Consider the following 72,089-nt stretch of genomic DNA (forward strand, 5'->3'; position numbering starts at 1 on the left):
GAGGGAGGGAGGGGGGAAGAAAGGAAGGAGGAAGGGAGGAGGAAAGGAAAAGAAAGAAAGAAAAAGGAAAAAGAGAAAGAGAGAAAGAAATAACACTGACTTTTATGTAGCTGGTGTGTCAGTATGCAAGTTCTTTAAATGTGAATATTTTTCATACTCTAACTCATTAAAGGCTTAACAGTTTTTAAAGGTAAGTGCTACTCTTATTCCCATTTTACAGATGAAGATCTAAGTGGCAAAATGATTCTCACTTGTTCTAGATGCCATAGCTAATAAAGTGCAGAGTTGCAGTGATTTAGAACTAAGCAGTTTGACTTCAAATAACAAAAACAATGATAATAATAATAGTACTATATCATATTTATTATAGTTATACTATAAGTATATATTATATAATTTTTGCTATTAATTATAACATATTAATAAGTAATACTATTATTATTATTTTTGAGACAGAGTTTGCTCTTGTCGCCCAAGCTGGAGTGCAGTGGTGCAATCTCAGCTCACTGGAACCTCTGCCTCCCAGGTTCAAGCCATTCTCCTGCCTCAGCCTCTGGAGTAGCTGGGATTACAGGCAGGCACCACCACACCTGGCTAATTTTCTGTATTTTTAGTAGAGATGGGATTTCACCATGTTAGCCAGACTGGTCATAAATTCCTGACCTCAGTGATGTGCCTGCCTCGGCCTCCCTAAGTGCTGGGATTATAGGCGTGAGCCATCACATCCAGCTGATATTATTAACATTATTATTGACCCTACATGTACCCAGCACTGTGCTAAGTACCTTATACTCCTTATCATGTTTAATTTTAAAAACTGTTGTTACCTTACTACAGATGATGACATTGAGGCTTAGAGAGATTAAGTAATTTCTCCACAATGACATAAGAGGTGAAGTAGCCAAGAATGAAAACTCCTTATTTTGAACAAGAAAAATGATATTTTGCCAGGATAATCTCTCAAGTGAGAATAGTATGCAAGTATTCTTCAGAGTATTATCGGGCAGACTTACAGAAGTTTCCCAGAAAACTCTTAAAGGCCTTCTAATTTGCTAATAAGGGGAACAAGACATTTTTCTTGTTATTTTTTTCTAAAGAGAATAATAATTTCAAAACACAATAAGCACAAATTTAGTTTCTTTCATGGGCTTTCCTTTTCATTTCATATATGAGAGTTCAGAGGCAACATGAAACCTGATGATGCATTTTCTTAAGAAGAAAGAAACTAATTGTTCTCATTTTTAATATGGCCACCATATGTTTATTTTTAATGATAATATTTCTAAGTCTGATAGAAAAATCCCAATGTTTTAAACCTCTTTATTATAAAATGTAGATAAAGGAAAATTGGTTCATGTCTTTCATTTATCATATTTCCATATATTTTCCTCATTTGAATCTTGGTGTCTTTTCATTTCCCAAAAGTGTTACAGACTGTTCTGAATTTTGTGGTAAAGAAATAAAAACTATTTTTGGTCAGGGAACTGAATTGCTTGGTGTCTTTGAGGCAAAGTCTCAGAATATATACCATTGATTCTTCGGAATTGTTGTTGTTTTTGGCTAAAAAACAGTCTTACTCCAAAAACAACCCCCTACTGTTATGAAGATTTTAAGGCTTCACCCAGCCAAATTTTTCTCTTTCCTCTGTCAAATCTGGATTGCATTAGGCCTGGTGATCCAAAATAAGAATATAAATATATGCACACAGAAAAATGCACGTTATCGTTTTATGTTCTATTCTAGCTCATTTATAACGTATTAACAGATGAATTGCACAAATGCACATTAATGAGCAGTTGCAGTCTCGTTCATTATGGAAGTCATTACGAAAAGTAAACAACATTTATTGAGATATTTTTAGGTGTTATGCACTATGAAGAATGCCTTCAGTCTACCACCTTACTCTCATTATTCAAAAATGTATTATGCAAAGATTGTTATCTCATATCACAAGTCGGAGAAAGGCGGGCAAGGTAAAGAAACAGGCCAGAGTTTACATGTCTAGTAAGTGGCAGTAGCAATGGTTAGAAATGAAGTCAGATTCCAAAGTCTGAGCCAACAGAATTGATGAATAAAGTTTCTGATGTTTACAACCAACTTAGTTTTCTATAAGTATTCTAGAGATAATATCAACAATTTTTTTCTTAGTACTGTCTAGTCTACCCACCAGTCTTCCACAGATTGACTATTTTGCTAATTCAATAAGATTTTTTAAAATTAGCGTTTGAGACATAAAATAAATTAGATGTAAAAAGTAAATCTTTATCGCACGCTGCAATAGGTAGACTCCAAATATTTTTCAAAATAAATGCACCTGTTTGTAATATCTATTAGATTATGACCAGATTTCCAACACTCTGACAAAATCAATAACTGATAAATATTTATTAAAAACTTTACATATAAGTTTTACTATTACCAATTTTACTATAATGCCTATTAAAAAATCCATCAAGCAGAATGTTAGAAAATGTTCGAGGGCTGCTAAAGGCTCGTGTTTATGCAAATACTTTCTCAAATTTCCAAAACAAAAAAAAAGTATGTATTTTAAAAACTAAACTAGGGAAACAAGGAATGAGCTCCTCAAATGTCTGGGAAAGGAATGCTAACAGAATAATATTTTAGGACTCAAAAATAAGGGTAGTATCACAGGAACTGAAAATACTTTTATTAAAAATAAACTATGCCAGCTGATCCTCATTTTCATCTTAATCACTTTAATATATAATTTAATCAACAGTTCTCCCTTTCTCATCTCTTCTGTTTCTCTCTTTAAGTTTCAGTCTCACTTTGTCTTCATCCATCATATAGGAAATTTCCTCAAGCTGCCTTTGGAAACAGAAAGAATAACGTAAGTTGGATTACAATACTAAGGAAGAATGTTATGAATGCAGTTGATTTTGAGACCTACGCCTATCTCAGAAAAGGGCATATGGGCCCTCAGTGGTCTGCAGTGGGCTTCATTGTGCAATATTTTCATCAATGCCTTGTATGAAGACAAATTTGTTCTTTCTATAAATCTGGGAAAGGTAGTTCATATTTTGGAATATCCAAAATGATCTCAACAGATTGGACTCCTAAATTAGAAAATAGAAAAGAAAATTTAACAAAGATAAATGACAATAAAATTGTACCATATTAAAAATATCAATAATAAAAGTTGGTTGGCTGGAGGACATGCAGATTGAGGGAACATGTAGAATCTCTATACTCTGCAATAAGATGAAACTGAGGATCAGCTGGCATAGTTTATTTTTAATAAAAGTATTTCCAATTCCTGTGATACCACCTTTATTTCTGAGTCCTAAAATATTATTCAGTTAGCATTTTTTCCCAGACATTTGTGGAACTCATTCCTTGTTTTCCTGGTTTAGTTTTTAAAATATAAATTTTTTTTATTTTGAAAATTTGAGAAAATATTTGCATAAATGCCAGCCTTTAGCAACCCTCGAACATTTTATAACATTCTGCTTGATGGATTTTAATAGGCATTATAGTAAAATTGGTAATAGTAAAACTTATATGTAAAGTTTTTAATAAATATTTATCTGTTATTGATTTTGTCAGGGTATTGGAAATCTGGTCATAATCTAATAGATATTACAAACAGTTGCATTTATTTTGAAAAATATTTGGAAAGTCTACCTATTGCAACGTGCAATAAAGATTTACTTTTTACATCTAATTTATTTTGTGTCTCAAACACTAATTTTAAAAAATCTTATTGAATTAGCAAAATAGTCAATTTGTGGAAGACTGATGGGTAGACTAGACAGTTCTAAGAAAAAAACTTTCACATTTGGAATCATGTATTTACATTGCATAATGCACATAAAGAAAGATATTAACAAATAAAATTTGTTTAGGCACTTGGGTATTTACTTAATAGATATCAACAGGCCTCTTTTTCATATATAATGCTAGGCACTGGGATTAGTGATGAAAAAATATATAGATATACATTCAATGCTTTTATGAATCATCATGTCTAGTATGTGGGGACACTAGGCAATTAATATATAAAGAATACAGTGGATACATATATATGCAACATTTTTGGCATGCATTTTGCCATGTTTTAAAAAAGATGACTAAAAATAATCACAAAATTTGAGGATATATATTAGAAAATATGGTTATAAGCTATACAGCATACAATAAATTTTCTTTTTGAGATTCTGTGTATGTAGTGGGACATACTAAAGAAAAACATTTTCCAGAGCCTCTGAGAGATACTTAACAGATACTTAGTTGCCATGGGTAGAGAAAATGAGGGATGGTTTCTAATGAGATCCCCAAAGTTGCTACTGATTGAGACATGGGCACCATTTCTCACATGGGCAACTATACAACATGGGCAGAGTGAATAAAACAAGAATTTGTTTTCCCAAGGAACAGAAGCAAGTTTAAAGAGTGATCACAAAGAATCATGTCTCAGAATTTGACATGTTAGACCTAGAAATGAAAGATGATGAGCTATCAGATACAATTTCAGATACAGAAAATGGCATATTTGAAAGCACTAAGTAGGGAAAAAGGGCAAAATTGAGTTAAAACCAATGTACATTCTTTCTTTTTATCCGAACATTTCTTAACATGTTTTATAAACAACTATTGCAGGTGGAAAATTACCTCGTAATTCCAGAAAGTTGCATGTTTACTGAATTGCTTAAAAGAAAGTCAAACTGTGATTAGTCACAGCCTAGATGTCATGTGACTTGAAGGTGGAAATTCCAGACCATTCTTTCAAACTTAGGCAGAACAAGATCAGCACATTTTCTTTCAACTTGATAATGTCTTGTCTGTAAAGCTCTAGTTTCCCTCTCTCTCTCCCTCTCTCTCTCTCTCTCTCTCTCTCTCTCTCTCTCTCTCTCTCTCTCTCTCTCTCTATCTTTCTTAACAATTTATCTCTCAAAGACCCAGAACAATTGACCCACAATTGACCCACAGAATTCCTTACCATCTGGATCTTGTTGATTTATATTGTGCTGTGTTCCAACATGTTCTTCTGAACTCTGTATTTAGTGTAAATGGGCTGGTAGAGTCTTGATCGGACTCCAGTTCTATCTGATAAATTTTTAAACAGCTTTGTTCTTTTAACACAGTAAGTTTTCTCTTTTGTGTTGTTAGCAGCCATTGATATGGAATGTCTAGATTTAAATTTTATAATTTGGTTTTTATTTTAAACAGATAATTTTATAATTTTACACACTATTTGGTTACTCAGTTTTGTTGATCATACAGAAAACAAAGATAAATGCTTGACTTCTATTACATATCCAGTTTGGAAGATAATAAGTTGGTTCCTCATCATCTTTCAAAATCATCAATTAGTTTTTTTAATGATATTGTAAACTCATAAGTTTAAATATATTTGATGAGTTTCAATCCACTGACATTGTTATCCTTATTGGATCTCAATATTTCCTATTTGTTGTCAATGGTGAGATCTTTATGTTTGCCTCAGTTTATTAATATGACACTAGTAGTCTTTCACTTGAGGTGTATAAAGATGTTCCATTTTTAGTGTGCATATTTTCTTCAGACTTGAAATCAGTAATATGTTCTGCAAAAGTGTCAAAATTACTAATAATAGATAATATTTTAGAACCAAAATCTGGGAGGTAGAGATACTCACTGATATTGAGTTATTTAATGTTTATAGATAGATGATATACACTGAGTTCATATATAATTTCCAATTTAAATTCTGAAATATGGTGTTTTTAACCATATTTTAATTTATTCTCTATTACATTTTTATCTCTGTGATTCCAGACTGAGAATCCAGGTCCTAAAGAGTATAAAGAATAAAAAAAATACTCATTTGAGATTACTGAAAACAAATATATTTTACACATGGTATTTCCAGTCTCCCTTTTTGAGTTTGTCTGTATCCATATTGTCAGATCACATGGTGATTACATAATTTAATATCTTCCTTTAATCCTCAATGTCAATTCTATAAAAACTTATATATTTAGTTATCTTTACTAGTCTTAATGTACATTACACGTCTTTCTAGTCATTTTGGTTGTCTGATATCTCACTAGTAGATTTCAGAATAATCTAGGCTTTCCTCGGATTATTGCATGCTGACCACAGTTTATTTATGTTCTTCTTTCAGCTTTTCTAAATATAAACTCTTTGGTTCACGTTCTTTTTCCTTTTCCTAAACAATTTACTCCATTATCTTCTGGGATAAAATGTTGCTGTCAAGATATCAGATAAAAGTCTCTCTCTATATATATTGTATGCTATTTTTGGCTCATTGTTCAAATGATTGATTTTTCTTTAACATAACTTCACTAGAATATGTTTTGGTGTTCATTGTCCTGAGTTGATACATAATGCATGTTTTTGATATGTATTCTCTCTCTCTTCCTCTCTTTCTCTGTCTTCCCTTTTAAGAAAGTTTTCTTTATTGTAGTATTTAGTATTTATTCTGTTCTCTTGCTTTGTTTTTATTCTTCAGGGACTTCTATTGTTTGTAAGTTGGATCTTCTTTACCTATTTTTAATATTCTTTCTCTCTTGAATCCTTTTATGTCTTTTTAAATTTTGTTATAAAGTTTTATGCTTTTCAGCTTTTATTTTTTTTGAATCACTATTTCTTGTTTGTTAGTTCTTAATTTTATTCTTGGTACGTGTTTAATTCTGAAAATGTTTTATTTTAATTCTTTTCTATTTTCAAGTGTTTTATTAGTTTTCAAAAATTATGATATATATTGTTTTGTTCTGTTGTAATTTTCTAATGTCTTCTAGCTTGCTTTGATACTGTGTATTAAAGTCCGATTTTGTGATTGTCTATGTAGTGTGCTTTCATGATTTCAAGAGATGTTATTTTGTTCTTTACTCTTTTAACATTTTGTAATAACATTGCATGAGATTTTGACTTCATAAACTTTTGTTACTTATTTTTATAAAAATTTAGCTTTTTAACTTACAGAAGAAGTTATATTTTTCTAAAGTTATATATATATATATATATATATATATATATTTTTTTTTTTTTTTTTTTTTTTTTTTTTTTTGAGATGGAGTTTCGCCCTTGTTACCCAGGCTGGAGTTCAATGGCGTGATCTCGGCTCACCGCAACTTCCGCCTCCTGAGTTCAGGCAATTCTCCTGCCTCAGCCTCCTGAGTAGCTGGGATTACAGGCAAGTGCCACCATGCCCAGCTATTATTTTGTATTTTTAGTAGAGACGGGGTTTCACCATGTTGACCAAGATGGTCTCGATCTTTTGACCTCGTGATCCACCCGCCTCGGCCACCCAAAGTGCTGGGATTACAGGCTTGAGCCACCACGCCCGGCCAAGTTATATATTTCTAATATTTTTTTTTCCTTTTTTTTTTTTTTTTGGCCTGGTGTAATCCAAAATATAATGTCTTGATTTACTGAGATTCCCCGGCTTTGTTTTCCACTATCACTTATATTTTAATCATATCTATTTTTCACCTCTCTTTATTTTATCTTTCTCAATTTTTCTTCCACTTACAGCAGCATTTTCCAGTGTTAGGAACTGTATTAAAAAAGCTCCCCAGCTAGTTCATTTCTAGAATTCATAGGGGACAGACAACTTCAGCCCCTAAAATCCCTGACAACAACTCCTTGTGTGAACTAAGACCTCCTAAAATTCAGCTGTTGTCAAGTACCCTCCCGTGGTTTCCAGTGATTACGTAAGTTTTGTGACTGTTGGTCTTTTTGTTGTTGTTCGTTTTGGTTTTGGTTTTGCACCTGCTTACTGCAAGGTTTTGTTTTGTTGTCATTTTTTTAACAAACATTTCCAAAGATTTCTGGTTGTTCTATCTAGTTTATCCCCTTTGTTTTATGTGGAGAATTTGGAAAGTCTAAATTCTATTCTACACCCACTTCTGCCTTAATTCCAGAGCTCACCAGAACTTGTTTTAATTATTTAGATTGTCAACTTTGGCCCTAAGATATAAAAATTATTTGCTATCTTTGACATCTTTATTAATTGTCAGGGACCAATACTGGGCCTTCTGTTTAGAACAATTGTTATATTGTGGAGCAACAGATATCCTTTCTTTCTGTGTCAAACAAGATGATTGTGTACTATTACTCACCAAACAATGACTTTGAAGTTTGCCAAATGGCGAGTCCTGAATCTCTGTCATCTTCCAATTCCAATTTAGAAAAATTCTATTAGTTACTATCATACTCTCAAATCCTAACTAAAGATCTTACTGTAGGTTACCAATTTCTACTATATAATAAGAAATAAATTGCATAATAAGCCAATTATCAGATTTAGATGGATATTTGTTATCTGAAAACATGCATGTCCAAAGGTCTCCAAATCTACAGTCATGCACAGATATTCTTTGGCCTACAGCAATACATGATTTTATGTTGCTGTTAGTTATGGTGCTGTGCAAGAAGATTATGGGATTTGGGGCCACATGTAGAGTGATATGGATATCAAATGAGTTCTTTTTGGTTAGCAGGATAGGCCTTTGAAGGAACTGAAATAGCCAGTGACCAGAAAATATCCTGGCCCCCAGTCAACAGGACAAGTTTCTTCTACACGTAAGTTTAGAGTTTAATAAGACATCACAGTGAGGACTACAATAGGTCATACTTTCTATATTAGAAATCCTCTGCTTACCAATAAACCCTCCCAGCTCTAAGTTGTAAGGGAAGGAGTTGCAATTCAAATGCCCACAGAAGCAAAATACACAGGGAACATGAATAAATCAAGTGAGCAAGGACAAGAACATTTTCTATTTTCAGCCCACACTTTGCATATTAAAGGCAAAAAAACTTATAGGTATGTCCTTCTATATACCAGTATGCCCTCTCACATTTTTTAAATAACAAAGTCCCCTCTATCATTTACTTAGCTTTTTGTCATAGAGACATAGTTAAAGTTAGTCTTTACTCCTAACTCTATCATGCAGGAAACAGCACGAGTATGACAGCAGCAACAACAACAAATGCCACTTGACACTTGGCCTAATTATGTCATAAATGAGAGAGAGATTTATGTATATTTTAAAAATGGAAAGTGCAGGTTCATCCAAAGGGAGTACGTCTACTCAGCTCCAGCTGATTTTCGTCAAACATTAATATAAGCCCTATAATGCTAGATCTTCCACTTTTTAAAAAGAAGCAGGAAATCCAGATTATTGTGTGAAATGTTTCAGGATTTAAATGTTGACAACGAGTTCAATTAATTTTTAAACATTGTGTAGGCAAATATTGTATGGGCCAAACAAAACACATCTGCAGGCAATGAAATACAGCACAATACTTCTGCTTAGGAAGCCCGAACAATTTTTTTCTTCTATATTTTCATTCTTTGGTTTTAAGAACTAGCTGAAGAAGTACCTTTTTTAAAATGCAACCTTTCTTGAATTCCCTCCATATGGTATGTGTTTTATTCCTTTGTGTTCCAACTATGCCCTGTACAGACCTCTCTCAAAGGATATGTATAATTCCAGCATGTATCTGTTTGCCTGTCAATTTCCCATATTAAATTGTGAATTCCTCCAGATAAAGAAATTGTAGTGGGTGGATTGGTGGCCCACAAAAGTATACCATGCCCTACACCCTATGTCCTCTGAATGTGACTTTCTTTGGAAAAGGGGTAATAGCAGATGTAATTAAGGTAGGAATATCAAAATAACATCATCCTGGATTATCTGATTAGGCCCTACATTCCATGATACACATCCTTATAACAGACAAAGGCAAAAGGCACAGACAGAGAATAAGGGCATGTGAAGACAGAGACAGAGATTTGAGCGATACAGCCAAGGGCCAAGGAATTCTGGGACCCACTTTCAGAAGCTCAAAGAGTCAAGGAGGGATCTTTTCCCCATGGCCTTCAGAGTGGCCATGGTACTACTGATACCTTGATCTATATTTCTGTCCTGAAGAACTGTGATAGAATAAATTTATGTCAAATTAAGCCACTACATTTATGGTGATTTGTTATAGCAGTCCTAGGAACTAAGCAAAGTGAGATTATGCTTATATAACTTTTTACCCCAAATACCTAGTATAAAGTCAGAATGTGGAAGACTTTAAATGTAGGAGACAGGCATAAATTAGATGATAATACTTGGTAATCGAAAGTATAAATTCTCACTTTTTGTGAATTTATGAATTTCCTTGCACACTTCATGCATTATAAGAATTATATTATTCCATGCCTCATAAATAAGGCTCTTCAATGGACTTATTAAGGCTCAGTAATCAAATCAGTAGCAGTTTATTAGTGGTAAGAATCTTTATGTCCTGTTTCTCTCAGCAGAAGTATATGAAGTATGCATCATTACAGATAAGCAAAGAGAAAGAAACAATTACTTTCTCCATATCAGACGTGCTGTGCTACACTCAGATGCATCTCTTTCCTAAGGAAAGTGATTCATTGCCACTAAAGGCAGTGTAGTTTAGAAAGAGTGGGCTCTTAACAGAAATACTTGGATTTGAACCATAATGCTACTTGTTCCTAGCTGTTAGACATTGGGTAAGTTACTTAACCTCTTTAAGGATGTGATGGTAAGATTAGGCAATAAACACTGTATGTGTTGCAATAACGAGATAAGTTAAAGTTCTTACTGAGTGTACAGACTTAGAAGGAGCCAAAAGGTGCTACCTGCCTTCTATAGATTTCTAGTATGCTCTAGTCTCTTGCTTGAGGAATTAAATGTCTCTTGCTTGGGAAAATGGATACCCTTAGCATACTGGTTTGAATTTAAAAGTATTAAGTTGGATATCCTATTATTAAAATAGAATCCAGATTTCTCTTTTATAATTCCTAAAAAGCTGTTCAGGGTGGGGCTCAGTACCACCAGGATCATTAAAACCTGGAATTGTTATTTACTTTACTAAAAAAGGGGAAAACTCAATTTCTGCCTTGGGTTTACATTAAATATCCTCTTCTTGTTGATTGTTAGTTGATGATAATAATCAGTATTATAATCCATAACAAGCTGAACACAAAGATAAAATCATGTACCCACAACCAGAATCACTTCAATGCCAAGGATTTGGGTGAGAAAGGTATTCTTCTGCCAATTGTGTTTAGCTTATCAATCCGGTTTTCTCAGTTGGCAACACACATTCAGCCCATGCTAGAGTTGTTGGTACTTATGTCAACCAGCCTGTAAATCTTCCTGAAAAGAGAAATATACTCTCCATAAGACCTTTTTTGAGGGACAATGCCTTTTACTTCATTCCCTGTGAACCAGCCCAAAGATTTAAGCAAGGAACAAGCAGCTTAACCTAAGAAAGCATCTTTGGGCTTATCAGTATCCAAACATATACATATAGTAAATGAGGTTATGTAAATATTTCTCATAAATTGGTGGCTCTCAGTTGGGTATGATTTAAAACCCCAGATGACATTTTGCAATGCTTGAAAACATCTTGGTTGTCACAACTGGGAAAGCAAGGATACTTCTAGCATCTGGTGGGTAGAGGCCAGGGATGTTGATAAACATCCTACAATGCAGAGGACAAACCCCAGAACAATGAATTATATTGCCCAAAATGTATATAGTGTCATGGTTGAGAAACCATAGAATAGGTAAACATGAAAGAAATGTCTATTGAGAAAAACTCATTTAAATTGGGGGCTTTCATACTCTCCAAAGCAATTCATAGATTCAGTGATATTCCTATCAAACTACTAATGATATTCTTCACAGAACTAGAAAAAATCTATTTCAAAATTCATATGGAACCACAAAAGAGTCTAAATAGTCAAGGCAATTCCAAGCAAAAAGAAGAAAGCTGGAGACATCAGATTACCAAACTTCAAACTATAATACAGGGCTATAGTAATCAAAACAGCATGGTACTGATACAAAAACAGATATATAGCCTAGTGGAACAGAATGGAACCCAAGAAATAAGGCCACATACCTACACCGATTAATATTTTACAAAGCTGACAAAAGCAAGCAGTGGGAGAAGGACACCATAGTTGATAAATGATGCTGGGATAAGCAATATCCAGAAAATTCAAACTGGAACTTTTCCTTACACCACATAAAAAAGTGAACTCGACACGGGTTAAAGACTTAAATGTAAAACCCAAACTGTAAAAGCCCTGGAAGACAACCTAAAAAATAGCATTCTGGACATTGGCAAGGGTAAAGATGTCATGAAGAAGAGGCCATAAGCAATTGCAACAAAAGCAAAAATTGACAAATGTGATCTAATTAAAGAGCTTCTGCACAGCAAAAGAAACTCTAAGCAGAGTAAACAGATAACCTACAGAATGGGAGAAAATTTTGCAAATTATGTATCTGATGAAGGTCTAATATACAATATCTATAAGGAAGTTAAATGCATTTACATGAAAACAACCCCACAAAAATGTGGACAGAGGATATAAACAGACATTTTTCAAAGGAAGACATACATGTGGCCAAAAAGCATATTAAAAAAAGTTCACTGACTGGGCATGGTGGCTCATAACTATAATCTCAGCAATTGGGAGGCCAAGGTGGGCAGATCATCTGAGATCGGGAGTTTGAGACCAGCCTGACAAATATCATGAAACCCTTCCTCTACCAAAAACACAAAATTTAGCTGGGTATGATGGCATGTACCTGTAATCTCAGCCAATTGGGAGGCTGAGACAGGAGAATCACTTGAACCTGGGAAGCGGAGGTGGCAGTGAGCCAAGATCACACCATTGCACTGCAGCCTGGGCAACAACAGTGAAACTCCATCTCAAAAAAAGAAAAGTCAAAAGCTCACCATCATTGATCATTAGAGAAATGAAAATCAAAACCACAATTAGATATCATCTAACACCCATCAGAATGTTTATTATTAAAATACAAAAAAATAGTAGATGCTGGCAAGGTTGCAGAGAAAAAGGAATATGTATACACTATTGGTAGGAGTGTAAATTAGTTTAATAATTGTGAAAAGCAGTGTGGGTGGTTTCTAAAAGAGCTAAAAGCAGAACTACCATTGAGCTCAGCAAACCAATCCCATTGCTATAAAGATACTACCTGAGACCAGGTAATTTGTTAAAAAAAAAAAAAAGGTGTAATTGACTCACAGTTCTGCATGGCTGGGGAAGCCTCACAAAACTTACAATCATGGTGGAAGTTAAAGGGGAAAAGAAGCACCTCTTACATGTGGCAGACAAGAGCAAGAGAGAGCAAGGAGGTTTAAAAGCATCAGATTTTATGAGAACTCCCTCACTACTGCAGCATGGGGAAAATCACCCCTATGAGCCAATCACCTCCTACCAGGCCACTCCCTTGAGGCATGGGGATTACAATTTGATATGAGACTTGGGTGGGGAGACAAAGCCAAACCATATCACTGGATATACCCAAAGGAATATAAATCAACCTGTCATAAAGATAACATGTACATGTATGTTCATTGCAGCACTATTCACAATTGCCAAGATATGTTATCAATTTAAATGCTCATCAATGGGTTCCTAAATAAAGAACATGTGGTATATACACATGGAATATATGTAGCCATAAAAAAAACAAGATCATGTCCTTTTCAGGAACATAGATGAAGCTAGAGGCCACTACCCTGCACAAACTAATGAAGGAACAGAAACCAAATATCATCTTCTCACATACAAATGGGAGGTAAATGATGAAAACACATGGACGTACAGAGGGGAATGACAGACACTGGAGCCTACTGGAAGGTGAGGGGTAGGAGGAGGTAGGAGAGGATCAGGAACAATAACTGATGTGTACTAGACTTAATACCTAGGTGATGAAATAATCTGTACAGCAAACCCCCCATGACACTAGTTTACCTATATAACCAGCCTGCACATGTACTCTGAACTTAAAGTTAAAAAAGTAGATCAGTAAATAAATTTGGCACTGCAGTAGTTGTTATGGGGCATACTCATAAGCTAAAGGGAAACTTTAGAGTAAAAGAGAAAAGTTTTCTGAAGACAAGTAAAGTATACATACAAAATATGTATAATGATGTGGAATGATCAATGGAAGATTGGTTTTAAATTCCAAATCTGATGCTCCTATGCAAAATGTTTCCAGCACCTGAATGATGACACTGTGAGGTAATGTAGATTTTGATGGCTAGATTATTTCACAATAGACATATGCTTCAAAACATTATGTTATATGTGGTAAATACATGAGATTTTATTTGTCAATTTTAAAATACAATTTAAAACAAAGCAAAACAAAGGCAAATCTAACATTTTAGATTCTCAGACACCTTCTTGTGTTTTTGTTTCCAGATTTGTTCTACCTATCTTATGTGCTAGGTAAATAATGTAAACTGCTATTTAAACAATAATGTGCATATATTTTTAAGGCCATGGTACAATTGACATATGTTTTCCTATTGTTATTTTGACCATAAATTGTCAACTTGATCTCAAGAAATATCAAATTCATCACTATAAAGTCGGTTGGTCCCCAACCATAAGCTTGCATTCACCTTTTCTGACCCACTCACAGGACTCACAGGGCAGTGAGATATGTCATTTCCTAATAAGACACCCAATACCAAAATAAGACCACTGCAATTGAATGTTTATTTTCAAATACAGGGTCTATATGCATCCACATGATTGTAAGTTTTCACAATACTGTTACAGTCAGTAAAAGGGATTTTCCTCTGAGGTTGCTTTTTGGTATCTGACTCATGACTTAAATTCCAAATATACGTGTGTGTGTGTGTGTGTGTGTGTGTGTGTATGTATGTATGTATTTATGTATGCATTGTTACCCTGTGTGTATCTCAGTGTCTTGTGGAGGCAGAGGAGTGGGTTATCTGTCAGATCCAAGAAACTTTCCTCCTGAACTGTCAGCTAGAATGAAAAAAAAAACCTGGATTTATCATAAATATATTTAAATGCCTCCATGATTCTTTCCTGCCACTGGTGGGATACAGACCATTTATTAGCAAAAGAAATTCGCAATCCAAAATGTATTTCATTAAAAAAATAGACATATTATTTATATGTGGTCTACTAAAAATATAAAGTATTTATACTGAATGGACATATCTGAATTATTCTTGAAACCCTAAACTTAAACATCTGTCTCTAAATAAAATATGAAAATTATTTTTCACTTGGGAGTATTTGGGATCTAGATAGTGCTTGATATGCAAATTTTAAATGATGGTCTTATAATTGTTTTATAGAGCTTTGTAAAAGTTTCTGTGCTTATCTTAAATGTTTAAAAACTGTATTTTAGAGTATAACAAGTTCTTATTTGTATTCATATAAAATGGAACCACATAAATATTTGTCTTACTTAGCATAACATCTTAAGGCACATCTATTTTGTGGCATGCATTGGTATTCCCTTCCTTCATTCATCAGTCAATGGGCATTTGGATTGTTTCTCTCTTTGGCTATTATGAATAATGCTTCTATGAACGTCAGTTTACAAATATTTGAGTCCCTGCTTTCAACTCACTGGAGTTTATACCCTGAAGGGGAAATGCTAGATTGCATGACAGTCTTATGTTTCAAGTTTTTGAGAAAATATTATTATGTATAAATATATATAATATATACACATAATATTTGTACACATTTGTGGGGTACAAGTGACAATTCATGACATGCATAGTTTGTGCAATGATGAAGTCAGAGTATTTGAGGTGTCCTTGAGTATTTATCACTTCTATGTGTTGGAATAATTTCAAGTCCTCTCTCCTAGCTATTTTGCAATATACAATACACTGTTGTAAGCTATAGTGACCTTACTCTACTATCAAACACTATTCCTTCTGTCTAACAGTATGTTTGTAACCATTAACCAACATCTCTTTATCTACCCCCAACCACACACCCTTCCCAGTGTCTGGTATCTATCCTTCTACTCTCTACCTCCATGAGTTCAACTTCTTAGCTCCCACATATAAGTGTGAGCAGATAATATTTGCCATTCTGTGCCTGGCTTACTTCACTTAACACAATGACCACCAGTTCTATTAATTTTGCTGCAAATACATGATTTTATTATTCACTAAGGCAACATATTATTTCATTGGTCATATATATTGAACATTTTCTTTATCCATTCACCTGGCAATGAAAATTAGATTGCTTTCCTATCTTTGCAATTGTGAATAAAGCTGTAATAAATATAAAACTGCAGGTATGCCTTTGATATACTATTTATTTCCTTTGGATGAATACCCATGTATTAGTCTGTTATTATGCTGCTGATAAAGATATACCCAAGACTGGAAATAAAAAGAGTTTTAATCAATAATAGTTCCACATGTCTGGGGAGGGCTCACAATAATGGCAGAAGGCAAAGAAGAGCAAGTCACATCTTACATGGATGGCAGCAAGCAAAGAGAGCTTATGCAGGGAAATCCCTATTTTTTAAAACCATCAAAAATCTCATAAGACTTATTCACCACTATAAGAACAGTGTAGTAAAGACTCAGCCTTATCATTCAATGATCTCCCACTGGTCCCTGTCACAACATTTGGGAATTATGGGAGTTACAAGATGAAATTTGGGTGGGGACACAGAGCCAAATCATATCAACCCAGTAGCGGGATTGCTGGGTCACATGGTAGTTCTGCTTCAGTTTTTTAGAGATATCTTCATACCGTTTTCCATAGTGGCTTACCTAATTTACATTCCCACCCTCAAGAATTCCTTTTTTGCACATCCTCCCCAGCATTTTTGTCTTTTTAATAATAGCCATTATAGGCAGTCGGCGAACTGTCGGGATGGGAGGAGCCTTAAGCCGGAGCTGCACGCAGCTGCCCACGTGGCAAAGCTGAAGGCAAGCCAAACCGAGTGCACTGAGTGGCAGCGGCGACCCAGGCAGCACCCGCAGCCCGGGCGGCCCGAAAAGCCTCAGAAACTGCCTCAGCGACTCCGGCTGCTCTGCGGACTGCGAGCTGTGGCGGTAGAGCCCGCTGCAGCAGTCGCAGTCTCTGTGGAGCGGGCGGAAGCCTTTTTCTCTCCTTTCGTTTACCTCTTCATTCTACTCACAGAGGCTTCGATCAGTGGGATTGGAGCCCGCGTTGAATCCGCAAACGGTGAGTCAGTGCTGCATTTCCAGACTGATCTTTGTTGCCCAAAGAACGGGGAAACTCCGAAGTATAAAAAGACACGGGACTCCAGGTAGTAGATCTGCCTGGCGAAGCCGGCAGCCGGGGCGGCGGCGGCCGACCCTACCCAGCAATCCCCACAGGGCGCGCTTGTCCAGGCGCCTTGTTGAACCGGCAACCTGAGACTTGAGAGGGCTGGACTTGAGACTGAATGAGACTTGCACAGTAGCCCAGCCCAGGAAATTGCAGGGACAGATCGTTTGGGATACCCAGTGGGACGAACAAAACCGCGATTTCAAACTATCCCAAGCAGACTGCCCGAGACGCTCTGTGGGGGAGGGGCGTCCACCACTACCGAGGCAACGCGCCCCAACTGAGATACACGCCCACTGCTGACGCAGCCAGCCATTGCCGAGGCAACCCGTCCCTACTGAGATACACGCCCACTGCTGACGCAGCCTGCTGTTGCTGAGGCAACACGCTACAACGAAGAGACTCCGCCGCAGGGCGTGGCGGAGACCACAGCAGAGCCTGCAGGAACAGGGTGAATCACACAACAGCAGGGCGGAGCCTGGCAACCACACAGTGGCTAGTCTGCCTTCTAGCTGGGCAGGACACCTCATCGAACATACAAAAATAAAGCCCAAACCCCTCAACACAGAGCATTTGAGAAAAAAAAAAAGAGTTTTTTAATGAGCTCTGTTGCAGCAGAATCAAACATAGCAGCCTAACAGCCCTGAAGGAACAACAGAGCACACAGCTCAGCAATTAAACCCCTATAAAGTACAAACTGTCTCCTCAAGCGGCTCCCTGACCCCTCTATATCCAAAAGACTAATAATAGGCAGGCATCATCCTGGGACAAAGATAGCAGAAAAAGAAACTGGTGGCATCCCTCGCGGTGCCACAGCTGCTAGAGGTGCACCCCAGACAAGCAAGGTCTGGAGCGGACCTCAGCAGTCGTACAGCGAAGGGGCTAGACTGGTAGAAGGAAAACCAAGCAACAGAAATACTTCTTCATCAACATTCTGGGTGTCCACTCAGAGACCCAATCGAAAAATCAGCAACTACGCAGACGACCAGCGGACAAATCCACAAAGATGGGAAGAAACCAGCGAAAAAAGGAGGAAAACACCCGAAACCAGAACACCTCGCCTCCTAGAAAGGACCAAAACTCCTCACCAGCAAGGGAACAAAGCTGGACGGAGAATGACTGTGACGAAATGACGGAATTAGACTTCAGAAGATGGATAATGAGAAACTTTTGTGAGCTAAAAGATCATGTATTAAATCAATGCAAAGAAACTAAGAACCTTGAAAAAAGATTTGAAAAAAGATTCGAGGAAATGATAACAAGAATGGATAACTTAGAGAGGAATATGAATGAATTAAAGGAGCTGAAAAACACAATACGAGAACTTCGCGAAGCAAACACAAGTTTCAATAGCCGAATTGACCAAGCAGAAGAAAGAATATCTGAAGTCGAAGACCAACTCAATGAAATAAAACGAGAAACCAAGATCAGAGAAAAAAGCGCAAAAAGGAATGAACAAAGTCTCCAAGAAATGTGGGACTATGTGAAAAGACCTAACCTACGTTTGATAGGTGTACCAGAAGGGGACAAAGAGAATGAATCCAAGCTGGAAAATACTCTTCAGGACATCATCCAGGAAAATTTCCCCCACCTAGCAAGACAGGCCAACACTCAACTGCAGGAAATACAGAGAACACCACAAAGATATTCCGCAAGAAGAGCAACCCCAAGGCACCTAATCGTCAGATTCAACAGGGTTGAAATAAAGGAGAGAATACTAAGGGCAGCCAGAGAGAAAGGTTGGGTCACCCACAAAGGGAAGCCCATCAGACTCACAGCAGATCTCTCGGCAGAAACACTACAAGCCAGAAGAGAGTGGGGGCCAATATTCAACATTCTTAAAGAAAAGAACTTTCAACCCAGAATTTCATATCCAGCCAAACTGAGCTTCAGAAGTGAAGGAAAAATAAAATCCTTTGCGAACAAGCAAGTACTCAGAGATTTTATCACCACCAGGCCTGCTTTACAAGAGCTCCTAAAAGAGGCACTACACATAGAAAGGATCAACCAGTACCAGCCATTCCAAAATCACACTGAATGCTAAACAGCTTCAACATAATGAAGAATCTACAACAACTAACAGGCAAAACAGCCACTTAGCATCAAAATGGCAGTATCAAATTCACACATAACAATATTAACCCTAAATGTAAATGGACTAAATACACCAATCAAAAGACACAGACTGGCAAATTGGATAAAAATCCAAAACCCATCAGTGTGCTGTATCCAGGAAACCCATCTCACATGCAAGGATACACAAAGGCTCAAAATAAAGGGATGGAGGAAGATTTACCAAGCTAATGGAAAGCAAAAAAAAGCAGGAGTTGCAATTCTCATCTCTGATAAAATAGACTTTAAAGCAACAAAGATCAAAAGAGACAAAGAAGGCCATTACATAATGGTAAAAGGATCAATACAACAAAAAGAGCTAACGATCCTAAACATATATGGACCCAATGCAGGAGCACCCAAATACATAAGGCAAGTTCTTAATGCCTTACAAAAGGACTTAGACTCCCACACAATAATAGTGGGAGACTTTAACACTCCACTGTCAATACTAGACAGATCAACCAGACAGAAAATCAACAAGGATATCCAGGGCTTGAACTCAGACCTGGAGCAAGCAAACCTGATAGACATTTACAGAACTCTCCACCCCAAATCCACAGAATACACATTCTTCTCAGCACCACATCACACCTACTCTAAAATTGACCACATAATTGGAAGTAAAGCACTGCTCAACAAATGCAAAACAACTGAAATCATAACAAACAGCCTCTCAGACCATAGTGCAATCAAGTTAGAACTCAGAATTCAGAAACCAACCCAGAACCGCACAGCTTCATGGAAACTGAACAACTGGCTCTTGAATGTTGACTGGGTAAACAACCAAATGAAGGCAGAAATAAAGAAGTTCTTCGAAACCAATGAGAATGAAGACACAACGTGCCAGAACCTCTGGGACACATTTAAAGCAGTCTCTAGAGGAAAGTATATAGCAATAAGTGCCCATATGAGGAGAATGGAGAGATCCAAAATTTACACCCTATCGTCAAAATTGAAAGAGCTAGAGGAGCAAGATCAAAAAAACTCAAAACCCAGCAGAAGACAAGAAATAACTAAGATCAGAGCTGAGCTGAAGGAGATTGAGACACGAAAAACCCTTCAAAAAATCAATAAATCCAAGAGCTGGTTTTTTGAAAAGATCAACAAAATAGACAGACCACTAGCCAGATTGATTAAAAAGAAAAGAGAGAACAACCAAATAGATGCAATAAAAAATGAGAAAGGGGAAATCACCACAGATTCCACAGAAATTCAAACCATCATCAGAGAATATTACAAACAACTCTATGCGCATAAACTAGTAAACCTGGAAGAAATGGATAAATTCCTGGACTCCTGTGTCCTCCCAAGCCTAAACCAGGAGGAAGCTGAAACTATGAATAGACCAATAACAAGGTCAGAAGTTGAGGCAGCAATTAACAGCCTACCACACAAAAAAAGCCCAGGTCCAGACGGGTTCACAGCCGAATTCTACCAGACACACAAGGAGAAGCTGGTACCATTCCTTCTAAAACTATTTCAAACAATCCAAAAAGAGGGAATCCTTCCCAAATCATTTTATGAGACCAACATCATCCTGATACCAAAACCCGGCAGAGACCCAACGAGAAAAGAAAACTTCAGGCCAATATCCATGATGAACATAGATGCAAAAATCTTCAATAAAATATTGGCGAGCTGATTGCAACAGCAAATCAAAAAACTTATTCATCATGATCAAGTAGGATTCATCCCAGGGATGCAAGGCTGGTTCAACATACGCAAGTCTATCAACGTAATTCACCACATAAACAGAACCAAAAACAAAAACCACATGATTATCTCAATCGACGCAGAGAAGGCATTTGACAAAATTCAACAGCCCTTTATGCTAAAAACCCTCAATAAACTCGGTATCGATGGAACGTATCTCAAAGTAATAAAAGCTATTTATGAAAAACCAACAGCCAATATCATACTGAATGGGCAAAAACTGGAAGCATTCCCTTTAAAATCTGGCACTAGACAAGGATGCCCTCTCTCACCACTCCTATTCCATATAGTACTGGAAGTTCTAGCCAGAGCAATCAGGCAAGAAAAAGAAATAAAGGGTATTCAAATAGGAAAGGTGGAAGCCAAATTGTCTCTATTTGCAGACGACATGATAGTATACCTAGAAGACCCCATTGCCTCAGCCCAAAAACTCCTGAAACTGATAAGCAACTTCAGCAAAGTCTCAGGATATAAAATCAATGTGCAAAAATCACAAGCATTCGTCTACACCAACAGCAGACTTAAAGAAAGCCAAATCAAGAGTGAACTGCCATTCGCAATTGCTACAAAAAGAATAAAAAACCTTGGAATACAACTCACAAGGAACGTAAGAGACCTCTACAAGGAGAACTACAAACCACTGCTCAACGAAATCAGAGAGGACACAAACAGATGGAGAAACATTCCATGTTCATGGTTAGGAAAAATTAATATCGTGAAAATGGCTATACTGCCAAAAGTAATTTACAGAATCAATGCTATCCCCAGCAAGCTACCACTGACTTTCTTCACAGAACTGGAAAAAACCACCATAAACTTCATATGGAACCAAAAGAGAGCCCGCATAGCCAAGTCAATTCTAAGCAAAAAGAACACAGCGGGGGGCATCACACTACCGGATTTCAAACTATACTACAAGGCTACAGTAATCAAAACAGCATGGTACTGGTACCAAAACAGAGATATAGACCAATGGAACAAAACAGAGGCACTGGAGGCAACACAACATACATACAACTATACAATCTTTGATAAACCCGACAAAAACAAGCAATGGGAAAAGGATTCCATGTTTAACAAATGGTGTTGGGAAAACTGGCTAGCCATGTGCAGAAAGCAGAAACTGGACCCCTTCCTGACACCTTATACTAAAATTAACTCCAGATGGATTAAAGACTTAAACATAAGACCTGGCACCATAAAAACCCTGGAAGGAAATCTAGGCAAAACTATCCAGGACATAGGAGTAGGCAAGGACTTTATGAACAAAACACCAAAAGCATTGGCAACAAAAGCCAAAATAGACAAATGGGACCTAATCAAACTCCACAGCTTCTGCATGGCAAAAGAAACAGTCACTAGAGTGGATCGGCAACCAACAGATTGGGAAAAAATTTTCGCAGTCTACCCATCTGACAAAGGGCTGATATCCAGAATTTACAAAGAACTCAAACAGATTTACAGGAAAAAAACAAACAAGCCCATTCAAAAGTGGGCAAAGGATATGAACAGACATTTTACGAAAGAAGACATATATGAGGCCAACAATCATATGAAAAAATGCTCATCATCACTGGTCATCAGAGAGATGCAAATCAAAACCACATTGAGATACCATCTCACGCCAGTTAGAATGGCGATCATTAAAATATCTGGAGACAACAGATGCTGGAGAGGATGTGGAGAAAAAGGAACACTTCTACACTGTTGGTGGGAGTGTAAATTAGTTCAACCATTGTGGAAAACAGTGTGGCGATTCCTCAAGGCCTTAGAAATAGTAATGCCATTTGACCCAGCAATCCCATTACTGGGTATATATCCAAAAGACTATAAATCGTTCTACTATAAGGACACATGTACACGAATGTTCATTGCAGCACTGTTTACAATAGCAAAGACCTGGAATCAACCCAAATGCCCATTGATAATAGATTGGATTGGAAAAATGTGGCATATATACACCATGGAATATTATGCAGCAATCAGAAATGATGAGTTCGTGTCGTTTGTAGGGACATGGATGAATCTGGAGAACATCATCCTCAGCAAACTGACACAAGAACAGAAAATGAAACACCGCATATTCTCACTCATAGGTGGGTGATGAAAAATGAGAACACATGGACACAGAAAGGGGAGTAATAAACACTGGGGTCTATTGGGGGGAAAAGGGGAGGGCCAGTGGAAGGGGGAGGTGGTGAGGGATAGTCTGGGGAGAAATGCCAAATGTGGGTGAATGGGAGAAGAAAAGCAAAGCACACTGCCATGTGTGTACCTACGCAACTGTCTTGCATGCTCTGCTCATGTACCCCAAAACCTAAAATCCAATAAAAAATTAAAATAATAATAATAATAATAATAATAGCCATTATAACTGCATAGGATGATGTCTCTTTGTGGTTTTGATTTGCATTTATATGATGATTTGTGACATTGACCCTTTTTTCATCTATCTCTTGGTCATTTGTTTGAGTTATATTTAATTGTTTATGTATTTGTTTTTAATTTTCAAAAAGTACATGTACAGGTTTGTTACACAGACAGACTGTGTAGTAGTGGGACTTGGGCGTCTACTGTTCCCATCAACTGAATAGTGAATGTTATACCCAATAGGTAATTTTTCAATTCTCACCTCCTCCCACTTTTCAGGTTTACAGTCCCCCATGTCTAATATGCCCTCCATATATCCATATGTGCATGATTGTTGATTATTTTAAGTTTTGCTTCTGATTCTCTCACTTAGGATAATGGCCTTCAGCTCCATACTGCAAAGACATGATTTTATTCTTCATAATCATTGTGTAGTATTCTGTACATATACCACATTTTCTTTATCCAGTTGCAGTCATCCATTGATGGACAATTAGGTTGATTCTATGATTTTGTTACTGTAAATAGTGCTGCAATAAACACACAAGTCCAGGTGTATTTTTGATGTAATAATTTGTTTTCCTTTCTATAGATATCCTATAGTGGGGTTGCTGCATATAATGGTATTTCTGTTTTCAGTTATTTGAAATATCTCCATATTGTTCTCCATACAGGTTATACTAATATACATCCCCACCAACAGTATGTAAGTGTTCCCTTTTTCTTTGTCCTTGTCCACATTATTTTTTCATTTTTTTATAACACCCATTCTGACTGGGTGAGATGCTAACTTATAGTAGTTTTAATGAGCATTTCTCTGATGTTGGGCATTGAATAATATGTTTATTGGCTGCTGATATGCCTGTTTTGAAAAAAATGTTCACATCACTTGTCCATTTTTTAATGAGACTATTTGATATATATACACATTTTTAGTAGTTTGAGTTCCTTTTAGGTTCTAGATATTAGCCCTTTGTTGAATGCTAGTTTGCAAATATTTTTTCTATTCCATAAGTTATCTGTTTACTATGTTGATTATTATTATTGCTGTGAAGTTTTTCAGTTTGATTGAATTTCTGTGTCTATTTTTGTGTACATCGCAATTGCTTTTGAGATCTTAGTCATAGATTCTTTGCCTAAGTCCCTGTCCTGAGTTTTTCCAAGGTTATTTTCTATAATTTTTATAGTGCTAAGTCTTAGATTTAAGTCTTTAATCCATCTTGAATCAATTTTTTGTAACTGGTGAGAGCTAAGGGTTTAGTTTCATTATTTTGAATACAGCTAGCCAATTTTCCCAGCACTATTCATTGAATAGGAGGATATTCTTTCCCTATGGTATATTTTGTCAACTTTGTTGAAGATCAGATGCTTGTAGGGAAATAACTTATTTTTTGGTTGCTGGCAATGACAGCAGCAGGCCAGTTGGGTGGCCAGGTTTTTGGGATCCTGGTCATCAGGTATGCCATGGGTGATAGTGGTAGTGTGGCTGGACAAACCTCTGGCTTCCAAGTTGTCCATCCTGATATTGGCAGTGACTGTGATTGGCTGGGCAGGCCAGTTCCAGGTCCACAGGTAGCCGGTAGCAGCAGGTTTGGTGGGCCCAAACTCGGGCACCTGGGAGGAATTCTCAGGTTTCAATTATCATCGACTGGGCTAGGCAATCCTCTGGCCCCTAGAAGGAGTGCTTGGGCACTTGGGGGTTGGAGCCAGACCAGTCAGATCTCTTCTCAGGATGCCTGGTGATGTGTGCAGGTGCTGCATGAGGTAGGTGTGAGTGGGAGGTGATACTCGACCTATGCTGTAATGCTCAGGTTGTGTTGGCAGTGGCTGCACTGCACCCCTGCTATAAGTCAGAGGGGTTGCTTTCAGTGGCAACAATTGTATGCAGATGACTGGAAGCACATACTTCTCTTGCATTTACTCCCTGCCAATGGCAGCCCACAGCAGCTGCTGATGTGGGCAGGAGAGTTTGCCCTAGAAGCGTGTAAATATGCACTAAGGTGTCACTGCAAGGCATAGTAGGATCTTTGTCAATGGCTTATGCTTCGTCCCTGACAACAGCAACTGTGGAAGTACAGAAGCTATTGGCCCCCAGGTAGGATGGGAGTTGGTGGAGGCTGGGATCTCAAAATGACATCATGCTGTAGCTGCTTAGAGCATGGGTGGGAGATGTGTGGGACCCTGGAAGGTCTTCCTCTCTGTAGCAATGTCTTCCCACAGTCTCCAGGCAGCTCCCTATGTCAGTTTTGGGATCCACATGAGTTTAAAGACTTTCCCATGGCTGCAGACTTTCAGAAGTCTGCAGTGGGAATGTAGACTGCTGAGGGTTATTTGCTTATGCTTTCACTGCATTTGGGAGACTGCCGAGGCTCTGAACTGATCATGGTCAAGTAGGCTAGTTCATTTCCCTCTCCTTTCTTGCTTTAGGTGTTTCCTCTCACTTCTCTGGTGAATTCCAATGTTCTCTCTTAGATGGTCTATTCTAGTGTGGTTATCTACTCTCTATTTCAGTTATTCCTGTGGAGGAGGTGAGTAGCAGGTGCCTCAAGTCAGGTGTCTTGAAACTCCTCTTGATTATATTTTCAATTGTCGCTTGGATCACTCTTTTACTCATTAGATTGAAACAACTATGGTGAAAAGTATAATTTTTGCACATTACAAAGAAATCCTCAAAATGTGACCTATATAGTGTACCTAAAAAATACTTAGTGAATGAATGGGTCAATGTTCTTGTGCACCAGCAGATTATGCAATGAATAGAAGCGTAGGACATTGTGGTTCAAGTCCAAGCAAAAGCACAACCCTGCTTCTCTGCCTGACTTCTGGGCACTTCGGTCACTTACATTCCTGATGGTCATCATTCTTTTATGTGTAAAAGGGAAGGGAAGAAAAGCCCTGTCATGAAGAACAAATAACTGAAATTATATAATGACAATCTGAAATGCTATAAAGAAATTAAAATATTCTAGTCAATTTTTAACCATTATTCATTTGAAAAGGTATTTTTTTCTCCAGCATGTTTTAAATGCATATGCATTGTGGCGTGATATTCCTTACATGTTATTTTTAAGTATATTTTCGAATTACTTTCTCATAAAAATAATGAATTCTGGTTTTGTTCGTTTATACAACCAAGTACATCAAAGTATTCTTAAGAAATCAAAATATTATTTTTTGGTGGCAAATTTTTCTGAACATCAGGGTCGAGGTTACACTAATTATGTGAAATGCTGTGAAAAATCTATGTAATAATACAGTTTGAAATATATATGAGAAGATAAATAACTTTAAAAGATGATTTATTGCAACCACATAAGTAGTACAAAATGCCTTCAAATCTGTACAGCTTATCTCCTCCTTGTTAGGAGGAAACAGAAATGTGGAGATAATCATTTAAAAGTATAATGTAAAGAAAGAAACACGGATACTCTTTGGTCAGCTGATTTAATACCTGAAGAGGATAGTTAGAGATTTAAAAATCAGAAATATGTTGCATGCATTTGCCATCTATATGCAGAATAGTGTCTATGAACCCTATCAATATTTCCCAGACCTTAAACTTTTGAAACCAGTAGACAATATCTTTCAGTATGTAGGAGTGATCTTCTGCGGAAATGTAGCACTTTTGTAACATTGAAGCCAACGACATCAAAGATTGGTAACCCTGGGGAACACCAAATTAGAACTCTTTTCCAAATTTTAGACACAGTTTTGCTCTTGTTGCCCAGGCTGAAGTGCAATGACACGATCTTGGCTCACTGCCACCTCTGCCTCCTGAGTTCAAGCAATTCTCCTGCCTCAGCCTCCCAAGTACCTGGGATAACAGGCCTGTGTCACCAGATCTGGTTAATTTTTTGTATTTAGTAGAGATGAGGTTTCCCCATGTTGGTCAGGCTGGTCTCAAACTCCTGACCTTAGGTGATCCACTTGCCTCTGCCTCCTAAACTGTTGGGATTATAGGCATGTGTCACTGTGCCTGGCCCCCAAGGCCTAAATTTCAAAGTACTATGATGGAGATACTGGAACCATGCACTTAACTTTCTTAGGGCTAGAACATAGAAAAGTGAATGATTTTTGTCCTACTGGATGTGAAAAATAAATCTTGGGAGTGGTCATGTGCATATCTTTCCAAATCTTTACAATAGCTCTATTTCCCAAACCCAAGTTTCACATATTAGGTATAGGCAGCTGTTAAATTTTCTTTTTAATTTTTGCTACACTTTTATCTTTCTAAATTGTTGATCATATTTAGGAAGTAAATGTATGCAGATGACTGGGAAGCACACACTTTTCTTGTGTTTCCTGTGATTTTGTCAACACTCGATTGTTAAAGAGATACTGTCTTCAATTTCTCCATCTGGGTCTGTGGCAAGATTAAAAATTAACTTACATAATCAATATAGTGGTCAAAGCTGGCACAATGGTACACAACTTCCTATTTGAATCTTGAAATGCAATGATAGATAAGCTTGCTTATTAGGTAAGATTCACTCTGCAGGTCCTGGCAGCACTAGCACTCTTCGCTCTATGTAAAACAAACAAACTTAATTTAAATGAATGTAGTGAGAAAATTGAGAAGGGAGAATAGTATGCTGATCCCAGAACACAGGTAAGAGTGAAGCAATAAGAATATAGATAAATCAGAAATAAATTTGGACTTCAGTGACAACTGAAATTTGGTGATGGAATGTGTCAATTCCCCTGTCCCTCGCAGCTGTCTTTTGAGAGGTCTGTCATCTTAACGCTCATCTCTATGTTCTTGTGATATGAAAGGACATATGAATGCCAACAGCATACCCCATCGCTGCTCATATTAGAGAGGAGCTAATTTTATTTTTTGAACTAACAGACTTTATATTTTAGAAGAGGTCTAAATTTTCAGAAAAACGAGCAGACAGTAGAGAGCGTTTTCATATACCACCTCACAAATACTCCCTCCCTATTTCCCCCGTTATTAACATTTTGCATTAGTGTGGTATAGTTGTTTTAATTGATCAGCCAATATTGACATTTTGTGATTAGAGTTCATAATTTACATTAGAATTCACTCTTCATACTGTACACTCTCTGGATTTTGACAAATGTATAATGATATATATCTGCCATTATAGTATCATACAAAGGAGTGTCACTGCTCATAAACTCTCCTAGGCTTTGCCTATCCATCCACCCTCCCCCAATGCCCCAGGAAACACTGATCTTTTTACTCTCTTAATAGTCTTGCCTTTTCTAAAATGTCATGTAGTTAGAATAATACAGATATAGCCATTTTAGATTGGCTTATTTCACTTAGTAATATGCTTTTAAATTTTCCTCAGGTCTTTTTATTACTTGGTAGCTCCATATAATTTGAATATTTTCCTCTCTTAGACATGAAATATCTTGTTAGGAAAATTAGCAGAAGATTCTATTATCTATGCCATCTAGGTAGGTTTAATGACTAGTCCTGAGGCACCATTGCTATGTACCAAACTATTTACATTTTATGCTCCACGCTCTGCACATTAAACTCTCATCCTTGTTTTATATATGAACATTTTAAATGGACTATTTAATAAATTTATATCATTTATTTATTAGGATAATTTAATATACTTTAAAGATCTATGAAACATGTTCATATTGGATCTGTTTAATTCCCATTGTTATCCTCATTCTCCTTCCTACATTCCTGTTATCCAGAGAATGCTTGTATTTCTTACTTAGTCTTTTCTGTGAAAATTATCCTGACAAGTATTGTAAAAATAGAAAAAATAAAAGAGCAACTTGTTATATAACAAAGTAGTAAAAAAGTTTCTGATGTTATAACATTATAAGTAGGTTAATGATAACAATGTTTATAAAATTAATACCTGCAAAACATGTATTTTTCTATTAGAAGTCTGTCTTTAAAGAAGCACTTGGGCCAGGTTACTCATGCCTGTAATCCCAGCACTTTGGGAGGGCGAGGTGGGCGGATTACTTGATTTTGGGAGTTGAGACCAGCCTGGCCAACATAGTGAAACACCATCTCTACCAAAAAAATACAAAAATTAGCCAGAGATGGTGGTTCATGCCTATAGTCCCAGTTACTCAGGAGGCTGAGGCAGGAGAATGGTGTGAACCCTGGAGGCAGAGGCATTCCAGCCTGGGCGACAGAGCAAAACTCTGTAAAGCAAACAAACAAGAGGAGCAATCATATTTAGTAAAATATTCCCAATTTGTTGAAACAACGATTTACATTATTACATATAATTGCACAATTTTAACGAGAGTCAAATGAAAATTATATTTTTTGCATATTTGACTTGCTTTATATCTTTATGTTTCTATTATATGAAAATAGACCCCCAAAATTTTCACTTATATTTTTCCTAGTTTACAATGAAAATTGAAGGTTAGTGAAAGGAGACCAGCTTCCAGGAACAAAAGCATTCTAGAAAAATTAGAACAGCCTCTTCCAAAATCCCAGGCCCAGAAGCAAGTCCAATACAGTCACTAAAATTGCAACTGGAGCCATGAGGAGAGACAAATGCTATGGCAAGTAATGTCTCCTGCAGGAAGGCTTTGCTCTGTGACTATCTTCCAAAGAAGCGAAGGGTTTAGGGCCGGCCGCGGTGGCTCACACCTGTAATCCCAGCACTTTGGGAGGCCGAGGCGGGTGGATCATGAGGTAAAGCGGTCGAGACCATCCTGGTCAACATGGTGAAACCCAATCTCTACTAAAAATACAAAAAACTTAGCTGGGCATGGTGGCGTGTACCTGTAATCCCAGCTACTTGGGAGGCTGAGGCAGGAGAATTGCCTGAACCCAGGAGGTGGAGGTTGCGGTGAGCCAAGATTGCGCCATTGCACTCCAGCCTGGGTAACAAGAGCAAAACTCCGTCTCAAAAAAAAAAAAAAAAAAAAAGAAGAGAAGGGTTTAAAAGAAAAGGTTTAAGGCTCCTTTGTTGTTGTTGTTGTTGTTGGAGATAGCCACCTTCTCACTGTACCTTCATATGGTCTTTCTTTTTTTCTGTATTTCATTTATATATTTATATATATACTTTAAGTTCTGGGGTACATGTGCAGAACATGCAGGTTTGCTACATACGTATACATATGCCATGGCGGTTTGCTGCCTCCATCAACCCATCATCTATATTAGGTATTTCTCTTGATGCTATCCTTCCCCTAGACTCCCAACCCCCCAACAGGCCCCAGTATGTGATGTTCCCCTCCCTGTGGTCATGTGTTCTCATTGTTCAACTCTCACTTATGAGTGAGAACTTGCTGTGTTTGGTTATCTGTTCTTGTGTTAGTTTGCTGAGAATGATGGTCTGCAGTTCCATTCATGTCCCTGCAAAGGACATGAACTCATCCTTTTCTATGGCTACAGAGTATCCCATGGTATATACGTGGCACATTTTCTTTATTCAGTCTATCACTGATGGGCATTTGGGTTGGTTCCAGGTCTTTGCAATTGTGAACAGTGCCACAATAAATATACATGTGCATGTGTCTTTATAGTAGAATAATTTATAATCCTTTGGATATATACCCAGTAATGGGATTGCTGGGTCAAATAGTATTTCTAGTTCTAGATCCTCAAGAAACCACCACACTGTCTTCCACAATGGTTGAACTAATTTATGCTCTCACCAACAGTGTAAAAGTGTTCCTATTTCTCCACATCCACTCCAGCATCTGTTGTTAACTGACTTTTAATGATTGCCATTCTAACTGGCGTGAGATGGTATCTCCATGTGGTTTTGATTTGCATTAATCTTGGGCTCCCAGGCTTTTGCACTGTGAAAAATTATTTTGTGTTATTTAAGCCACCCATTCTGTCTGTGATACTGTGTTATGGCATTCCTAGCAGACTAATACACCCACCCAAATTCATCACCTACTAACAAAGTTGAAAATCAAGAATTGTCTCAAATTTGCCTTCGGATTGTTCCTTCCTTGTGAAAGGCTGGTCACATAAATGATTTCAATTACTAGGAGCAACTGAATAGGAAAAGATGTGGATCAACACAACAATTTTCAACTGTAACAATATTACCACTGAAAAATTATGTCAAAATTGGGAAGCTTCTTTTCCCTTTAGATTTGTAAAGAGGAAAGAGAATCCCTCCTTTATTGATTACCTATCCCATGGGATAAGGAGTCACAGGCACTAAGAACACACGTTAATTTAATAGGCAAAACTCTGCTTCTACCATATGTGTCAAGGACCTGTAACCCTGGGATTTCAAGCTCTAAAGGCTTTTTACCCTCCCTTATGGTCTGTCCAAGCCTATTTCCCAGATCAGTCTTAAGGAATGATTATTCTGCCAATATATGCACCCCTAGGCCGTAGAAGTGGTCAAGAATAGAATGGGCCTTTTTGCTGTGTGGTGTAGATAAAGTTTTGACATGTTAGTTGCAATGCCCACTTCTGTGTGTACACCTGTCATGGTATGTATGAACTTGGAGACAGAAAGAGAGGGAGAACCTTCTGCGGGTCAGGGACCAGAGGTCAGAACTCCAAGGAATCTGAAAATTTTCAGTTTGAACCTGGCCTTCTAGGTCATTTAGAGGCATGTGTCTCAATACATGATGGAAGATATTTTTTATTTAACAGAATATTAGCTTATTATGCAATTATTTAGACACATGATAATGTGGTCATCCATTTGTACTTTGGCCATAGCCCCTGGAATAGAAGGAGACACTTAGTCAAATGTATGTTCAATAGAGAGGTGGGGGAGGGAGAAAGAGAGGAATTAAAATATTTATCTTATATACTGTGTGTTCACAGGTTTACTCCCCTGATCCCTGGGTTTCCATTATGCAGGCGCTACATGTAGGAGTTAGGTGAGCAGCAATAAGTGAAGATAGAGGGTAGGTCTTGGGCATCCTGCTACAGCAACAGTTTCAACTGGTTTAGCCTTGGAAGTTTTACATATGTAAAGGCTTCCCCTCCCCAAACACGAGGATGCATTAACAAGGTAGACGGAAAACATTTGAAAGTGACGTAGTCTATAAAACACACCCTATTCAATTTCAACCAGTGCAATCATCTTATGAGATAGGTGGCAAAAAGAAACTGAGCCTAAGAAAGACCAGCAAAGGTGCCCAAGACTCTATACCCAGTAATTAATAAGGAGCCAGGAAATCAATCTTACATTTAGAACTCTACTTCAGCCTATATCCATGATTCTGTGCTGTCACTCAGCTCATGCTGTGATAATGACAAGCTTTCTCTAAGCTATATTCAATCCTCACTGAAGTTTCCTAAATGGGTACAAGATTAATATTATATATAACAAAGCACTCATATATATGATATTATTTTGTATTACATTTTAATGTTATAATATTTACAAACCTTAACACTTTGAAAATCTATCAAATAATCATATTCTTAAATATAAACACATTATAATTCAGTTAATTATGCACTGATCCAGAAAGTGGTAGTTATACCATACCTTATAATTAATATCAGACTGCTTACACAGAATAAAATTAACTAAGTTTGTACTCTTGAGTAATTTTCATTGCAGCACTGTCACTAAGGAATTTAATAACTTCAACAGTCTGTCTTTGTAATCCTCCTATATTGCAAGGAGTTGATGGAAGCATCCAGTGTTTGAGGTGGTTTCAATGGTCTTGGGGAAAATTAATGTTAAAATATCCTCAATGATATTTTAACACCACAGCACAAAAATGACTCCTGTGGCATTGATGACTTGGGGTCTAATTAATTGAATTATTTTGAAAAATATGATTATAAGTTTTCCTCACATTCCCATGAGAAAGAAATATGAAAATGTTTAAACCATATGAAATAATTACTTATAAAGCAAGCAAGAAAGGGCTTGCTGTTAGAATCAAAATGTGCCTTCTAGATAAACTTTAAAAGAATAAAATAAATTCTGGTTACTTTTTATTACTCTCTTGTGGTGTCATAGAACGACTTAAACATCAATTTTTGAGCAGTGGATTTGCATGAAATAGTTTCACTCCAACTATTACAAATTAGGTCTTGCTTCCTGTGGGCAAGCATTGGTACCTGTTTTTCACAGCCACTATGAATGAAGCAGATATAATTTAAATCTAATTTGTTATAAAATGAAAACATTTTATTCTCTTAGAATCAGTTTATACACATCAATATTCTAGAAAGAAGTAATAGGCTGTGGTCAGTGATAAGAATTGTTTATATATAAAATATATGCACTGCGTGTTTGATACGCTGCCTAAATTTCAAGCTGTGTGATCTTTCCGTAGTTACCTAGCCTATGGAGAAGGCTGAATAAAAGTCACCCAAAGATATCAATTTCTAATTTCTGGAACCTGAAAATGTTGCCTAACAAGGAAAAATGATATTTGCAGATATGGTTGAATTAACAATCTTGGAATGAGAATTTTGTCCTGGATTTTCATCCGGGCAACAACTAATCACAAGTGTCCTATTAACAGAAAGGCAAAGAAAGATTGATAAGGACAGAAGGTGAGGAGGCACACACGCAAAGGTGAGAGCAGTGTGAAGAAGGAAGCAGACACTGGTGATGCAGCTACAAAGAAGGAATGCCAGAAGAGAGGCCAGAAGCTGGAAACGGCAAGAAATAATGTGCCCCTAGGGCGTGGAGAGGGTGCAGCTCTGATGACAGCTTGATTTGTCCCAATGATAATGATTTTGAACTTCAGGATTCAAGACTGTGAGAATAAATTTCTCTTGTTCTAAATCATTCACTTTGTGATTATTTGCTTTGCAGATGCCAAAGAAAACGAATAACACCTAGTTTTACTTTAATTTCTCCAGCTGTAAAGCTAGAGTGAAAATAGCAATTACGTTGTAGAATTTTTAGGAGAATTAAGGAGTCGATCCATATAATGCACTCAGAATAATGCCCTGCACTTAGTAAGCAGAATATAAATATTACTGTGATCTCTATCTATCCGTCTCTCTATCTTTGTATCTTTCTATCTGCATATGTTTACATCTATATTGAGATCTATATCTATTATATACAGCTGCCCTTATGCCTACACCTATACCTATATCATCTGTCTATATTACCTAGAATTGTTGATTATTGTTTGTTTGTTCTACATCTTAGGCTAAGAGTAGATGAAAACTTTTAAATGCTATTACAATTTAGAAGAAAAGTATTTTTACCAAGTGATATTGAACAAGCAAATCAAAACCCCAAAAGTCCATGAAATTTACATTATTCAAAACATTTATTTATTCACTGGTCTGTGTATAATGCTATGATATAACAAATAACATGGCATCAATTTGACTCTATATTTATCATTAAAAAATGATGGTGATGATATTAGGAGGACAGGCCGTTTTGGAGGTAATTAGGTATTAAAGGATCCTCTCTCATTCATGGGATTAACACCCTTAAAAAAGAGACCACACAGAGATAACCGACCCTTGACACCATGGCAGAATGTAGCTAAAGGATGTCATTCATAAACCAGGAAATGGGTTGTCATCAGACAGGAACCTGCTAGCACCTTGATCTTGAACTTCTCAGACTCCAGAACTGTGTGAGAAGTAAATTTACGTTGTTTATAAGCTACCCAGTCTACAGCATTTTGTTATAGCAGCCCAAACAGACTTAGACACATTGTTTTTGGCTTTAAATATTACTAAACAATTTATTCAATATCACATCCCTCTTTAACGTAAAGGAATAATATACCACTTTTATCAAGCTGTATTGAGAATTCACCAAATGTTATAATTAAAGGCCCTCACTGGCTTCTCTTAACTGAGGGTATGCATGCAGGAAATTTGATTTTTGTCTCTTACGGGTTATCTCACTTATAAGTGGGAGCTAAATAAAATGCAGACATGGACACAGATTGCTGAATAACAGTGATGTCATTTAAATTTGTGTCCCCTCCCAAAACTCATGTTGAATTAGAGGATGGGCCTGGTGGGAGGTGACTGAATCATAGGGGCTGATTTTCCCCTTGTTGTTCTCATGATAGTGAGTGAGTTCTCATAAAAAATCTGATGTTTTAAAAGTGTATGGCATTTTCCCCTTTTCTTGCTCTCTCTCCTGCTACTTTGTGAAGAAAGTGCTTTTTCCTTCTTCACCTTCTGCCATAATTGTTAAGTTTCCTGAGGCCTCCCAGTCATACTTCCTGTAAAGCCCCTTTTCATCATAAATTATGAGTCTCACGTAGTTCTTTATAGCAGAGTGAGAAAGGACTAATACAAGCAGCTCTTGAAGAGCCAGAGGGAAGAGAGGGTGAAAGGGAAGCAGAGATGAGAAATAATTTAATGGGTTCAATAAGTAATTTAGTGGATCCATTGAGTGATGGGTATCCTAAAAGCTCAGACTTCACCACTATATAATACATTCATATAACAAAACTGTATTTGTCCCTCCTATATCTTTATCAATAAAATAAAAAACAATAAAAACATTGTTTATAAGGACAAAAAATAAACATACTAATTTTATCTATGATATATTCGATCTAATTTTTAACCTCATATCCATCTTTAATAGAAGTTGCTTCCCCATAAACAACCCTTAATTCTAGGCTATCATATTCTGATGAGGAAGAAAGAATTTTCATCATTACTTTACCCTGGAGCACACAGAATAGGGTCAAATCACTGAATTTAAAGCTGAAAGAACACTTTTCTTCTTTGGCCCTTCCCTGCAAAACCAAGCCTTGGGGCTTAAGGTCTTCTAAATTTACTTTTTTTATTTTATGTCACTTATAAAACTTGGACCCAAGATTGACATTTTATCCTCTCTTTTAAGCTTCTATCAATCTTTTATGCTTATTATCTTACCCTTTTTGATGTGATAATTATTCATTTCCTATGTATTCACTCAACTGTAAGATCCTTGGAGATGGAAGCCATAAGTAGCATCTATGTATTTGCCTTTCTCTGCATCCAAGAAACAGAGGGCATATTACCTCATCTTCTTTCCCAGATCCTGAACTCACGGAATGCCTGGCAGTGTACAGTCACACCTACATACCTACCCCTATCCCCTCAACACACATAGCTTTTTCTCCTTGCCTTACGAGAATAAATATTGAAACACATGAAAAAAGGGGTTATAAAATAAGCTTGCGTTTCTTCTTCTTCTTCTTCTTTTTTTTTTTTTTTTTTTTTTTTTTTTTTTTGAGACGGAGTTTTGCTCTTGTTACCCAGGCTGGATTGCAATGGCGCGATCTCGGCTCACCACAACCTCCGGCTCCTGAGTAGCTGCCTCAGCTACTCCTGCCTCAGCCTCCTGAGTAGCTGGGATTACAGGCACGCGCCACCATGCCCAGCTAATTTTTTGTATTTTTAGTATTTGTATTTTGTATTTTTTGTATTTTTAGTAAAGACGAGGTTTCACCATGTTGACGGGGATGGTCTCGATTTCTTGACCTTGTGATCCACCCGCCTCGGCCTCCCAAAGTGCTGGGATTACAGGCTTGAGCCACTGCGCCCGGCCTGCTTTCATTCCTTCTAAACTTTAGCTTTTTAAATTCTTAATCATTTTAGGTCTCTTGTATTTGCCAGTAGTTGTCCCTAGTTAGTCACTGATATATTTAGTAGCATCTTACATAAACGAGCTATGGAGATGAATTAACATATTCCAAAGATAAGTATTGACATTTTGCAAAAAAAATAATAAAAATGTTGAGAGCATTCAGGCTGAATATATTGACTTTTCTTTATGAACTGCACTAAAATTGATTGACTGAATTTTCATAGGCAGCCTGCAAAATGACCAATTGATTATGAAGAGACACAAAAACCTTTCTAATTACTCCAGTTGTGTTAGGAAGTGGTATGGAAGACTGTTCTTCAAAAGTTTATCTTGCTTAAGAGCTATTATTATTCACATTTGCCAAAAGACTAATCTTGAAGAGTCATGTGCTTGTAATCCTATTGTAATTGCCTTTTTACTTGACTTTCTTCTCCGAGATTCTATCAGGCTATTGATGATAATTACTGAATCTTTCCTTCCCCAGGGCTAAAAGAGTAATCAGCAATAAAAACACACACAAAGATTTCCATCATATATGAATGAATAAAAATCTGACTACAACCTACAATTAAAGGCAGTTTCTTCTAGAGAAATTGGAGTGGATGGAGATGGGGAATGCAGGTATTAGAGATACTTTATTTATAATATATTTCATTATTTTAGGTCCAAAGACTTTCACTGGATTATCTGTACAGAAAGATCCTCCTTGCATAACTATGGTGACTTCTGAGAACTTCAGAAGTAATGACACCAATATATCCCTAGGTATGGCAGAAGACTGTGGAAGAGACTATCACATGTTCCCAAGTAAATTCAAAATTCCACCTCAAATGATGTAACGCACATGTTGCTTCCAAACTGATTCTTCTAGGGTGACTATTCACTACGGGCTTGTGTTCAGATTTCTTCTAAAAAGACTAGAGCAACAATCTGAGCTAAAGCTAATTAAAAGCATCTCCAGTATGACTCAGTATGTGCACTTCAGTAAGAAAAATCTCTGGAAGGTGAGTCTGAACTATTACATCTAGATACAAACATGATATTCCAAAAAGAATTTAAAATTTTAATTTAAAATGAGGTTAATGCAATCAGAAAAATTAAAGAAAATTGGAACAATAATTAGAAAAAAATTTTAATTTAAAATGAGTTTAATGCAATCAGAAAAATTAAAGAAAATTAGAACAATAATTAGAAAATAAAAGATATATTTCACATATAATTCTGTCATCTGACCAAATAATGCTTATCCTGAGAAAGTAATATAGCATAGTGGAAGTTATCTGGAGTCCCAGAGAACACAATTTTGTATGCTTATCTGGCAATATATCACTGGGCACTTCACATTTTGTAGCAGTGGCTTTGCTTTCCTATTTATAAATGTGTAGCTATATCTATATATCTGGATTGCTTGAAGAATTATAAACAAGAATATAAATAAAAAGTTTTGAGAATGCTTGAAATACAGTTGTTGCTCAAACAATGGAGCTCATCGTTATAGGTTTTGGGGTTTGCTATTTATTTTCTAATCTCAGTCCCTATGCCTATATGCTTTTAGCAATTGCAATCAAAATTCATAAATGTCCTTGACTCCTTCATGTTGTGATTTGATTTCATTTATTTTTTCACAGTAGGCATTTAGTTTTGTTTTTTTTTTTTTAACAGAGTCTTACAAATGTTCATTTTAAATCATTTCAAATACTGTCTCTAATGAAGTGACCTCTGCATGGACATGTAAGTTTTTCTGAAGCAGGTCTTTAGAAGTGACTTCTTAAATAAGAGGCACTAAGCCTTGACTAGGAATAGCTTTTTGTTATTTCCATCTGCACTTGATGAGGAAGTTGTGGCCTCTTTTTTTCACTGATGTGGATTTTACCATCATTATCCATGCCTCTAACCTGCGGCCTTGATTACTATAATACTGTGGACTTTGGGCTACTTTTGAGCTTCAGCTGGTGAGGAATGCAGCAATCTTGTTTGCTTGTGGGTAGCCACTGCAGGAAGTATATTGTATCAGTGTTCCATCGTAAAAAGCAATGGAACTGCACTTTAATGAAGCCACAGCAAGGCTGAGTATATTTGAGGAATCACTTGAATATTTAATAAGTCTAAATGGAAAGAAGATTTTTTTCTTTTTTTTTTCCTTGCACTATTTTGCTATTCGTGGTTGAACAAAAGTCACTTAATAAAAAACATTTTAGTTGAATTGTTATCATTTCCAACCCCATAGGCATTATACAGCAGAAAAGTTTTAGATTCACAGCAGGACTTAAAGGCCCCTTTTTCCAAATTCAGTGTAAACTATTGCTAAGGAGTCAAGGCTACCATTAAAAAACACACATATTATTTTTCTAGTTAGAGGTAAGCGAAGAAAGCACACACACACACACACACACACACCTGCCTTCAGCTGTTGGCACCATCTTCATGGAGAATGAAGAAGCAAACCACGAAAAGTATCTATCAATGTAGAAAAGGGAGCTATATAATCTGATAAAAAAATGAAAGATATAAAAGGCAGGAAAAAGTCCTGTCATGACATTATCAAAGGCATTTATGTTGCAGGGTGTGAAATAACCAACTACCCCACTTCAGGAAATCTTTATATATACCTACACATATATGGAATACATGCACTTAAATATATGCATATATATTTATTTATATATACTTATATACATGCACACACACTTTGTCAGTTTTCATACTATACAATGTCCACAAACACACAAATATATAGTCCTTGATTTCTCTCAACGAACACTCCACTCCTGCTTTTAAGATGCATTTTTAGCCATTATATTATCCAAGTACTTTGCTTTATAATCTGAAAACATCTTACCAAATTTCATTTCCTCATTGTATTTTGTTTTTTTCTAATATGGAAATGCTACAATTATATCACCCACCTTGTTTCTACATATTCTTTTGTAGTTAGTGGTGCTCTGTTTTCATTTGTGACTGAAATTGACTAACAATATTTATAGATTTGGTGCATTCCCCTAGTTCATTAACTCACAAGCAACTGTGACTGAATTAACAGCAGTCTACTTTCAAAAACTTGTGGGCAGATAATTCTAATTGTAGTTGGTTACGACCAACTTCTGTTTTCATGAAGATTGACAGAATGTGCTAGAAGTAAGGGACAAGGTTTAGAACTAGAGTTTTAGCTGAGACCCTGAATCGGCTGTAGAGGTTGGGGCTTGGGGACAGAATTACATAGTGGTTTGGGTGTCAGATTGGTCACAAACCAAAATTTCTTGCTCACTAGCTGTAAAATTTTGAACAAGTTAGATAACTCTAAAACGAAGGGCTTTTGTCTGTAAAATGATGATGTTAATTATACTTGTATCAAGGATTTTGTGCATATTATATAAGACATCTTCATTCATGATGTCTGCACTAAGCACTCAATCATTTCAGCTATCATTGTTCCTTCACCCTGTGTGAAATGAAAGGGATGTATCCTCTTACCTTTTAGGTTTCTCCAGTGTCAATATTGCACTCAAGAAGTAAAAAAAAAAATTGGATATTCAAGAGGTTCACTGTTGTTTAAAGCTGTTGTTAAAGTGATTAATATCCTTAAGTCATTTATTTCATTCTTTCTTTTTTAACTCAGTCAGTGATTCCTGAGTGTCTACAATAGGCTAGACACTCTGCAAGGAGCTGAAGTTCGAATGATGTATAAGGCAGAGTTTCTATCTACAGGAAACAGGTCTATGGCCTATGGAAATAGCCACAGGAAAACAAAAATTACAATAGTGCATCTCAATAGAGGAATGCACTTAACTCAGTCTTGGGAGTGACAGGGAGAAAAAAAGACCTACAGAGAAGATAGAATCTCATCTCAACTTCAGAGGAAAACTATGTTATAACTAAAGGCGGCATTAGAGGTTAACAAGACCACAGAATTAATTTTAGAGTTGAGGCGGAGAGAGATTACACACATGGCCACACAGTCCAGAACTGGACATCCCAAGCTCCTTGTATTCCACAGCTTGTGCTCAAAATCATCTTTTCCAAGCCACAAGCTGTGTTGTTTTCTATAGATCTCAGAAAATCAGCCACAACCTTGAAACTTACATTCTGGAAAACATGGTCCCTAAGTCAGGCAGCCAACCCATCTGGGGAATGTTGAAAATCCTATAATTTCCACCCTTCCCTACAGCAATATTTCCCTTTCATTTGATAGTAAGGTGGAAATTAAAATAAAATGCAATACAGTACACAAGAAGAGGGTAGAAGGAAAACATGAGAGACTCCCAGTGGAAAAGGAGGGAAGCATATGGTTTAGGTAATTAGCTTCTCTCTGTTTCATGCAGGCACGTAAGTGAAGAGTTACATATAGCAATCGATTTATTTCTGAATATTATAAGAAACTCACCTTATAGCCAGAACTGATTTTCAATAAATGTGTCATAAATAGCAGAGATCCTTTTCCCACTCTAATTTAACTTGGACAATTTCTTTATCCTAGATGCACTTAAGCCCAGCGCTTTCCATACCTATCCTAAGTATAAATGGTCACCAATTGCAAAACAAAATTCAATGCTTTTCTTCAATGATAAGAAAAATTTTTTTCTACACTTTTATTGATTTTTACAAGTCCATAGTAGCTAACTTGGTTTCCAGTTCATCAAATCCACTTGAATCGTGTTTTTGTTGTTGTTGTTGTGGTGCATGTGTGTGTGAGGTATGTGAGAAATGCTTTTTTTATTGTCAAGTTTACAAGCAGGATGAGGCACTAAGCATGTATGAGTGAAGAATATGTCATAACATAATTTTATTCTAAGAAATACCAACCTGTTGATAAGTTACCTCAATCAAACTTAAATCCAAAAGTACAGTAGGAAAAAAGCCTATTTAATACCCTCCTAAGTAATGCCTAATTAGGATGTATTAATAATTATGCATGCTTAGTACCATATAGACTGTTGTGAATTATGTTTGCCCCAATGTAATAAAAATGTAGTGAGGCTTTGTCTTACGCTGTCAATTAAGTAAACTTCTGGCCTACTGACTAAATTTTGATTTATGTTGCCTTCTTCTTACTTTTTACAAAAGTGAGAAATTACAGAGCTATCTTAATGTTGCAAAAGATTAATTGTCCTCAAAGCTAATTTGGTTTGCATGAAGTCTGAACAGCTGTAATTATGTTCACCTTCCCCAGTGAATATACCTAAGAAAATATTTCTGGTAACAAGTTCCATCATGTTACATTTAAGAGGCCAAACTAAATACAATGAAACCTACTAATTTCACTCTTTTCCTGAATGTTCTCTTGCAGTTCACGTTCAAATTTCAAAGTCTTAGCAAAGTTTCTAGACTACTGGACTGCCAACATTTTACTTTTCTTTTATTCCTTTATCCTCTTTGAAAAATTAGAAGAAAACTTTTCTGTCCAGATAATTATTTTTTGATTAATACCTTCTTTTCTACTTGCATGCAGTCAGCTAATAAAATGAAAAGAAAAAGTAAGATACATTTGAATGTCAAGTTCTCCTTTCAAAAGTAGAATCACAGTCTGTGAACTGAACTCAGTGATATGTAATCTGGGGTTATCCATTTTGTCATAAAAGTCATAATACTGCAATCATCCTAAAATAGCTCAGTTGAAAATATTAGCTCAATGTCAGTTGCAGGAGGGCAAAATTTTTATGCTGACTCATTAGTGAGTATTTTTAAAAAATATACATATGTCTAACAGACAAATAATTATTTATACTTATGGGGTATGATGTAATGTTTTGATATGTGTTTATAATACAGTACTTTAAATACTCTCATAGGTATTACTCTACAATGGACATTTTGTTTTTGAGATGGAGTCTCACTCTGTTGTCCAGGATGGTGTGCAGTGGCAAGATCTTGGCTCACTACAACCTCCACTTCCTGGGTTCAAGCGATTCACTTGCTTCAGCCTTCCTAGGAACTGGAACTACAGGTACCTGCCACCACACTTGGATAATTTTTGTATTTCTAGTAGAGGCAGGGTTTCAAAATGTTGGCCAAGCTGTTCTCAAACTCCTGACCTCAAATGATCCAACCATTTTGGCTTCACAAAGTGCTGGGAATACAGGCTGAGTACCCAGCCGACAGCATTATTTTTAACCATTGTTTTCAATTATTAGACAAGAGGCTTAGGGATCTGTACCATTTTTTAAAACTTTATTCTGTTGTCTTTAGAAATGGGGAGAAAAATGCCAAAATAATTCATTCATTTCCAGAGGCAGCTGCATTGAAAATACACTTCAAAAGTTTTCAAGAGATTTTTGCTGCCTCGTGCTCTTAAAGCAGTTTTCATCTATAGAGTCCTGTATTCTATAAAGTAGGCTCCTTTCAGCTCTGTGGGTGCAAAAAGAAAATGAAAAGACTTGGAAACAACAAGACTACATGAAAATGTAGACTTCAGAATAAATATTTACAGCTTAATAGACACCAGAGTTAGGCATCAGACAGAGTAAGTTAGAGAGTTCAAAGATACCTTAGAGATTAATACAGAAAAGTCAAGGCCAGACGTCCCAGATTTACTGAATGATAGGCAATCTCAGAGAAAAACAAAAACATGTCAGAATCTGATAGACTGAATTTAGATCTCAGTTTTTAACTCACTGTATGACACTGAGGTAGTTATTCAAAATCCCTAACCTCATTAATCTTATTTTAAAATGAGTATTGCAATATCTGTAAATATTGTAATAAATAATTATGGGTTTACCTCCAGGCCACAGTGATATAATTTCTCCTAGAGCTGCCCACAACTATCACACCCAATATTATGGTTAAAAGTTAGTACCTAAGTTTGTACATTTTGATATTCCCTTCTCTTGGAACACAAAATATCTCACCTGTCTCAAGCTAAGCCAATGTACTTTTATTACTGAAAGACTAGAATTTCATCTAAGGCATTAAACGTAGTTTGGCTTGACTCTTGAATTGACATGATATAAGGCGGCCATTTTTTTCCACGTGTACAGGAAAGCAGAGAAAGCCATCTACAGACAGACATGACTCAGTGAGAGTTCATTGTGAGAGATTCAGAGAGACTGGAATATGGACTGCTTGGGTTCTGGATGATTTATTGTGCTCTCGTTTTAATCCTTTGTCTGAGTCTGCCCTTGGCATAGGTTCCCATGATGCATGTCTCTGTTCGTATAATAAAATTTCCAGTTATGCCTAGGTTAGCACAAATTGATTTCCCAGAAAAAATAAAATAAAAAGCAAAAAACAAACCAAGCAAAAACTCCAATAATTTTAGCTGAGAAAAAATATCAACCTCATGAAGTAACTGTGAAATTTAAATTAGGTAGTTATAAAGTATCATATAGTCCAATACTGGGCATAGAGTTTTAACCGCCACCCATTTTTCAGTTGCCTACCAGAGCCCGGTGTTTGTACAACTTATGCAGATCATTCCATGTAAAATTTTGACTGGTTAAGTGGTTATGTTTCCATCTGTTTCCATTGTATCAATGAGACTAACTAAGGCATGGATCGATTTAATGACCTGGTCATAACCATACATACATATATTTATTCAATACATATTTATATGTTACGAATGCAAGGCAAGCATATGTCAGTCACTTGAGATACTATGACAAATTAATTAGAACTTATTGTCTTCAATGTTTCAGCAAGGAGTGGGAAGAATAGGTTTTAAGGGTTTTACAAAACTGCTGAGCTCAGGTTCTCTTCAGATATTCAATGTTTGCTATTTGTTTGGTGAAAAGTTTCTACATAGACAGAAGTCTCTTGAATTCTGAGATTTCTATATTATTAATACATCACAAAGCATTTCAGTCATTAATTTAATTTTAGTAAATTTTCTCAGTCACTTGTTTTTGTAAGCCAAAAAAAGTGACAAATTATAGATCATTATTTGCAATTTCAGAAAAGTTTTCGTTTCAAAAAGAAGTCCTTTTCATGTTTCTTGTGTTGACAAAAGCTAACATTCATTGAATTGTTTCTGTATGTCAAACATTGCTAGAGGTAATTTCCATGCAGTTACTAGTCAATATTCTTAACACCTTCATGTGACTTTTTTTTTTTTCAGTTTTCTGATGTTTCAGTAGAGAAAACTATACCACAAAGTGCTCATGGCTTGGTCAATATTGAATAGGTAATAGTGATGTAAAGATTTCAACTCAGATAGTATATGAGTACAGCTCATTCTCTTAACTACTCCTCCATTTTCCCTTAAAAAAATAACACAATCATGATCATACATACAGAAATTATTACATATGGAATAATAATCATGTGCCAAGTTAGTGTTAAAGTTATATTTATCATATTATCTATGTTACAGTGACAACAGGAGTCAATGCTATCACTGGAAATAATTTTTAAGAAATTCCATATATCGCCGGGGGCAGTGGCTCATGCCTGTAATCCCAACACTTTGGGAGGCTGAGGTGGGTGGATCACGAGGTCAAGAGACGGAGACCATCCTGGTCAACATGGTGAGACCCCGTCTCTACTAAAAATACAAAAAATTAGCTGGGCATGGTGGCGCGTGCCTGTAATCCCAGCTACTCGGGAGGATGAGGCAGGAGAATTGCCTGAACCCAGGAGGTGGAGGTTGTGGTGAGCCCAGATCACGCCATTGAACTTCAGCCTGGGTAACGAGCGAAATTCTGTCTCAAAAAAAAAAAAAGAAAGAAAGAAAAAGAAATTCCATATATCGAAATTTAATGTAGATCTTGCCACTCCTCCACTACTTTAAGCTATATTTAAGTCCTGCTGAAATGTGACTTGAGTTTTATTAAAATGTGACTTCACATCCTTGACAAAAAGAAAATGAAAATATAAATAAAAATAGAAACAGCTGTCTTCATAAGAGTCAAGAATGCAGATTAGATAATATTCTAATGTATTTTAAGCAAAAAGTTTATTCAAAATTTAAGACAAGTTTCATTTACCCCTTGCTGTGATGTTCTCCACATGCTGGGATAGAGGGACAGCCGTGATATCTCTGTCTAACTTAAGGACCCTGATGATTTAGGGTAAATGTTATAACCTCTCCAAGTCTTCATTCTATCATCTGTAAATTAAAGAGGGTTAATAAATTGACCACCAGGTTTCACTTTGTATCATGATTCTATTTAACTGATATTGGCTCTGTGTAGCACTGGAGCTTGAAAATTTTTGAGCTCTATAGTGACTCAGAAAATAAAAAGATCAATAGGAAGTCACAATTGAGAGGAGGGATTTGCAGAACACTTCTGTTTTACTCAACGTAAGTGAACTGCTGTATGTGATAGTCTCTGAAATGTGCATTGTTTCACATACAATTGATGTTTACTTCTAGGTCTCATGATAATACGGCACAAGTGAACAGGATTGTAGAAAAGCTCTTCCCGTGCAGTCATTCCGTGACTCACCTGGTGGACATTATTTCAATTCTAGGTGGAATGGAGAAGAGATGTTGAGTGTCATCACCTGGGAGGTTTCAATGAGCCAGGTCTGAAAAATGGCAGGCAACACTTTAATTTCTATTATTTAGATTTTATTTCACGGGGACAAATCTAACTGAAAGGGACACTAAAATCATAGTTTCTGTGTGTTATTAGGAAGAAAATGAAAATGTGGATGTTGTTAATTAGCTGTCAGTCTCTTTGTGATATGTTAAACATCTTTATAATATTCATCTTCGTTTTAATTTGTGATAGGTTCCTTTACTTATGACGTTACAGATTTAAGTTATAGCTCTGCTTGGTCAATTTGAGGATTCATTTTTTAATTTATTATGTGACAGTAATGACTAGCAAAGTGACCAGATGTATAATTTAGTCATAGAACATTAAAAAGTGTTGAATGAATGTTTCTATATTGATGTTAATTGAATATCTTTGGTTTGATGAAATGATTTTCTATTTTTTAAATCTTTTTTTAACTTTAGTTTCAGGAGTACAAGTGAAGGATTGTTACATAGGTAAATGTATGTCATGGGGTTTGCTGCACAGATTATTGCATCACCCAGGTATTAAGTTTAGTACCCATTTGTTATTTTTCCTGATCCCCTCCCTCCGCCCACCCTCTGCTCCCTGTAAAGCCCCAGTGTTTGTTGTTCCCCTCTAAGTGTCCATGTGTTCTCATCATTGAGCTCCCACTTATAAGTGAGAACATGCTGTATTTAGTTTTCTATTCCTGTGTTAGTGTGCTAAGGATAATGGCTTCCAGCACCATCCATGTCCCTGCAAAGAACATGACCTCATTTTTTTTAATGGCTGTGTAGTATTCCATGGTGTATATGTACCACATTTTCCTTATCCAGTCTATCATTGACGGGCATTTAGGTTGATTCCATATCTGTGCTATTGTGAATAGTGCTGCAATGAACATATGTGTGCATGTGTCTATATAGAATAATTTATATTCCTTTGGGTATGTACTCAGCAATGGGACTGCTAGGTCACATGGTATTTCTGTCTTTAGGTCTTTTAAGGAATTGCCACATGTCTTTCACAGTGGCTGTACTAATTTACACTCCTACCAACTGTGTATAAGTGTTTCTTTTTCTCCACAACATTCATTTTCTATATTTTCACTGGAATATAAACATCAGAGAGCAGGGACTTTTTCTATCTTGTGTCAAATGTATACCCTGCAGTTACAGCAGTGCCTGACACATAGAAAGTACTCAGTGAGTATTTATCGAATGGATATATACTTAGATAATAAACTATTGTTCTAGGTGGTGAATTCATATAATGTTTCTTCAAAACTATTACCTATTAATATGGTTTTGCTCTGTGTCCCCACCCAAATCTCATGATGAATTGTAATTCCCATGTGTCAAGAGAGGGACCTGGTAGGATGTAATTGGATCATGGGGGCAGATTTCCTCCTTGTGGTTCTCATGATAGTGAGTGGGTTCTCATGAGATCTCAGAGTTTAAAGGTGTGTGGCACCTCCCCCTTCTCGCTGTCTCCATCTTGCTCTGCCAGGGTAAGACACACTTGCTTTCCCATGGTTGTAAGTTTCCTGAGGCTTCCCAGTCATGCTTCCTGTTAAGCCTGCAGAACTGTGATTCAATTAAACCTCTTTTCTTTGTGAATTGCCCAGTCTAAGGTTGTTCTTTATAGCCATGTGAGAACAGAGTAATACAACCATAAAAACTCAACAGACATATAGTACTACTTGCTAATATAATAAACTAGAACATCTTCGACCATCACATTTTCATTACTCCACTTCAGAATTAACACTATATCTATGAGGCCATTTAATATCAAGAAGAAATAAATCATTGAAGGCCCACAATTGGACTAAGAACAATAATCATTAACACTGAATAGTAAAAGGTGACCATACATGGCATTGTGCTTATGACAGCCACAGATTTCACCTGGATGTTGCATCATGAGACAAAATGAAATTCACAATTTCTCCCAGTTTACATAACAAATTATAGTACAAATTACAAAATTAAATAGTCCCAGTTTAGGTAACAAATTACAGTACATAAATACTCTAGTAATAAGATTTTTGTTTTGTTTATGTTTGCATTATAATGTATTTGAATCCTTCCTTTTTTTTCCTGGATAGCTTTATTTTCATTGAAGCTTGTGGTCCTTAATAATCGGAATGACTGTTTTAAATAACAGACCTCCTGGGATAATCTGACCCTGTTTTATGAAGCATTGTGCTATTTTTATTTAAGCATTTGTTAATAGGCTAACTTAACTGTTCTGGTTAAGAAGCAAAGTGAAATTCATTAAAATACGCTACTGAGCAGCACACTCAGATTTACGTGGCAACAGATTTCCCAAGAACTATTGTATCGGCTAGAAGCTACGGTTAATGCCACTGTTGAAATTTCAAACATAAATCATAAAACCAGTGAATTGGCAATAGAGTTCCTAAGCACAAATTTGTCTAGTAGCAGGTATAGTTGACAATTGCAGCCGAAATTCCAAACACAGCTCCTAACTACAGTGATTGAGGTCAGAACGTAATTCTCAACTGGATATTTTCTAATTTGTTTGAATGCTTTTTGGAAAACTTAAAAAGAATCAATTCTTTTCAAATTGCAATGACATTAGAAGTAGGTTGTTTATTGAAATATCATAGATACATATATTTTGGGAGAACATGTGATATTTTGAGACATGTATACAATGTGTGATGATCAATCAGGCTAACTGGGATATTCATCACCTCAAACATGCATTATTTCCTTGTACTGGAAACATTAAAATTCTTCTTAAGAAGTAGTTTTATTTTTCTAGTTATTAGGGTAATGTCTAGCTTAGGATCTAGTTCTTTAGCCAATTAAAAAGCAATTACCTGTTCTTCCTTTTGCAGTATATAAAAACTATTATATTTACTACTATTATTATTCATTCTCCTTCCCTTCCTAGGACTCAAATACAGGCCATCTATGACTCTAGGACTTACAGGTTTACCTACTACTACAATACCATTTATTTCCCCTTCCCTAGGCAAAGTCTACTCAGGCTTCTCTTCTTTTGAGAATTTTTATATTTCCACAGCTGGCAGAAATCTCACCTCTCTTAACTCTTTGCCTAAAGAACAGGTAGCACAGCTTTTAATTTTAAACAAAATTATTTTCCTTAATTACATGAATAACTACAATGCATCAGGCATACTGCTTACTGTTTTTATACCCATTATCTTATTTGTTCATTACAATAATATTTTGAAATAGTTATCATACTTGTCTTTGTGTTATACACACCTGATCTTTTCCAAAAGAGGAAACATCCTTGAGGCCAGTAAGCATATGTTTACCCTAGGATGAATCTTGGCAGATGGTAGGTTCTCAGTAAATAACTGTCAGTGAAAAACTGAAATCAGGAACATACTATGTGATTTGCCTTAGTTATGTATTGCTGCATTGCAGTGTTACCACAACCTTTGTGACTTAAAACAAAGCATGTTAATTATCTCATGCTTTCTGTGGGTAAGAGACTCTGTTTCCCTAGCCCGGCTCTCTACTTCAGGTTCTCACAAAGCTGCAGTCAGTGACAGTGAGGGCTGTGGTCTCATCTGAGCTTGACTGGGGGAGGGGGGATGATCTACTTCTCCAAGCTCAGGTGACTGTTGGCAACTTCCAGTTCTTATCATGTTAGAGGACTGAAGACCTCAGTATCTTGCTGTCTGCCAGCCAGAGTCTTATATCAATTTCTTGCCATTAGTGCCAGGGGCTTCACAAAATAGCCACTCGCTTTCTCAAAGCTAGCAAATCAGTGAGTCTTGGAAGAGGGGTGTTATAACTCACGTGTTGCAATCGTATGCACATACACACATCTCTCTCCTGCTGTATTCTGTTGGTTAGAAGCAAATTGAAGTTCAGACATACACTCAAGGGAAGGAAATTATGTGTACAGGATTATGACTACTTCAGAGTTTTGTCATCATACAATTTTACTAGCAAGTTTTCTAAAAGGAAACTTGTTTAATTGCAACAGAGTGTTTATCAGAAAGGGCCACTTTAAAAAAAATAAGTGAGTAATAAGTTTTAAAATCTGCAAATTTAATGTATGGCTGGCTTAAGAAGAGGGTGGGGTGGTTTTTGAGGTTAAGTTTGCTCTACAGAAACTGACTACTCTCTCCCTATCCTTTACAGTGCGTGGACACACTACTAAAATATTTATATCACTTGCATAACTGCATCTAGAAATTATATATTGGACATAATCTAGTTGACCGCATTTTATTTTTACCTTTTCTTTTAAAAGCATTTTTGGCAACTTGATCTACCTGCTTTTCATGGTCCAAGGCACGTCAGCACTGTAGCTTGCCAAGTAGCCAAATTCATCTTAAATTATAGCATGATAGGTTCAAGGGAACATATATCCTCGAAAGGAAGTCAGATTATTATGTCTGAATCTTTATGAGACTTCTCAACTACCTTCATAGTTTAAATTACAGCTGATACAATTTCTCATGGAGTAATATTAAAAATCACAAAGTAACATGCAGGTCCATGTGAATTCTCATTTATGATTTTTTATACTCCTATGACATTTTCATGTTTAGTAAAGTATCATTACACATTTCAGTACAGTTTTACTGAAGCAGGAAATTAATTTTAAGTTTCATAAAATTCTTCCCTTCCTATCTGTCTTCATATCTCCTTTCCAATATTGCTAACACCAAGATACTTGTAGCTAAATAAAGGTAAGTGCCAACTACCAATTCCAGTTCCTTCCCTTGCTAGTTGTCTGGTCTTGAAAATTCACATAATCATTTGAGCGTCTATGTCCTCATCTGTTAAACAAAAAGAAAAGAGAAAGGATAATTATACCTGCCTCACAGGGTGGGGATAAGGATTAAATATGTAATGTACTTAATGTAGTTCCCAGCACTAGGTCAGCATGCAGCCCATGTAAATTTCTTCCTCCCATTTCACATTGTTAAAATTTTGCACAGTTTAAAAATTGTGATTTCATTGGTATTATTTCTCCAAATAAAGTTTATACATCCATAAAGGGATAGCTCTTTCTAAAACTGGGTTGACTATGATCAGTACAATCACTTACACACATTGACGTCAAGCTTCAGTTAATGATTTTCAATATGTTTTTGATAAATTAATGCTAAATGGCTCATTGCTGGAATTCATTTTAATTTTTGTTTGGTAATTTTCTTTCTGTCTAAATAAAACTTGAGTTACCAGTTTCCTACATTTATGAAAGTTTGTCCTGTTGTAGATTCATTTTATTGTACTTATAGTAAGCCCTTGAAACATCATATTGAAGGAACTGATAAAGAGTTTTGTTTCGTATCTCCATCAAATATTTCATGAACGTCTGCTATGTGCAAGTCACTTTGGAGACAACAAAGGAAAAAGAGCAATTTTAGGAACAATATTATTATTAATAATTATTGTGTACTAGGCACTCTTCTAAGTAATGTATTTATTTTTTCACTTAAACCTTAATTATCCCTTAAGGAAGGCGCTATTTTCACCCTTTTATGTATGAGAAAATTGAGATTCAAAGAGGTTAAATAACTTGTTGGTTACGTTACTAACAATGGACAAAGCCAGAATTCAAACCCAGGATGTCTAACTGCAAAATTCTTTGCTTCCATTAATAGACAAAGGCTTACATCTGGACACTGGTGATCTGCTACTGTATTTGAAATGTATTTTAGCCCATTTGTTAGATAAAACATTTTAATTATTTTTTAACTGCATTCTCCCCAGCCAAGACAGAAGAGATCTTGTGGAAATATCATCCGAAAGTCATATTGGGCCAGGCATAATGGTGAATGCCTGTAATCCCAGCTACTCCCAGGGAGGCTGAGGAAGGAGGATTGCTTGAGCTTAGTTCAAGGCAGCAGTGAGCTATAATCACACCACTGTACTCCAGCCTGGGCAACAGAACAAGATCCCATCTCTAAAATAAAATAAAGGGAAGTTACATGGGATGACCCCATGTGACCACTCCACTGTGAGTCACGAAGCTCTTTTCCAGTGCTCCTCACTTGTTAATGCAATTTCTTTGAAGATTGGAGGCCTTTACTGCGGTGCTAAGAGTGACCTGGTTGGTGTCAGCCATTGGTTCATGTTTCTCATTTGTGGTGAACAAATCGATTGAAGACTCTGAGTGCAGAGTGGGCACGGGTAGTGGCTTTGTTCCCTTGCTTCTTCCTGATGCCTTGAGACTAGCAGGAAATGTCAACCTGGCATTTGTGTCTATTCTGCAGACTCAATCTTTCATTGGGACTGTCATTCCAAGATGATGCCTAAGGGATAGGGAGTTTAGAATGCACCACCCTTGCCTTTATGAGAAAGCCAACTCCTTTACATTACATCACAGTTGGTTCCAAACTTTGGTTAGAAAAAAAGGTGCTATTTATTTGCCTTTAAATGGACCTCATGCAGTAGTCTGCTAGGGCTGCCATAACAAAACGCCACAGGCTGGTGGCTTAAACAACAGAAATTCATTTTCTCATACTTCTGGAGGCTGAAATCTAAGAAGCATGTACAGGCAGGTTTAGTTTCTTCTGAGCCTTCTCTACTTGACTTGGAGATGGCTGACTTTTTTCTGGGCCTTCCCAAGTCCCTTGCTCTATGCACAGGCATCCCTGATATCTCTTCCTCTTCTAATAAGGACACCAGTCGTGTTGGATGAGGACCCACTATAGGGCCTCATTTAAGCTTAGTTACTTACTTAAAGTCCCTATCTGCAAAGATAGTCATGTTGGGGATTAGAGTTTCCACATATCAATTTGTGATTGTGGTGAAGGACACGATTCAGTCTATAATACCCCATCTATGAGCTCTGGCTGGACTCATTTTAGAGTGAACCACTTTGAAAAAATAGAGCAAGTCATTGCTGAAAAGGCTAACTTTGCCTTTTCTTCAACCAATAAACATCAACTCTCACATTTTCTAAATTTTCCTTCAAAATAAATATTTATTGAAATAATAGCTAATATTTACTGATTGCTTGCGTGTATAGCAGAAATGCATCAACTCACTGAATTCTTATTACAACCCTCTTTCTTAGGTCCTTTTATTAACCTATTTTACAAAGTAAAAGTATAATAGAGAGGTAAAGTAACTTGTCCACATTCTTACTGCTCACGATGGTGCTGAAATATGAACTCAGATTCCGTGTCCAGACATAATCAGATAACTGATATAGGCTGAATATCTTGGTACTTTCTTGATAAGTACTTTCTATTTATAATGATAGATATGCAAAATACAGACATTGATATATTTTTGACATAATTATTTATATCATTTGGTTTTGTTAAAATATGAACTCAGATTTTGTGTCCAAATGTGCTCACACAACCTGATACTATGCTAAATATCTTGTAGTTGCTTGAAATGTTCTTTGATAGAAGTACATTTGTGACTGGGCACAGTGGCTCATGCCTGTAATCCTATCAGTGTGGGAGACAGAGGTGAGTGGATTACCTGAGGTCAGGAGTTCAAGACCAGCCTGGGCAGCATGGTGATACCTCATCTCTACTAAAAATACAAAAATTAGCTGGGCACTGTAATCCCAAATACTCAAGAAGCTGAGACAGGATAATTGCTTGAGCCAGAGAGGCAGAGGTTGCAGTGAGTTGAGATTGTGCTACTGTACTCCAGCCTGGGTGACCAAGTGAGACTCTTTTCCAAAAAAAAAAAAAAGTGCATTTGTAATAATAGAAATGTAAAATAGAGAAACTGATCTACTTTTGAAGTAATTATTTATACAATTTGGTTCATTGAAAAATTCACCAGAAGCAGAGATTGTTAATCCAGTTAGGCAGCTCCCCCATGTTTAGGCTGATGGAGTCCTGCCAGTTACAGTTATTACCACTGGTTCCTGTTTACCAGCCAAGAAGACTTTGGATACAAGCTCCTTGGGTGGAGCCCAGAAGGGCAGTGGCAGACTCACTGGTAAGAAGGTATCTTAATAGGTGAAATGAGATACTCTAGCAAAAGAGACACTGAAGAAACACCTAGACATTATGAGGACAAGCCAAGATGAACAGATGACCTAATCCACACTATGAAAACAGCATTCCAAGTCAGGGCTGCTTCTGACCAGTTTGTGAAAAAGAGGTCTTGAAGGTCTTGTACTCAAGTACACTCAGAAACAAGGGCAACTACACTCAACACATTTTGTGAGAACCTGTGAAATAATGTTAATTTAAAAAATGTGGAATTTGGTTTGTCGAAGACTGATAATCTTGAGACAGCTGAAGCCATTAGAGAAAGGGAACCATATTTAATTTTCAGTTGTTTTTCAAAAACATTTAAAAATAAATCCTATATTAGAAATTACAGTCTTCCTAACATTTAACATCCTATATTTTCTAAAAAGCAAACATTACTGAAGTACCAGAAAGTTGTTTTCTTAAAAGTTTAAGTCATGAATAAAGTGTGGTTGAAAATAATGCTTATTTTCCTAATAGCCTATATTCCCAGCACTGGGATGGAGCAGATTAATTAGTCAGTTGGCCCTAGCTATTCCCTATTTCAGTTTGGCAACTATTTGAACGAGAATTGTTCTAGGATCTTCTGTAAGAATATTTTGATAAGCATATTTTAGATTTTATTCTCAAAAATCTTTAAAGCTTAGCTGGCAAGATAATAAATAATAAAACTAGTTAAGATTTTTTGGGAAAATGCTTGGTATTTATTAAATCATTTAATTGTTGAAACAACCAGATTGCTCTTTTTATTCCCATTTTGTAAATGAAGGCACTGAGTCCCAGAGAACTTTAACATTTTGCTCTAGGTCACGTGGCAAAAAAAAATTTGTCAACTATGTTTCAAACCCGGATATATTAGTTTCCTAGGGCTACCATAACAAAGTGCTATGACTCAGTGGCTTAAAATAACAGCAACTTGTTCTCTCACAGCTCTGGAAACCAGAAGCCTGAAATGAAGGTGTTAACAGAGGCACAGTTAACGCTTTAAGGAGAATCCTTCCATGTGTCTTCTAGCTTCTGGTCATTGTCAATATTCCCTGTAGCTGCATCACTCAAATGTTTGTCTTGTCTTCATATGACCTTCTACTTGACTTTCTTTATCTTCTCTTCTTCTGTCTCCTATAAGGGCACATGCCATTGGATAGGGTCCAATCAAATAGCCTAGGATGATTTCATATTAAAATCCTTAATGTGATTACATCTGCTAAACTCTTTCGTATTTTTTAATATAATCACATTCACAGTTTATAGGAGGTTAGGATGTGAACATACCTTTTTAAGAAACATCATCAATCTGTTACGCCCAAGCTTCTGGCTGCAATGTCATTGCTGTAACTCTATCTGTTTAGTAAATATATTGAATGGCATAGTGAGATACCTCTTGGTGGAACCAAGTAGTAGAGAAGGTACAATCGTTGGTATCAGGCAGAAAGAAGTTTGTACTTTGGCTTTATGTCATCAGTTGGTTTTCCCCCTCCTTGACCTAAATTTCAGGTTTTCTTTTAAGTCTACAAAATGTGCTTTATACTTTCTGCCACATTATTTGATGAAGATACAAATAAATAAATAAAATCAGGTCTGATGTTGTAGCAGATAGATACAAAAAGTTGGAGTTCCTTTACTTCCCAGGAGCAAAACATATTTGCAAAAATGGGGAAAGGAGGAAGAATTAATCTCTAGATGAGAATCAAGAGTAAAATTGTGAAGGGGGTGATAGTAAAGATATGTCTTGATGAATTAATTGACTTTCTACAAATCAGGACTGAGTAAAGTGCTCTCTAGAAAAAGTAAAAGATAATTCATTTTGAAAAACCAAGGAGTATTTTTACAGGAGCATCACAGAAAATAATTTCAGTCTGGAAAATGGATTGATACTGTACTGAGGAGGACCTCCAGTCAAGGATATGAGTTTGTACAAAGTCTGAGTAATTTGTTATAAAGGTCTGAGGCAAATAGGTTAATATAGTAAGTTTTATTTTTAGCAACAACATTTTATATTTTAGAATTAACATCGATATAGAAAAAAAGTATCATTTTTTAAAACTACAGAAAATGAACAGAAAGCCCAAATCATAATTTCATAGAAGGGAAAATTCTTATAGCCAATGAAGATATGTTGACATTTGACATAGCGTAGTGCTAGCATTGCAGAAAACAAAAATTGAAATTCTCTTTTCAATAAGGGTGTGCAAATAAAACCATATGATGCCACTAGTAGAGAATAAAGACATGAAAATCTCCAGCAAGTGAGTGCAACAAGAATCTTAATACCCTGATCATTGAAGTATACATTTAAATATTTTGGAAATATTTTGGCATTCTCCCAGATTCCTGTGTCAGAAAAAATGTATGCACATTCATATCAAGATACATGTATAAAACTGATCATATCATTGTTAATGGTATTTTCAAACTTGAAACATCTCAAATAATCATCAAAAGTAAAAAGGTCTGCTAAACAATGTTGAATAGTGTATGGATTGCTATATAATAATGAAAATGACAGAACTACAAATGCACACATGAACATGGGTGGAACTCAACATCGGGGAAGGAGGAACACATCACCAAAGAACACATACAGTGTGAGTCTATTTATATAAATCCCAATTACAGAAAAACTAAACTGTATCTCTTTAAGGATGGGTACATAAATTAGAAAATTATCAGAAAAAAAAAACAATAAATTCAGATTTTTAACACAAATATCATATTAAAGCCATGTGTAGGAGAGAGAAAGTGAGGAATAACTGGGTTAAGGCATGCTGCCTTCCAAGGAATGAGCAAAATTCTCTTGTTTCTTCCTTAAAATCTCAGTAGTATTTTTCACATGCTCACTTTAAGCCTACCTACTCATTAGACTTTGTATATGTGTGTGTGCTAATGCACATGGATGTACTTGCATGTGATCTAGAAATGCTTTTGTATGTATGTCTCCAATTTTTTAAATTATATTAAAAATGTAATCCATCTGACATAATAGTATAGTGGAATTTTGGAGTTAAAAATAAGCAATCTCCTATTTTGCAGGCTTTAATAAGAGACTTTGTGATGTATATAATGTCAATAAAGAAGGGATCATGATTCTTCTCACAATTATGTCTTATATTTCAAAAAGTGGGAAATTTTATAAATTGTATATTATAAATGGTATTTTGATTTTCACTTTGATGAATGCAAATTTCTCTGATTAATAGAACAAAAACACATTTTTATGTCTGTGGTGACTTTTTCCCCTTCTTTTCCTTCCTCCTCCTTTCCTTCCTTGGTTATTTGTACGTACTGGATCTTTGTCTTTCTATTCTTAAAAATAAGAAGAAGAAGAAAGAAAAGAAAAGGCTCCTCCCCTTCCTTTCCTTCCTCATCCTTTTCTTCCTTGGTTATTTGTATGTACTTGACCCTTTTCAAGAAAAGAAAAGACAAAAGAAAGAAGAAGCAAAAGACTTTTCCCTATTTCACCAGAGTTTAAAGGAATTAAAATCAAATCAAGTTATCTCTTTTGTTCATGAGGGTGTATATTCCAGGAAGTGAGTGGAAGTCCCTAGAATTTTATAAGATGTGATTCAGATTCAGAAAAAATATTTAAATAACTCTTAAACTACTTAAGGGTTGCTAAGCATGGAATATATCACACACTCACACACAAAAAAACTTTCAGTGTTATGAATCTAACATTATACCTGTTAGCATGATTTGATTTCACTTCATCATTGTAGAACTTGCTTTCTGTGGTATGTCTGGTTATTTGTTTGACAAGAATTTTTGGCAGTGTATTGAAAGTTTAATAGCCAAACATGTGGGAGAGTAAGAGATTTTCCGTCTGTTGATTGAGACAGCTAAAAGAAGGAAATGCTATTGCACAATTCTGAAACAGGGTGAATTCAAAATATTTCATAGGGTGGCTTCCATCATATTTGTTATACAACAGATTTGGTACTTTCTTATCTACTGAAAAATTAGTATATTTTTTCTTCTTTAAAAATTCGATTTGGTTGTAGTTTTGTTCAAGTGAGGTTATTTGTTACTCTTGCCATGGGTCAGAGATGTAAACAGTCAAGTTCAGGTGAAGAGCATTGACCTGGATGCAGAGTACACTGAGGGGGCAGCATGAGGGCTGGGAGAAACTGTGGGGAAATAAATGGGTGGAGTTCTTGATTAAAGAGTACAATTGGATGAACATGGAGTTCTGTATTTTTCATCTTCAGTTGGCCAGTAAGAGGAAATCAAGATCTATGTCAAAAAGAAAAGAGTGCTTTAAAAGTTTTATCACTTTGCCTTTATAGAGTTTATTTAGAGACCACAAGGTGAAATAAATACAGAACTAGTGTAGGACGTGACTTCATTTTTTTAAAATTTATAACTGAAGGAGTTGTATTCGATGACACTGGTGCTTTCCCCTGCAGCTATAAATCATTACATTTACATTTCCTAGGCAGTTTAACATCCAATACTTTCCCCCTCATTTGCTATAAATTAAGAATCCTCAAAGCTATAAATTACACATGCTTCCACAGCACAAAATAAATAGAAAACATTTTTAATTTAATGTCTTGATTAAAAAGAAATTATTGACACAAGTGAATCTTAACTGCACGGTGGCAGGCACCTGTAATCCCAGCTACTCGGAAGGCTGAGGCAGGAGAATCACTTGAACCCAGGGGCGGAGTTTGCAGTGAGCCAAGATTGCGCCACTTCACTCCAGCCTGGGACAGAGTGAGACTCTGTCTCAAAAAGTAATAACAATAATAATAATCCTTGAATCACTTCCACCGAAAAAACTAAAAACATACAATTTAATTTTATTTTTATTTTTAAAATTTTCATGGAAATATAGTAGGTGTATCTATATAGGGATACATTAGATGTTTTGACACAAGCATGCAATGTGAAATAAAGCACATGGAGAATGGAATATTCATCCTCTCAAGCATTTATCTTTTGAGTTACAAACAATCAAATTACATTCTAAATTATTTTAAAAGGTAAAATTAAGTTACTATTGACTATAGTCCCCTTATTGTGCTATCAAATATTAGATCTTATCCCTTATTTCTCGCCATTTTTCTGTACCCATTACTATCCCCGTCTACCCTGCAGCCGAGTTTTAATATTGATAATATAACATTGCTCCAGAATGAATTCCTTGGATGACTGGCAGATGTGATAAGGCATTCTGGAAAGACTGGAGAACTTATTAAAAATTATATTCAGGGTAATATTATATAAAAGTAAGAAAACACACAATTGATTCACTTGATAAATGCAGTATTTTCAGCATAGCAGATGAGGACCTGAAATGAGATTTTAAAGTTATATAAAATAGAAGAAATATATGGAGATACTCATATAAAGATGTCAACCTCAGAGGATCTATCTCTTGGAGGAAAACATTTCATCTTAGGGAAAGATGGGAAGTATGGAGGAATGGAAATAGTCAAGGCACAATGTGAAGAAGTCAAAGATTTGAATCTTATTTTTGCCTTGTAGAGGAGAAATGTGATTTTTTTTCTTTGTTTTCCTTTTTTGACTTCCTAGAATCCCCTCTATTATTCTGACTTAAGTTCTACGTAATTTTTTTTGTGTGTGGCATGATTGCTTCCTACTTTATGTGTTAGTGAGGGAAGATCGTTCTAGGTGGATATCCTCCACCCTGGCTGTAAAGGATTCAATACACATTTTCTGTCCTATCACAGCCAGAGTCAAGCAGATGATCCAAGGAGCAACAAGAAACGCTCTCCATGGCTTTTAACACAGTGACCTGAAATGGGAAGAGGCATGGAGCTCAAAAGAGATGACGTATGTGGATGTGATATATAAAATGTTAGCCCAAATGTTATGTTTTAAAAATTATGCAATCAGTGCTTCCGCCTTGCAGCTGACATCTGTGCACACTTAAGGACAAAGTAAAATAAATTAAGGATGGTCTGTAGCCATTTTAATGGGCAATGTGAGAACAGGTAGAAACTTTTAAAAGTACTGGCTCTACTTCACTGCTAGTTTCTACACTGGTGCATGGTCACTTGCTTTCCCAACAAACCAATAAAAAGTGGGATTAACAGAGCAGTGCTATTCTGAAAGATGACTGGGTATTTTTTAGACTATCCCCTGTCATATTTACTGATAGTTTTTTATAAATATTATCAGTGATATACTGCTTGTAATGATCAGTTATTAGGGAGAGATTGGGTTCAGCTTCAAGTCACTGTATAAACATTCTTTTTTTCTAATTTGTCATTAAATTTCTTACTCCTCTGGATCACTTAACTGTAAAATGTAAGATTTTAATTAAAAGTGACCTAAATATAACTTTCAGAAAAACTCTTTTCTGATTCTACTGTTACTTACAACACTTTCTGTGACACACCAAAGACTTTAGCAATCTCATATGAAAATATAGGTAACAAATTGATGCTTGCAGTTTAAACAATGACTTTAAAGTGGTGGGTGTGTTCAGTTGGTTTTGATCCGTAAAGTAAGCCCTTTTCCATCGTCACCTAGAGACCTCATAAATATCAGCATATTTCCACATATTTAGGTTATTAATCATAAAACATCAATTCACTTTATTTGTCATACCAAAATTGAATATTACTCCCTGCTTTTAGGAAGACATGTCTTATCTCACCAGAATCTTAAATAAATGCACAGTTAGGTCAAGGTGAACCACAGCTGAAGGTGGGCAGATGGATCTTTCCTATCTCTTCTACTTTGATTACCATACAAATAGGCAGATACATATTTTTCCTCTTCACCTTTGAGGCGAACAAGATGCAGGGAACAAAATTGTAGGCAATGAAGCATGCCATCTGGTAGGAATATGCTGGAAACTCTTCAGCTTTCTCATTTCAATAAAAGTAAAAGTAAAAATCTATTAATTCAGCTTCTTGCTTGGCTGAGAAATAAATTCCACAAGTCTCAAATTACATCTGGCTTACTACATGTCTGGCTCTAACATGTACAATGAAAGCCAGACAATTTGGATGAAAATATTGTTCCTCTCTGCGATTTTAGCAATTGGCGGGAAGAAGAGTGTTATTCCACTTTTAAATTTAGAGTTCCTCCCTCTTATGTTTCACATTACTGATCTGGAATGCATACGCATAGTCTGTCTGTTTGGGCTGTTCCTTGGGTGGTGGAATAAGGAATAAAGATCCTTTTCTAAAGAGGAGAGTGTCATGATGGGAAAGATGATTCTCCGAAGTCAGCACCCCTGTCAGTGAGATCCCATGCTGAGATCATCATGATACCAGAGCTCTGTGCTTGCACTGGAAATATCTCTAAATCTCCTTTTGTCGTGTAACTGCTTTGGAAGCTATCGTGATACCCAGTTATTGTACAATTTGGAGTATGATCTTTTTCCTATTCTCTTTTTTATACTTCTGCAAGCAAAGTAAAAGTATTTTTGGGACAAGAACCATGCTAACATTCATTTTATGTTCCCTTCAGTGTCTCTTGCCATCTTTAATTTACAAGAAACATCTGAACAACTATTCTGCTGATGAAAATGAATGGAAGCCTCTAAGTAGTTTCCTAATGCCACAAGATAGCTGCCACAACTCCATACATCTAATCCATATTTCAATCAAGAAAAAGCAGGGATGATTGGTCATGGCATCGTCATCTACCTGTTTCATCAGAAATCGCAGAAGTGTTTCTGGAAGTTCCCCACCAACAAATGTCCACTTAGGTATTATTGGCCGGAATTATATTATGTTACATGGTCACCATGCAAGGGAAGGAGATAAATGTGTTTATTTTCTAGCCTCTATAATGGATGTAGGTAAAGGAGTTTAGAAATAAATGTCGAGTGTTGATGCCACAAGCATGAAAAGCACTTCCTACACAGTCAAGACTCGATAAATTATGGTGGCCCCTAGCTATTAATTTGTGGCAAAAAACTTAACTTGGTTCATAAAAATTAACAAAATATGATTTTATATTCTTAAAGAAATAGAAAAATATACCTATTTAAGTTAACCATCTTTAAGGCATTGCTGAACGAATTTAAATCCCACATTTCCTATTGTTTATTTTTGGTGGGATGGGGAGGACTATGCATTTGTATTCACAATGTAGCATATATTATGATTTCTAAAAATTATGTCTTGACAATATTAAGTATAATAAATTAACATAATCTATATCTTAAATGGAAATTTAAACCCCAATCTCAAGAAAGTTATTTAAAAATGGCTATGATTTTAATAGGAATAAATCTGGTTCTTACCAGACTCAAAAACACAAACCAGGTGTCATCGACATTTGTTCAAGAATAACCTGTAAAATTAAGCTTTGACTTAATACTAAGCAGTTGCCCCAGGATCCAAGCCATATCACATAGGGGTCGTGGGAGCCTCTCTGAAAGTACAACCTATCCTGGTCAAGGGTTAAGGGACATCCCAGGAAAGAATGAATCAAGAATAAACACCAGAGATTAAAGTCCAAAACCAGGCCACAGTAGGAACACTTTTACTCAAATGGCCTAACAAAAAGCAAATTAAATATATCTATCTTTTAGCAACACTAGAATGTAGAGCAAAAACCATGCTGTGTTGTAAATAATCGCATGCATCTTCATCTACTAGCCATCGGACTTTGAACAAGTGGCTTAATTTCTCTGAATCCTAATGTCCTTAACATGTAATGGGAAAGAACGGTGTAATGGACACAGGGAGGGGAGCACTACACACTGGGGTCTGTTGTGGGGAATAGATAGGAGAGGGACAGTGGGGGGTGGGGAGTTGGGAAGAGAGACCATGGGGAGAAATGCCAGATAAAGGTAAAGGGTAGAAAGGCAGCGAATCACACTGCCACGTGTGTACCTATGCAACTATCTTGCATGTTCTTCACATGTACCCCAAAACCTAAAATGGAATTTTGTATATATTTTATATATATATATCAAATTTTAGATTGCAGTGAGAATTAGAGAAAATAAAGCTAAAATATTTTATGGACTAATTTTTTTATTTCTTTTCTTTTTTTTCATTTTTTGGGATTAATTTTTTATATAGTTAATTGTCTTATTTGGGGGCCATCTTCAAGTGATTACTTACATTCAGTTAGTTCATATGGGAGATTGATTCAGAGAGAAAAATGCAGGAATGGTTTGCCTGTGTCACTACCCAAATCTCATCTTGAATTGTAGTTCCCTTAATCCCCTTCTGTCATTGCAGGGACTATGCGGGAGGTAATTGAATCATGGGGGTGGTTAACCCTATGCTGCTGTTCTTCAGATAGTAAGTGAGTGCTGATGAGATCTGATGGTTTTCTAAGGGGCCTTTTGCTCAGCACTTCTCCTTGCTGCTGTCATGTGAAGAAGGACATGCTTGAATGTCCTTCCAGCATGATTATACTTCCTGAGGCCTCCCCAGACCTGCTGAACTGTGATTCTATTAACCCTCTTTTCTTTATAAATTACCCAGTCTCGGGCATGTCCTGATAGCAGCACGAGAATGGACTGACACAAGGGAGAATGAGAGGAAGAGGGAGAAGAAAGAAAATCCAATATAAGGATGCATTATAACATTGACAACTGTGGGCAATAGGCACTTGAGTTGGCTTGGATTGTGTCTGGGACTGCCTAGGGAGTATGAATGGCCCAAAATGGTGCAAAATGCTGAATCACTCATCCATTGATTTTCATTTACAACTGGGGTATTGCGACTTACCCCTTGTAATTCCAGCTATACTTGTGCTTGAGGACTTAGCAAACTGAACAGTCAAAGCAGGCTCCTTTTAGGTAGAACCTCTAAGAGCAGACAGCAGACAGGTGCAGGGTGTATGCTTCTGGTAAATGCTGTCAGGGATCCATGAGTCTGAGCTCCTAGGAAACAACTTTGTTGCTGTTGCTGCTGGACTCAGAGACAAGCCACTAGGATGGGATTTTCAGTGGCTATAAGCTACAGTTGCCAATAAAGTTAGCTATGGCTAGACTGGTGAAATAAAAGCATATGAACTATTTTTCACTAGTAATAACAGAAGGACACAATTAAGAAATTAAAAGTTATAAGAATTGAGACAAACAGGAAATAACAAAGTGCTCAGTAAAAATACCTTCAGACAATGCAATGTGCTGAACAGAGCCTCTATCTTTTACTGGTATAATTTGCCTCTGTTGTGGCAATACATTCATCTTCATAAAGTGGCAGAATTAATGAGCTGCTGCGTCACATAGTTCCTTGGGTCTTTACATCATTCAGTTGTTGTTTCAGTGACCCATTTGATTATAATGTATATGAAAAAGCACTATTTCTGAGCCTATGTCTACTTGGAAATGCTAATGGTTTGATTTCACTTAGTGCAGAGCAGCAGAACTATTCTACCAAATGATTCTCACCTTCCTTCTCAGATATTCTATATAATAGACCTACCCCTAAACCTCATCCCAAATATCTCTACCTTTTTTTCATTATCAATATCACCCTTGAAGCCCAAGCCTTCTCTGATGCAGACTGCTTTCACTCAGGCCATCAACCATCATTTCTCCAAAGATGTACTACAATGGTATTTTGAAAACATGTCAGATTGCTCAAACCCATGTCAGATCTCTTCATCGAAAAAAATATCTTCATTGAATGTTTAGTAAAATCAAAATTTCTTTTACCACCATAATCTATATTACCTGTCCTCAGATTACCTTTATGACCCTGTTCCTTGTCACCTATGACAATTCAGCCACAAAACCTTGTTTCTGCACACTGACTCCCCAAAGTCATGACCGCACTGAGAACTTTTCACTTGCTGTTTTTTCCTTTGTGAAATGATTTTTTCCATTATTATGGCTACTTCCTTCTTATAATTCGCATTTCAACCTAAAGGGCAGTTTTTTTAGTGAGGGCTTGGCTAGCTACCCAAACAAAAGCACACACCCTGTCAAGATGTATCAAATCACATTGTTTTAATTCCCTGCATAACACCAATTGTTATTCTCAGCTTTTTCTTGCTGATGTTATCTGTTTATTCATTTCCCAATTTCCCTTACCGTGATATATACCATATAAGAGCAGGACTTTTTATCTTGCTCAAGGCTTTATCCTCAGTAACTAGAACAGTTTTTGGAACACCTAATCTGTTCAATAACCATATGTTACATGAATAAATGGACCTAGTGGACTGTAGATATACTTTGAAAGGTGTTTCTAAAAAGTCATGGTCCTCAGTGCCCAAATGTAGACATCATGCAAAGTAGATTTAAGGATCCTAAAGATTTTCTCCAAGAAATGAGGAGAAATTTACTCATTTCTAAGCTTACTTTAGAAATTCAGATGATCCTCCAATTTAGAGACAATCCTTTTCCTCCCTCTCTTTTCAATGGCTTCAATATCCCATATGCGTACTGCAGTCCAGAGTTACCGTGGTCGATTAGCTGGTGTTTATTCATTCTTGTTGTTTGTGATCTTCCATTAGATGAGTACAGAAACTGAGAATTCACTGTCAGAAACTTTAGTAGCTATTTGACATAATCATATTTTGACTGCACATCAAAGTTCATGATCATTTTTCTAATAATTATTTTACTGATTTTCAAAGAGTATTAACTAGATATATAGGGGTGAATAAAAACCAGTTCTTCATGTCAAAGACTTTGAGTAGCTGCTATAGACTCAGAGTATAGATAAAGCTCAGAGAAGGCTCATGAAGTCCGGTGCCAGCTTACAGCCACGTGGATCAGAATTTTCAGATAATTATCTAGTTTTTGGTTTTTCAAACATAAGAAATAGGACTTTTTAAAGAAAATCAAATGCTCCTCGACTTCTAATAGGTACTTAAATTATTTATAATAGTTTACTTTCAAACAAAAACACATAAACTCCTTATGTTTATAGCTCTTAAGCAAGCATAGAGCCAAAATATTTTAAATATCAAATTACAAAACTAATACAAATTTGAGTAATTAATAATGAAGTATAGTAATATGTTTCACTGAAATTAAATTGATTCTTAAATGGGATATTATGTCAACTGCTATGATACAGGTTTTAGTGAGGACAGAAATTTCTAAAGCAGGGGTTGGGAAAATTGTTTTGTAAAAGGCAACTAAAAAATATCTTAGGTTTTGTTGGCCATATATTCTGTTTTGCAACTACTTAATGTTACCATTGTGTTTTGAAAGTAGCCACAGACACAACACAAATGAAAAATGGATGTGACTGCATTAATAAAATTTTATTTAGAAAATAATCCAGTGATAGAATCCCCCCTCACCACCCGCCTAGGTTCTAGAGTATATTCATGAGAGCACTTCTGAGGGATATAATATTTAGTCCTTGGAAATATCCTGGTATTCAGCGTTGGCTGTGGACTTTAACTGCAGACTGTAAGTAAGAATTCTGAGAATGGTAATAAGGGTCTTGAAGAAGAAAGTGGCATTTAAACTAAATGATTGGGAAAGCAAAAACCAGGCAACTTGAAAAGAACCTGAGGAATTGCTACACAATAAAAAGGAGATGTTTCGATACCACCGGAGAGCTATTCTTAGTTACATCTGTCTGTAGTTTTTTACCAGGTTCCTAATGAAGAAAACCTGGAAGTTTGCACTAAGCTCACAGCTCTTCGGTAATAATAACAGATGAATAGCATGTACTGAGTTTATTTGGTGCTAGATGGCTTTCCAATTTGGGCTACTAACTTAGGTCATTTGGCTCCATTGTCTGTGCCCCAGATGAGCAGAAATGAAAGTTTCACTGTAACCACATCAATTGGAGATACTCAAGAGCTTCTAGTTGTGGATATGAATTTGGGAGGTATAGCACATAGATGGTACCATGAGAATGAGATTATGGATGAAAACGCTTTAAAGCTTTTTAAAGTTTCAGCAACAAGCCCTGGGATATATGACTGGTAGAGTTCCAGGAGTAGGGAATAAGCTATGGGTCACCTAATTTCTGTCTATGAAGCACGAAGAATTCTAAAACTACATAAGATAGAGCACTTGGAAAGTAATGTACCCTGCAAAGAATGCAAAACTAAAGGTTACCTGGATTTGCCAAAGGAAAGATATCACCAAAGCCCACAGGATATGATTGTTCCAATCATATGTTAGAGATGCACATTCATATATAATATAAAACGAGAAAAATCAAGACTTTAGACCAAGGACATTCTCTGAAAAAAATCAATTTTACAAAAACTCTATCTATATTAAGGGAGGTAATCTTGAAGGCTCTGCATCATCACTGTATAATTAGCACCCCAGGTTATATTTATTTAATCTGTTGAAATTCTGAAGAAGCATAGCTCTATCCGGTAATGCTGAGATGAATAATACTCCTAATGGAGTTATAAATGGAAACTAATTAGTTTATGCGATTGTTATTAACTCCAATTTAAGTTAGTTAATGGAATTTTGTTTGGCAAGGGAATAGAGCTGATCTTTTCACGTGATATTTTTACTTTTGAAATAAGTTGCTCTATCGCCCTATTGAATCTGTAGATCTAAATATCTTGAAGTGATGCTTGTTTCCCTGAAGTTTTTGAGCCAAGGGTTAATTTTAGAGAAGATGAAACAAGAAAAGTCATAATACCTCTAACATAGTAATGTTTCCATCCGGAATATTTTCATAGTTGGTCGTTATTTTGAGTAGCCTCCACATATGGCCAAGACACTTCAATCAGTGTGGCCATTTAGTGGAGTCTAAATTCATATCACCTCTGTTTAAATGGATTCTAATACCACCTAATGAAGAAATAAATGATCTTTCATGAGAAACATATTCAACAAAAATGTCAGAAAATCTAATTAAACAAAAAACACACAATTTATGCAGTCATCTATGTTATTTGTTATTATTCTAGTATGATTGTTTCTGAATGCCTGCAAAATGTAGCCCAGCTGAAATGTAAAGTCAATATTCACATATGCAGGCCACAGTTGATAACTTGTTTGACTTCTGTGTGCTGAAGTTCTTTCAAATTTTCTATGGAATGAATCAGTAATAATTCATGAAAGATCGGTACTATTTCCATTATTCTCCAAAATTTTTAAACGTTACCAGTTACTCTACATGATGAAGAAGGTTTGAGAAAATTCAGAATGGCAATCAAACTCATTTTCTATTGCCTGCCATTTCACTTCTGGCCCATCACTTTCCAGGTCTTCACAGAAAGCAAGCACCAAGAACCGTATATGGAAAAATGAAAAATCGAAGTCCTGCCATTTTTTTCTTTTCTTTTTTCTTTTTTTGAGACAGAGTGTCATTCTGTCACTCAGGCTAGAGTACAGTGGCACAATCTCAGTTCACTGCAACATCTGCCTCTCAGAGTCAAGCGATTCTTTTACCTCAGCCTACCAAGTAGCTGGGATTACAGATAAGCACTGCCATGCCCTGCTAATTTTTTTTTTTTTTTTTGTATTTTTAGTAAAGATGGGGTTTCACCATGTTGGCCAGGCTGGTCTTGAACTCCTGACCTCAGGTGATACACCTGCCTCCACTTCCCAAAGTTCTGGGATTACAGGTGTGAGCCACCGTGCCTGGCCAGCCATTTCTTAATCAGCTTCTGGATGGGAACCTTTCCAAAATAACTTTCTCCCAAAAAATCTAAATTCCAGCATGTGGGATGCACAAGTTTGGACCAGTGATCAGACTGACCTGAATAAATCCATGCATATGTGTCATGTAAGAGTTTCATTCGGGTGTGTGAATTTTCTATCTGCAAAAAAATATTCTTCAGTATAAAATAGACAAAAATAAGACTAAGGGTTGTCTGTGTACAATAGTAATGCTCTTCTTAGTGTCTGTACTTCTCTGACTCTTTGTGAATCAATGAGTTACTTCTAAGGAATCCTACAGACCTGATTTTATAAACATGTTGGTAGCAATGCTAAATCACTGCACTCCCTGGCACCCTATAACTGCTCTTGAAAACGACTTTACACAGTATTTATCTCACAGGTTTCAGTGCTGGAAGAAAGATAAGAGATGTATTACAGACTAGGGCTTTAATTGCTTAAGTATCTATACAAGCTAATACTGTGAACTTAAATCATAAAAATATCTGGTTTCTTGATTCCAAGCCATTGACAAAGGAAGGGTAAAGGGTAGCTGGTGAATATTTGTTCCACAAATACAGTATGCCTTTGTAGATCCTTTCTGTACATTAACTCACTTAATGCTTACCACAACCGTGTATACTACTTAGTATTCTTCCTGTTTACAGATTAAGAAACTCATGGTCCCAGTGGCTAACTCTGATAGCCAAGATTACACAGCTAATAACTATGTCCTGAGATTTAATCAATGTTCTCTACACAAGAAGCTATCAGGTCATTGAGGGGAAAAAAATATGTCCATTTCTACAGGGGGTAAGAATTTGAAAATGATTAATGCAGTTGATATTCTCAGCCACGGGGATAAAAAAGAAAGAGCCAATCTTTCACAATGCTTTGCTCACTAGAGTAGAATTCAGAAAAGCAGAACACTTAGGGAATATGGTATTTAGCATAATTGAATTTTCTTGATTTCTAAGACATAGCCTCACAGTTTTTAACCATTTAAAAAACCTGTTTACATCAATGAATTGATGCCCTTCCCTTACCAATCCTGATAGTACTTTTAATGACAAAACTTCAGGTTGTCCAGATAAATACTAATGATTATAGAATAGAACTATAAATTCAGAAATGATCCTGCTCCAAAAATAGGTTCTTACACATGCTACATATTTAATACATATGTAGCTGTTCTAAAAATTATGTCAGGATATCCTTTGAAAGTCATGCATTTCTTTTCTCTTAAAAGATGAAAGAATAATGAATGGATCGGAATCAAAGTATGTAAGATAACACAGAAGCTATTCCTACACTAATCTTTCTAGGTAGTGGTTTAGAAACTAGACACCCTAAAATGCACTTCTATTTCTGAAAGCTTCTGTGGTTTCATGCTAATTCATGAATAAAATATAAGAGGTGAACAAGGCATTTCATAAATGAATGTCAACCCACTATTCTATTATTACCTTCACCCATGTCTGCCAATCATGCCACTATGACTTGAGTTCCACTACAGAGTGGATGAGACAACTTCCATTTTCATGCCTATCCTCTTTCTTTGCTTATCCTCTTTCTGCTGCATGAACTGTCTTCTTGCCATCATGTTGCCATGTTCCACTCATCCTTCATCATTGCACCCAATATCCACTACTGTGAAAAATGTCAGGCGATCCAAATATGCCAATTTTCCCCTTTCTTAAACCACCAAAGTATTGGGATTGCATTTTGTCTCACATTTTATTTTAATAATTATCTCCCTTAAATAATTAAAAGTTACCTGATAATTAAGACTTACTAATACCTCACAGTTTATTTCAAAATGTCTATAAATATTTATGTGTATAAAGTGTTATGCCACCTCCTATAATCATTCAACTTTTATATCTTATAATTGCTAATAACTTAATGAAAAATAAAAACATGCATAACATTTTCCATTGATTTCATTCATATATGAATAAAATTATTTGTAAAATTTTTATTTAGTCATTTATAATTGACAAAAAGTGTATATACATTGTATAAACGTGTATACAACATGATGTTTTGAAACATAATTATACACATTTATTCTATTCAGATATTTATGAGAAAAAATATGCGTTATATCACTAGTTGTTTTTCTTGCTTGAATGCTTAAGGAAAACTTTCTTTGCACTTAAAATTCAATAACTTAACTTATAACTTAAATAATTAAGTTAACTAATAACAAATAATTGGTGTGGATTGTTCTATATCACATTTTACTCGAATATTGTCTGTTCTTAATTTCTTCCACCTTAGTTCCATGTTCATTTTAAGAAAATGTTCTTTTGTTGCTTTTTAGTTTTTTCTCTGTTTCAAGTATAACAATTTTTCTTATCACCTGTCTGACTGGTTTAATACAATTTGTTTTTCTTCCCTGCACTATTGTTCCTTGTCTCCATCTTTTTATTCTATTGTAATTTGATTAATCAGCTGTGTTTAGTCCTTTGCTGATTCCAGTTTATTTATTAATTTGGTAATAATGTTGTTTTCTTAATTAGGTTTTCAAGATATCCTTTCAACTTTTGTTGTTAGTTTATGTTCATAATTTTGGTTGTTAGTTTATCTTCATAATTTTGAGACTTTGTTTTACTGAATTCATATAGTAATTATATTGGTCATAGAATATGCCACTCACAGGGAATTTCCTTCTGCCCATTTGTTTTCTTTTCCTTTTAAATTTTTTTTGTATTTGAAGTGTTGTTTTTGACACTCCTCACTCCTTTTCCTTGCTAAGTTTGTATATTTACTTTACCATCTGTTTTTGTAATTTTGCTCACTTTTGGGCAATTCTGTCCAGATTTTCAGTTGTCTTTGCTATTTCAAGGGTGACTTTTTGAATACTGAATCTCTTCCTTATTTATCCATGACTATTTTGTTTTCCTTATCAAAGAGTGGATTGCATGTTAGATATTTGTTATTCTGTCCACTCCTCTATAGCATGGTGGCATAAAAAACTCTGGTATAGTGAGTGTGCAAAGATTTTACGCTACCTACTCTTTTTTTATTTTTAACTTTTGATGTTTGGTTAAGGGTTCCTTACCAAGTTTCATTTCTCCTAGTTGTGAAATACAATTCATTCTCATGACATACTTAACCACTGTCCCATTTCAGAGTAGCTCTGGAGCCCTGGATTTCCTTTTTTAGCAGGTTTTAAACAACTCTATTTACTATTTTTCAGTGATAATGGAAATTAAGAATAGAGAATACCCACTTAATCTGTTTCTTTCAAAATGTCAGGGAGATGGTTAAAAAAAAAAACTCAGGAAGTGTCAGCATATTAGTAAGACTTCTAAGGTGAAAGCCATGTCAAGGTGTATAGACACTTTAAGCTACTACCTAAATAATCATTATGTGACCT

Source organism: Callithrix jacchus, chromosome 3, assembly GCF_049354715.1.
Source record: "Callithrix jacchus isolate 240 chromosome 3, calJac240_pri, whole genome shotgun sequence".
Classification (NCBI taxonomy): Eukaryota; Metazoa; Chordata; class Mammalia; order Primates; family Cebidae; genus Callithrix; species Callithrix jacchus.